Source organism: Genypterus blacodes, unplaced genomic scaffold, assembly GCF_046128005.1.
Source record: "Genypterus blacodes isolate CSIRO-AG114 ecotype Tasmania unplaced genomic scaffold, CSIRO-AGI_Gbla_v1 ptg000021l_1, whole genome shotgun sequence".
Taxonomy (NCBI): domain Eukaryota; kingdom Metazoa; phylum Chordata; class Actinopteri; order Ophidiiformes; family Ophidiidae; genus Genypterus; species Genypterus blacodes.
This window is the reverse complement of record NW_027466834.1, coordinates 6,769,302-6,839,760: the sequence shown is the minus strand read 5'-3', so window position 1 is coordinate 6,839,760 and position 70,459 is coordinate 6,769,302. Positions and strand designations below refer to the sequence as shown.

General features: G+C 44.2%; 4 protein-coding genes across 4 annotated transcripts; 1 reads left to right on the top strand and 3 right to left on the bottom strand.

Annotated features, from left to right (window-relative positions):
- The first annotated feature begins 12,740 nt into the window (after positions 1-12,740).
- On the top strand, positions 12,741-25,296 carry frmd5a (FERM domain containing 5a). The gene is made up of 13 exons (XM_076142287.1): positions 12,741-12,839; positions 14,602-14,644; positions 14,775-14,853; positions 16,039-16,136; positions 16,551-16,674; positions 17,534-17,621; positions 17,747-17,835; positions 18,465-18,528; positions 18,651-18,733; positions 19,677-19,751; positions 20,504-20,572; positions 20,772-20,878; positions 23,434-25,296. Exons 2-13 carry the CDS (start codon positions 14,638-14,640, stop codon positions 24,024-24,026), a joined length of 1,476 nt encoding a protein of 491 aa, XP_075998402.1. The 5' UTR covers positions 12,741-12,839; positions 14,602-14,637; the 3' UTR covers positions 24,027-25,296.
- Positions 25,297-26,393: 1,097 nt separating this feature from the next.
- Positions 26,394-35,483, bottom strand: blm (BLM RecQ like helicase). The gene is made up of 19 exons (XM_076142123.1): positions 35,060-35,483; positions 34,101-34,828; positions 33,922-34,024; positions 32,841-33,781; positions 32,578-32,754; positions 32,373-32,491; positions 32,166-32,279; positions 31,945-32,043; positions 31,705-31,853; positions 31,509-31,615; positions 31,083-31,243; positions 30,804-30,999; positions 30,534-30,724; positions 30,289-30,436; positions 29,951-30,150; positions 29,660-29,855; positions 29,447-29,569; positions 29,177-29,363; positions 26,394-29,073 (listed from the first exon to the last, which is right to left on the bottom strand). Exons 1-19 carry the CDS (start codon positions 35,152-35,154, stop codon positions 28,866-28,868), a joined length of 4,242 nt encoding a protein of 1,413 aa, XP_075998238.1. The 5' UTR covers positions 35,155-35,483; the 3' UTR covers positions 26,394-28,865.
- Positions 35,484-36,043: 560 nt separating this feature from the next.
- ctsh (cathepsin H) lies at positions 36,044-39,050 on the bottom strand. Its single transcript, XM_076142124.1, has 12 exons — positions 38,865-39,050; positions 38,712-38,743; positions 38,441-38,546; positions 38,297-38,367; positions 38,103-38,207; positions 37,790-37,876; positions 37,617-37,672; positions 37,444-37,525; positions 37,290-37,358; positions 37,100-37,206; positions 36,437-36,562; positions 36,044-36,351 (listed from the first exon to the last, which is right to left on the bottom strand). Exons 1-12 carry the CDS (start codon positions 38,929-38,931, stop codon positions 36,282-36,284), a joined length of 978 nt encoding a protein of 325 aa, XP_075998239.1. The 5' UTR covers positions 38,932-39,050; the 3' UTR covers positions 36,044-36,281.
- A 2,792-nt stretch (positions 39,051-41,842) lies between these two features.
- rasgrf1 (Ras protein specific guanine nucleotide releasing factor 1) lies at positions 41,843-56,433 on the bottom strand. The gene is made up of 27 exons (XM_076142402.1): positions 56,158-56,433; positions 52,539-52,645; positions 52,115-52,262; positions 51,190-51,282; positions 50,846-51,099; positions 50,650-50,729; positions 50,302-50,495; positions 49,334-49,443; positions 49,066-49,184; positions 48,354-48,514; positions 48,024-48,087; positions 47,561-47,703; positions 47,386-47,468; positions 47,055-47,303; positions 45,501-45,871; positions 45,271-45,390; positions 44,193-44,363; positions 43,990-44,096; positions 43,429-43,541; positions 43,289-43,349; positions 43,068-43,171; positions 42,883-42,967; positions 42,592-42,789; positions 42,409-42,488; positions 42,203-42,320; positions 42,046-42,114; positions 41,843-41,935 (listed from the first exon to the last, which is right to left on the bottom strand). Exons 1-27 carry the CDS (start codon positions 56,431-56,433, stop codon positions 41,843-41,845), a joined length of 3,771 nt encoding a protein of 1,256 aa, XP_075998517.1.
- Positions 56,434-70,459: the final 14,026 nt, after the last annotated feature.

Genomic DNA, 70,459 nt, shown 5'->3' with positions numbered 1-70,459 from the left:
GAAATCTATTATTTTGATAATCGATTAATCCGCTGACTTTTGTTGAATGTGTATCCATCATTGTCCGTTTCTTATACTAACAGAGACAATATCAAAATCGGTGCAGGGTCAAACCTGTGTGTCGTTCCTGCATCAAGGTCGTGCTGTCGTGAAACTTTAAACTGCTGTACGCAGCGTCGACACTGCATTAACGTTTGGATACATGTTCCCAAACAACCGACACCTTCGACCTTTTCATGTTCTGACCCTCATCCATGGACCGGAGAGTGGGGTCGTATTGCTGAATGGTCCATTACATGCATTTTTAATCCAGAAAAAGCTGAACATTACACTCAAATCCAAAACGGCTCATTGGAATTGACATTTGCCGGGTTGTGCAAGGATGACAAGGAAAAAAAACGGTTTTGTCGAGTCCTTTAAAAATCAAAACAAAAGGGTTTTGGGAGCATTTCAAGGCCTTTTTATACGCAGGTTTAAAATGAACAATAAAACGCTTTTGCTGAGAAATCTATCGGTGACGTTTCCAGTGGCAGTGGCAGTTTCCCCTCTGCTGACTGAGGATGTTCTCTTTTGGGTTATGAGATTCACTTTAACAACAGCTCATCCATCTAAAGTGCAGCAGCAGCAGGGTGGACAAAGAAGGTGATGATGCTGTTGAGACGCCGGAGGATGTCAGCTCTCTCTGTGATGGATGTTCACAAACCTGGCCAGAGTAAATGCTTTCAGCTCAGCACTCCGTCCGTCCTGCCTGCCGCCGTGGTGTGCCGAGGGTAACTGTTTATCCACCTCCATCCCCTGAGTAATCACGATTCAAGAATAATATTACCGCGTGCGAATGAACTGATTAATTTCCTTAGCTGACGTTTCTGTTTATGGCTCTTGCTAATTGGAATCCTGACCGTTTTCCTTTGGGATCGGGGGCAGAAATGCGTTTATGCATGTGAGTGCAACTAAAATGCATAAATTGACACTGTGGATTACGAAGCAAATTCTTCTTATGTATCCTTGGAAACACTTGGTGCTTATGAACCTTATTTAATCACGATTAAGCAATGGTATAACAAGCAATATTCCTTTAAATACCTGATTGTACAGTTTTCCCTAGTGAGGCTCACCAGGGAGGCTGCACTCTGTCTGCAGAGCTGGATGACGTCATTGCTGCACGGCAGAGTGGAGGTTGGGAAGACAGGGGAAAAGGGCCTGCAGCAAAAAACCTACAGCCTCCCACGCCACCGCAGTCCCAGTTAGGCCAGACCACATGCCACCCGGTGCAGCCAAGCCATGCCATTCTAGCTCCCCTCTGGGCAAACAAAGACCCCTTTCAGGCCAGACCCTACTGTGATCATGCAAAGCAGAAGCAATCTGTTCCCCTTTGCTGCTCACTGTGAAGTGACCCAGCCTTTTCCTCCTCCTTGCTACAGCTTTGCTGCATTTCTCAGCTGGCCAGGAGGATTCTGCTCTCTGGTTTTCCCACGTGGTCCATCTTGGAAAAGGACACGGACACGGTTGAACTTTCCCCTCACCTGTTCCTGGCCAAGGCATTTGTGTATTCGTTGTTTTTGATTTGCAAGGCAATGCTCTGTGGCCTGAAAAGCAAAACCGTGAAGCAAATGTGATGGCATTTTAAGATAACATGTTCAGAATTTCATTTCATAGCTGTGAGGACATCTGATAAGACACTATCACAAAATCATAGCATAAGAAAATCTGCAGGCTTGATTTTCAGCTGTTTTGCCCAAAACCAATTTAAACAGTTAATTCATTTGAAACGGCTCCAAAATAAAGAAGTAGGAACGGAAATGGAGTAAACTCCTTCTGTGCTTAATCTAAAAAATTTCAAAATACATTTGTGCAACACAACCCATCAAGTGACATGTGGGCATTCCAGGTATTGCCTCACTACCTGAAGGGTTTTGGTGGCATTGAGTGGTTGTGTTGACTCTCTTCCTCCTGCATGGCCTAGGTTGCTCCAGGGCAAGAATGCTTTTTGTCAAACTAGGCCCAGGCTGGGCTATTAGGACCAGCATGCACCTGCACTCCCATCAGCCTTCTGGAGCGATGTCACGTCCATGCGCTGTCAGTTACACGCATCCTCTTTTTATACCTGCAGCATCAATCCACTGACCTCATTCAGTCACTCTCTGCAGCAGTCAAGGTGTTCAGAACGCCTTGACCCACAAAGTCAAAGCCTTTGAGTCCTCAAGACAGGTTTAAGTTCACCGGGACGCTGTTCATTCACGGGAGAACTGAGGAAACTTCAAATTTCAGCCTCACTTTTAGTAGAGAAGGTGAAAAACTATGGTAACGAGGATAATTTGTAGTAACATCTCTGATGGGAAACGATACAACAAGTCTACAAAATACTATGACAGAAAACGGATATTCAGAAATTAGTATCATCGCTCACTCCCAGAGAGTCATTAAATTGCAACAGCATTGACGTGCGTGCGTGTGTGTGTGTGCGGTGTTAAAGTCCTTCTTCAGTTAAATCATTTGGTACTCATCTATCGAGGAAAACAATCAATAGCTGAACAAGATGCATTTGTCAGGATATTGGCATCCTCTTCTCTCTCCCTGCTCATCAGCACAGTGGCACCACTTTCACAATAAAGACACCAGGGCCCTGATTCAAACCAACGCTGGATTCTGGAGTATTGATTAAACCTTGATAGCATTTTAAAGGCATCAGCAAAGACTGACCTTGCAATAAATTACTGGCAGATACTTGGCATTTTTGGCAAGTTTTCGCGCTGACATTCCACTATAAACAATAAACACCACAATAACAACAAACTCCAGATTAAGCGTTTTATCTTCCAATTTCCCCAGTTTCTCTCCTCTGAAAATCCCTGTGCGATTGAAACACCAGTTCTTTGCTCGCATCTCTTCTTTACGAGGATTTTCGTCCTCCTCAGGCAAAGCAAACCATTTGTCCGACTCTTCCCAATCTTCAAACGTAGAAGTTGAAAAGTGGTGTCAACACATTTTCACTTAAACAGCTCTTCGCAGCGATTGAGAGCTTTAACATGACTCGCCGTTACAGAACATGCCTTACTTACTTACTTACTTACTTACTTGCTCACTTGCTCACGTCTTTCCATTTGAAGGCTGGCACGCTCAAATCGATACCTTATGTAAGCTGTGTGGGAGACAGCTGAAGGTGAATTTGAGCCTCTGTTATTTCAGACCCGGTTCTATCTTTACATTGTGTGTGTTCTACAAGGAGTCGCCTACGTTTTTTTTCAAAAGGGCAGGCGTTTTCAGCGTAAGGCCTTGAGTACGAGTGTCTGTGCGGAGCAGCATACGTGCTCCTCATAGAATCGAGATGCTGCTGTTGCTTGTTGCTATGAAACTGTTGGGTTTCAATTACAATTCTGCACTGATGAAACGCTGTCATGAGCAGGCAGTAGTGTGTTGTTTGCAGCTCTCTCTCTCTCTCTCTCTCTCTTCTTCTGTCTCTCTCTCTCTCTCTCTGTCTATTCAGCTTAGGGGGAACAATATTTTCACACAGCGTGAATAACAGGGAGATGAAAGGCCTCATTTGTGCTCGGAGGTTGTGTTAGTAAGTTGTGTTAAGCAGTCACGGTAATACAGTCAGATAGTCACGGATGGAGTTAAGAAGGGCACAACTCTCCGAAGCTCTTTTTTCTTCTCTGCTCGTCTCTTCTACTCAACTTCTGGTGAAGAACGTCTTGACCGCTTTTGTCTTCCCTTGTGATGTGGTCGGATCACTAACAATCATGTAGGACATCTTTAACCTTTAGTCCAGCGGGGTTCACAACACAGTCGGCACAGCGTCTCCCTGGAGGAGAACAAGCTGAGCTGCTCCGGGATGGAAATAAAGGACGGCAACAGAGTTCTCATAACTTCCTTTGACTTCTATTTTGGCTTCTCCTCTGAGGTTCCATCCTAAGAGGCTTAATTTATATTACCCATGCAATCAGATTTCTCTAACAAAAAATGGTGGTAATTAAAATTGCAAACCAATTAAGTTATGGTGTCTTCATCATCTTCGTCATGTCCTCCCTGCTTAGCCTCTAACAAGGTTACGTAGCTGCAAAGGCGAAGACTCTCCCCTGGGTTTGTGCCTCAGATGAAAGATCATTTAACTCTACGCATTCTCCTTCACGCTTGTGTCACGGCTCTATTACATATATCGGAAACAATCCCTCCGCACGCTATCCTCTGCTGACAAAGACTGTTTCAAACTCATTAGAGCGCATGCCTCCGCCAAGGTGATATGCTAATGGAGGGCATTCTGCTGACCTAGTTTGCGTCCACTCACCCCCCTCTGAGGGAAGGATCGCTGCAGATCAGTACAAAGTTATTGAGGTGATGGGTAGAATGAGAACCGTCTCAGGATGACAACGGCCCCATCCAGAGGACAGGAGGGGTCACTAAGGGTTTTATGAGGAGAAAATGAATGTAAATCATATTCTATGGGCTTCCTGCATATGCGCTCGTGTTCCACAGATTTCTACAATCTATCACGAGGCACAATGAAGCTTTTGTGGTGTCTCGTTATGGCCTGACCTCCTATTAATGCACTTAGGGAGGAGCCCATAAAACACAGTGTCGGATTGAATGCGATGTTAATAGCGAATAGTGTCTCTCAAACATGTTTCCTCCTCATTCATAAACACATAAACACGCCTCCTTTAGAGTTAACATTGACATCGCCGTTACTATGGTTTGAGTCCTCATCAGAGTGAGGAGGAAAATATTCATAAAACGTTTAAACCTGTTTCAGTCTGACATTATAGTTAGTATATGGGAGGATTATATTATTTTACGGGGAGGTTAGAAATGATCTAAACAGATACGAGATGTAAAATAAAACGCTTCTCTTTGTTTTGACAGCTCAGCTCCGTCTGTATTAAGCACACATGAGCGGATATTGAGTTTAAATTGAATGGGTCTCGTCTTGTTTTTACACTGTGTGTGTCTGTGTGTATACAGTGAAGATTGACTTTGTGAACTATGAACCGTCACGGGATTAAATCTTAATGTTTGGATTACAACCACTTAACTTTTTGATCAAAGGGAATATTTCAAGTGTGTCCAATTGAGAACTTGGGGTCGTGGATTAAGCAATAAAATGACCCCTCATAAGTGAAGCTATAGTGCAATCTCTCAAATAAGGACCAGGGACATCAGCCACCCATACTTAAACTCTTCACGGCTGATCAACGGCGTCAAATGAATGATTTCGCTCGTAATTATGTCTTCAAAGCGATGAGAACTTAGAACTGAAACGATCCTCCATTATACATTCAGTCTCCCTTATCACTTTAGGAGGAACGTTTGGGACTTCTGTCAGATTCGATCAAATCCTCAAAGTCTCACATATTTCATAAACCATACATGTCATGGTATTCATTATTGCTGTGCATGTTCACGGAGGCCGAGCTGCGTCCGTCTCCTATAAGGACTCGCACTCTGTCCTCCGGGAGTTTCCAAAGACGGCTCAGTTTATAGGGCAGCGGAGGAAACTCGGCGGCATTGAAACGGCCCTTTGTGTCCCAGCAGGCGATCCATTTGTGTGTGACCAATACGATCATTTCCTAATTCCCCCTCCATTATACTGCAGCCTGCCTTTACTCAGACTTAATAAGACTTTCTTCACTTCTTCAAGGTTCTTTCAGATTTGCCCGCTCTCTGATAGATATGAAGGCGTTATGGTTTCAAACTGTTCCGACTCTACCCCATGCTGATCGTTGCGCGGGGGTGGATTTGATGTAATTTTACCCAGCAAATGTGTACCACACGCTCATATGATTGACAAACGGTGACTAAATGTTATTTTCCTGTCAGCGCGTCAGGTTAGAGCATCATTTCCCCTCTTGTCTTTGTCTCCGGGCTGTTGTCACCCTTTTCAACAGTTACATGTTCTCTAAAAAGTGTAACAAATGCCCTTGAAACCCAATACGCAGCACAATTAGCGTCGTTCTCGGGATTAGCATTGAAACAATTCTTAATTTTTGGCATCTGCACGACTGTGGTGGTGTTTCTCTCAACACATCAGCCCCGCACACGTTCATCTATATCCTCTGCTGCCTCACACGGAGGGGAAACGGGGCACTATTATCAAACTACACGGAGCTCATTATTGCAGCGGTGCGTTTGAGAGCTATAGCCACAAGCACAATACGGCGTTGGTGTCTGTTGTTGATGCTTGTGAGCTTTAAGTGGGTTCTTCCTCCCCATCAGGCTCTGTTTCAGTGCACCTGAGCAGACACCTTTTTGTTTTTCAAGAGGAGTTAGTATAGGGATTAGTCTCAGGCCGTTTTGTTATGTATTTAGCTAGTTTTGATGCGGTAATTGGTTTTCAGAGCCTGGGTTTCATCCTCTTTGCCAGACCAAACCTCCTCCTGGCAGAGCCGCTGGAGTCTAGCAGGCAAGTCTGCACCGTCGCCCCTTTTATCTCTCCAGCCTGCTGTTTGTGAAATATGTGAGGACACCCACTGGGCGTAATTATTCCAGCGACGTGGCACTCTCTGTTTGGTGTGGCTGTCAGTGATATTGTGCCGATCGTGTGAGAGGCCTTCCTGCGAGGGCGCACGTTTGCTGTTTCATCTCACCGCTGTAACAATGAACCGAACGCCGTCGGAAAAGTTTCATCTCCATGCTGCTCTCTTCCAGCTTGGCTTCTAAAATCTCCTCCTCTTTGCTGCCACTTAATGAATGTGCTGACACAAACAAAACATACTCATTATGTGACTCAGAAATTGGCTGCTTCCTGAACGTCTGATGGAAATGGAGGCTGCTTTAAAGATGGAGCGCAGAAAAGAAAAGACTTTGTGGAGAGGAAGAGAATTTAATGAGACGTCACCAATTTGAACTTTTCCACCTAAATTTCTGCTATTTTTCTAAATGATTATGGAAGAAGGATATTTCCCGTCTGTACATTAGTGGAATAAATCAGAATTTGTGGGACATTATGATATAAAACAGCAGTGATGATGCCCAGCAGCCTGTGTCACATTCAGTTAGCTTTGTGTCTCCAGATCCCACGACCGAGCATTGACTGGACAAGCCATGACAGTCGTATCACGTAGCCCAGGGTGTATAGAGAATAATAGAGTTTAAGATGGGACCTGTGCATGGCTCGGTTTCATCACAGCTTAGGGAATGTGCGTGTCGGTGAGCAATTAGGAGGTGGAAATCACAGAAGGGATTTCCTGTAATGAAGCATTATCTTTGTGTGAAGCTTTGAGTCCATATTTGGAAAATCTGAATCTGAACCCATTAAAAAGCTTGACTGAGACCCACATACTGTAGATGGCGAGTACACTGATGGTCTGAAACGTCAAGATGTATGATGTGGGCTTTATCAGACTCAACAGAAACACGCACGAGCAGCAAACCAATAGTACTGCATGCTTTAGGGACAAATGGTATAAATACATGAGAGTGTGACGTATTCCCTGCAGCTTCCAGCCAAAGCACTCGGAGGCTTCAGTACTTGACAAGGCAATGTAATCAAACTGCGCATTTGCCGACAGGACGTAGTGACAGAAAACTCTGCTGTAATCTGAAGGAAAAGCATTAAAATTGAGCGGGGAGGGAGAGAAGAGAAGCAAAGGCAGCCCCAAACACTTCTCAATGAATTCAAACTTCTTCTTTGGTGAGGTGGATGTGTCCCTTAGAAACAAGACGCGTATTGCTGAGGAAATCGGCCAAAAATAACTGCCACAGATTAAAACTGAAATTAGAAGATCTTATTAATGAAAAGCGAGATTACTATTAGTCAGTTTGGAGGCATGACGGATTCGTAACGGCACAAGACTGGATGCTGTAGCGTCTGTGCTGTGGTTTGAGGGCAAAGTGATGTATTTCTGTGTTAGTTTGACATGGATTACCTGTCTGATATAGATGTTGCGTCTTTCTTTCTCGTATTTCTTTAAAAAGCCTGCGTTCAGCGCCTGACGCATCCTGAGTTTCACCCCGTGTGCCTGTAGTGCCTATTTATGATGACACTTGACATTTCCGTCTGGCAACAGCTCCACAATCTATTGCGTTTGTTGTCTGCGGCAGATTAGCAGACTTGACTGACTGACTGGTGGGAAGACATTGAGCTCTCTTTTTCTCTGAATGGCGTCCTTTGGCTATTTTACACATCTCACGCTGAGGAGAGGGGAAACGCCACTTTACCCTTTCCATTGTATCTGGAGCCGCGGGAAAGATCACTTTCCGACGGTGAACCCAGCCATAAAATGCAGAAAGCTGTTTGGCCCTGGGGACTGCTGGCTGACTGTGCACGCAGGCGTGAAAGGCCCACCGCTGCCCCTGCCTGTCAACGCTCTTAATGGAGGCCCCGGGAGATGCAATCTACTCAATAAATGATTCTGAGAAACGAGGCTTTCGCAGGGCGCAGTTTTGCATAGTTATGACGACGGTAAATCTCGCCACGCTTCCTACTTCGGCCCCTAAATGAAGCCCTGAGTGGTCGGAGTAAAGATGGGACTCGGAGCGTTTATAGAGACATTGCAGGGTTGAGGAGGTTGTATTAGCATCCTGAGGCTGATATCGTTGCGTAATACTCAACGTGTACTTTTTGTTAATATTGCTAGGATGCAGTTTATCCGTTTCGAGCCCTCAGTGGTCTTAAGATTATAGCTGAGCTCGTGTTCATCACCCATTCACTCTATCCACAAACCCACCGCTCTTTGCATTATGTATTCTCTTGATTCTTCACATTTCTGGGGCAAATCTTCACACGTAGCCCTCCGTGTTTCCATGGCCCACTTTCTGCCTGTGGAGACGCTGCTGCTTACTGTTTCTCCTCATTGCATGGAAGAAGACTTAAAGAATAACTTCTCCATTTTAGTCTGTTGTTAAAATATACAGTTTACTAAGCAGTTCTTCTGTTTCGACTCCCTTTTATTCTCCTTTTTTTTGCTTATCTTCGGTTTTTTGCTGTTGTATTTTGCCGTTAAACAGTGAAATGCGCTTGCTTTTGTCTTCACATTTTACTCAGAGCTGCATTGTTCCTGAAGGCATCACTCTGTCAACTTGATGTCTTTGCCAATAATGTCCTGTCACTAACATGCTGTTCGGATGATTGATGAATAGAAATCGTCTACGTGAAGCATTTTAGTCGCTCTTGAGATATTATGTCAATCTCAATTCACTCTTGTTTAGCTGCCAACAGTTGCCGGTCCAGAGGCGCCGCAAGGCCGCGCTAAATGCTGATCAACTGCTTTCACACAGAGGGGAGATGAGGCAGTTTAGTTTGCTGTGTTTGATTTCTTACTTTAGACTTTGAGCAGTAATGTGGGAATATTTATACTTGCATATCTCTGCTTTTTATTTAAAACAAACAAATCTCTCAGTGCTTCCTTTGTACTCGTGCCTTCCTTATTTTTACCTCATTAGGCCGAGTTATTGGAAAAATCTCCAGGCGGCTCTCAGGAATCAATAAGGTGTAACTGCTGTAATGTGCTCACTACTTATAGACCTTAGGCCGGCTTCAGATTCTGCAAAGGTCTGCCCTAAAACTTAAACCACCAACTTATTTTAGCCTCCCATCACTTTGCTGTCTGTTCTCACACACACACACACACACACACACACACACACACACACACGCACACACACACCCCTCCGCTTACAGCCCATAGCATCATGTTTCCACTATAAAGTGATCCGATCTTTTATTAATGGTCCGCGCTCCTGAGCTGACATGGAGACCGTTTTAATGATTAATCTGAAAGGAAAGTGCCCATTGTCCTCCTGGGGCTCTTTAGGAAGTTAAGGAACTGCTGTGTTGTTCTCTGTGATCAGCAGACGGGCAGAATGATCTTTTTTTTAATTATGACATTCTGAGTCAGAGATGCTTATCGGCGCCTTACAGGAAGCCGTGCGTTCAGCGGCGACCGACCTTTCAATAGGTGGGACACAGTCAAATATTAATATGCGTTTAAGCGAATGATATGCTGACAAAGAGCTTAAAGGCTGAGTAAGCAACCGGGAGGGGGGCCTCGCTACGCCTCAACTCTGCAGTCTTGCTGAATGCCACATTTTGAGAAACAAGACAAACTGATTATTTACTCAGTCGCAGCCTCCATCCACAGCGTTTTCAGAGCTCTTCAACATTTCCCCCTCGTGCTATTTAGGATTTTCCCCTGAGAGAAATCATCTTCTGGCGATGATGATTGAGGTTTATTTCCCCCTTTTACAAACTCATCAATCATGTGTTAGGAGCCCATTCATCATCGTGTTGGATGGTGTAAACTTTAGCTCTATACTTCCTCAGTATTGACAGTTTATCAGTATTTCTCTGAACGTTTTCTCTCCTGCAGTCACCTCCAAGTGTTGTAATGATAGAGAGAATAATGCAGCTGTTCCCAGTGTGGGGCAGAGACGGAGGTAGGGGGCATAGAGGAGCGAGAGAAAGGGGGGCGGGGGCAGGGTGGTGGGAACGCTGTGGAATACTAACAAACGTGTTTCTTTGCGGGTGACAAAGGAGCAGATGTCCTCTCTGACTCACTGTGTCCTCTCCGTACAGAATTGATCTTGGCTCAGCGTAATGATAAATCCAGGGGGAGGATTTTGGTGTCACATTAATGTTGTTTCAGGTGTGTTTTGTCCTTGTTGCGTTGGAGTTTAATACCGTTAGTTCAATAGTAAGTCTAGTTCGGACATTTATTCTGTCTTGGGGAGATTTTGGGTCGATTTTCAAGGCAGAAGTTGCTCTTGATAAAGTAGAGCTGCACTTGATTCTCCTGATGAAAAGTTGCTATCTGCTACATCCAAGCTTCTTCAAGGTGCTGCTCTCGGAGAAAATAACCAGAAAAATGTGAGAAAACAATGTTAAAAGTCTGAGTAAGGTTGCAACCAAACAGAAAATGAGCAATTTAGTGTAGTATTGTGATGAATGTGTTTGTAATGATGAAGCTGGGACACGTTTAAGTGAGTCGCGGTGCCTGTAGTGGTGTGAGAGTTCAGTGTGAATGTGTTTTGCATAAAGTTCGGCTAACAGCTATGATATTGTGTAATGACCGCACTCGTGGAAAGAATACCAAGATGCTTGAAAGTGACGTTTAATGAAGGAAGATGGATCTAAACATTTTGAACTCTAGTATTTTGTGAATATCACATTGTATCTTGTCTGTGTTTGCTTGTGTTTGCTGACAACACACAAGGATCCCGTGTTTTCCATTTGATCAAAGCCCAGTTACTCAATAGGCAAGTCAAGCTGCTTCCTAAATGTGGCTGTGAGGGAGTAATGTGGACGTGACAGCAGTGAGCTTCCATGGAGGCCCGCTGTCTCGCTACAGAAAGGTCAGTTACCTTCGGTCGCCGAGCGCCCATTGACATCTAGTCGCAGAGAGTCATGGCAGTTAAGTGACAAGCCCCGACATCAGCAGGCCTTTGTCCTAATGAAGTCGCTGTTATCAGCAGCCTGAGTAATGACATAGAGGAGAGTGCTGCCAGTGACACGTCTGCTGCCAGCACAGAGCCAAAAAGAACAGAGAAGCAGAGAGAAGCCAACTGTGACCGTCCAGGTTTAGACTTCTGCTCACCTCCTCGGCTCAGAACTGATGTCATAATGAGTGACTGCAAGACTGCGGCTAATGTGCGGATTGGTGCACGGGCGCATGCGTTCTCTTCTTTATAGGTGTGTATTCTCCCAAACAAGCTGTCCGAGTGGAAAAAGTATAGGACGATCCCGAATTAAGGTTGGCTTGTCCTCTCTGTAAAACAGCACCATGGATTCAAATGTTCTTTTGACAGTTATCTGCAAATACCCACGAGCAGTGTATGTGTGTGTGTGTGTGTGTGCGCTGACTGACCTCATTAAAGCACTCCATTAAAAGCGCCTGTCAGCCCTGGGATGTGGCACGTGGGCACAGTGTCTCCCCTGGCATGGATGGTGAGAATGAGCAGTGAAGATATCCAGAGTGGCACAACGATTCATTTCTGCACTCACACACTTTCTAAACCAAGAAATCTGCACTGCAATGAGATTTTCAATAAAATACCCGTGACTACTTATGGAATTACAAATATTTTTAGGGCTGTAACCTCTCAAACGTCTCAGGTTATTTGGGGACTTGTGACATGATTGTGCCGCACGGATTTCTTCTTACAGTTGCAGCTTGACTCTATTTATTCACAAAGTCTAACAGCGTTTTTGTACCACACGCTGCCTCTGCCGGCTTTGATTAGTTTGGGAACTGCTGCTCATTACTCTCCTGGGTGTTATGCAGCGATGATCCCAGTCGCAATCATCACTGTTATTGTACCTATGCAAATTATATCCGAATCCCCAAGTATGTGTGTAAAAGTCTACTGGAGGGAAAGTAACAAATTATGCCCAAGCTCAGCGCCTAATCTGTTTCTCTCCTGTCAGCTTCCATCAGGAGTTTCCTGATAATTAATTCTGCGGGGACAAAATTGGATTCCTCAAATGGTGATAAATTCTCCTGTAGGAGGTTGAAGTGTTTTTGGAATTGGGCCGTCTCCTCTCCATCTTTTATCATATTCTTATTTCATCTCTCCTCATCCCTCCACTATGTCCTAAAGATCTGAAGTAGTGCTCTCTTTCAGCTGTGTTGGGATTTAAACCGCCCTTCCTTTAGACGTCTCTTGTGATTGATTGTTACAGGATGAAGATGAAATTCTGAAGAACATTTTCCTGTCAAATATGTTTTCTCTGTCTTTGTTCTATTGTTTGTGTCAAGAGGATAGTTGCTCACTTTTTTGCTTCTCTTTTCTTCTGTTTGCAGCGGGACGCAAAGGGACAATATCTCTTTGACCTCATCTGCCACCACCTCAACTTGCTAGAGAAAGACTATTTTGGCATCAGATATGTGGATCCAGACAAGCAGCGGGTGAGTGTGTGTGTGTGGGTGAGCGTGGTCCTTTGTGTGTGCACCCTTGTGTTAAATTTCTTCTGCGTATTATCTTCTTAATCGGATCATTTTTAAATGAGAAATTGAGGCCCTTTGTCATCAGAGGCCCCCTGGATAAGGACGCCATATCTCTCAGGTCCATGTCTCAAAAGCAGTCACAAAAACTTGTGATAATTTGAGGTGTCATCACTTTCTCATCCTTGAGGGGGGGGGTGAGACAATTAGATTAGGAAAGCAGAGATAACGATGCTGCAAGACATCGCAGCTTTCCATCTAAATCAGTGATTACACTTCCTGTTGTTACTGTTATGTACAATGACAAAAAGAAGAAGTAACTTAACCTTCTGAGACCCAGTGTCCTCATACGTGGACATTACATTTTTCCTTCCCTACACCTTATATCTCATTATAGGTAGCCGGGAAAGAGTATCAGTCACACACACTACAGTTTGGGGATCTTTTTTCCCTGACCCTTTAATACAATGGTTAGACATCAGATTTCACCTGGTTACATTTGCTTAACTTAAACCTTTTGTCTTCATAGTATATATTACTACTTTTGGTCACAAGAAAACATAGCAGACATGAAGAAATGTGTTACTCCTTGTGTTCAAATGTAGTACACACATGATCAAACGCTTCCCTTTTTTTGTTTTATATTTATAAGGTCAGAATAGCAAGAAGAAATTAAAAATACATACAAAATGAATGTCCAGCAGGTTAACTGTATACAATTAAAGGACATGGCTGCTCAAAATGGTCCAAAATCACTGTGGTACATTGTATCAGCAGTTACAGCTGAAAAAACAAAAAGTAATTGCATCGCTGAGTCTGAAATCCCTGCTGTGTTTTAAATAGTACTATTGAAAAGGAGAGGGGCAGTCTGTGGACACGCAGCTGAGAAGCTCTGGCTATGGAGATGTAATATTTCTCATTCATCTATAATTGAGATGGATTGTGCCTTGGCTCTGTGTCACTTTGCGACTCACTTGGTCATACTTTAAAAATAGATCTGATTTGATTTATGCAAAGGATCGGCGTGAGACTTGATTGAAAAGTTGTGTTCTGCGCCTTTTCTCCTTCACGCCGCATCTTAGAGCGACACTTTGTCCTTCAGGCCCCTCTGTGTACTCGAGGCTCCGCTGCTGTGAAGCATGTCCATGCACTGCTTGATTCATGAAGAATTCACGTTCTCAGATCATGTTTTAGGCTTAAGAGACGAGAACCGGGTCCCGCTGATGATGCGTTTCCAATGCTGTCACTCAGGGGACTATTTTGGGGGTGGTTGTTGCTGTGAGTGGGCCCTGACTGGTGTGAAGGCAACCTGGGAGAAAGAGGGAGCGTGGAGACGGAAAGAATATCATCTGAGAGAAAGTGAAGCATGACTCAGAATCTGAACCTCGCAATCAGTGTAACTGTCAACACCAGCAGGAGCTCCACTTCTGTGTTAGGTCAGAACACGTTGGCTAATCAGCCCCACTGCTGTATGAGTGTTTCAGGAGACCTGCACTGCCACATGGTACACACCTGTGTGAACTCAGACAGGAAACACATCTCATTTTTCATATTATGTGAATCATCTGTGCATACCAGAGGGCCGGACGTTATTATTGAACAGATTTCCCCCTGACAGCTATCATAACGGCTGCATGTCACTGAAACAGAGGTTTTGCTTTAGGCTTCTTATCTTATATATAACATATATAAGATCATTATGTCTTCGCCTTTCTTTCTAATGCAGCACTGGTTGGAGTTCACGAAATCCATCGCCAAGCAAATGAAATGTAAGTGTGGATTTTTAATTATTTTTGAAAAGATTGATAACATTTTAAAGAGTGCAATTAGTCTTTCTCAAGTGGCATTTTCTCCTCCATTTGACCTCTCGCCATCTTCCTCCCTCCCTCTCTCCTGCAGCTCAGCCACCGTTCACCATGTGTCTGAGAGTCAAGTTCTACCCCCCTGATCCCGCTGCGCTCAAGGAGGAAATCACTCGGTAAGACCTCCTGTTGCGGCTGTCGCTTCAGATGAGAGGATAACGGCGCCTCCTTCTAGAGTTTGTCGGTATTTCAAAGTGTTTTTCGGAGCGAGCTTGTTTGTCGTCGTGCTCCATCGTTTGACACAGAGACAACATGCTTCTCTCTAAAACATTAACTGGGTCTTTATAATTCAAATCCCGGGGGTACTTTACTGTCTAAAAACATTATGGTAACATTCCATTATTTCATCAAACATTATTATAATTATTGTAGCAGTGGCTGCCAAATGCTACAATACTTACTAGATATACAACTCTCATCCTGATACACACACCCTATACATCCATACAGCCTTACATACTTGTTTACCGTATTGTAAGTGTGGCGTAATGATGTGTAATGTGCATCACATGTAGAGTGAGAGAGTACATAATGTACATAATGAGTGTATATAGTGGATCGGGGCCAAAGGGCACAGATTGGAGAGGAGGAGGAGAGAGTGATGAAGAGTGGTGAGGGTGGAAAGTGCACGAGTCTGCTGCATGCACTTAGGGAGGGAGGAAGCAAGCTCATTTATAGGAGGCTCAATTCATGCGAGTCCTCTTCCCTTATATTCAACAGGATTGTGTCATTATGAGACTTCCATCTTTTCATCTGAATTTCACCTGATTTGTAATAAAATCTAATTAATTCAATAATGATTTACTCATCACACATCAAAGGGCTCAAAGCAGCTTTTCAACATAAAAAGCCTCTGTAGAGTGAAGCAGAGCCCAGCTGGCTTACGATCCAACACTGAGACTTGAATTGAAGTCCCTCCGACTGGGTTTCCCTCACTCGTAACTATTACAAATGATAATAATGCTAAATTGCTTCGGATATCCTCTCTGGCTTCAAGACCTGGCTGGTTGGGAGACCGTGAAACTAGGCTGGATGCTTTAAGTGACGCAAAGCCAAGGTAGCAGCTTCCCCCCTCAGGGCCTTCCTACCCTCCTTTCACCAAAACAAAACCCTCATCTCAGCCAAATCAAAAAGAAATATTCAAATCACTCGAGGGCGAAACGTGAACTCCGCAGCCTCAGACGCCGTGCAGGTTTGTCCTCTATGTTTACACCGAGAAATGAATGCGTACGACTGATTAGAGGAGCGAGATCGTGTTGTTCTAAGACCCTCTCATCTGATCTCTGCCCTTTTTTTGACAGATATCTCGTCTTCCTGCAAATCAAAAGAGACCTTTACCACGGTCGACTCCTGTGTAAAACCTCCGACGCAGCTATGCTGGCCGCACACATCCTTCAAGGTAACAAAAGGCGACAGATGGAAATGCCTTGCACCTCTCATCGCACAGCGGTCCATGCATCCACGACCTCTGTGTTTTGTACTAAACATCTCCCGCCAAACAAGTAGATTTTGATGTGGAGTGGTGCAAATCTAGTCGTAAACGGAGAGAGAAGCAAGGTAGGAAGCACGGAAAGCAGGGTGTCAAAGAGGGGGTATGTCCTGAGGGGAGAGGCTGCTGAATTAAACATGGCCGGCCTATCTCATTGCGGAGAGAAATCAGCATCAGGGGTCATCCAAGGGAGAGCAGTGCAGCGTGAAGGAGCTGGAATAAACTTGCTCATTTTCAGCACGTGACCAACACACAGAATGGAGCTGTGCTGACAACCGCAGATGATATTTCCCAGCAATCACTCTTAACTCTCTCTGCTTCCAGCTGAGATCGGCGATTACGACCCCGGGAAGCATCCTGAAGGCTACAGCTCCAAATTCCAGTTCTTCCCCAAACACTCGGAGAGGCTGGAGCGGCGGATCTCAGACTTACACAAATCAGAGCTGGCGTAAGAGCTGGAATATTCCCTTTGATTCTCGAGACTCTATTTGCTCTAATGATCTCTCGGTTTCACTTTACCGCAGTTACTGTACGCAGACACTCAGAACAAATCCAACACCTCCTATGACATCACATTGCCTGCAGTAATGAGGTACCATTAGAGTGTAGTAAGCTAGCAGATAGTGGAGGAACCAAGAGCGCTCTGAGATTGCAGCTCTAACTTGAGCGACAGCAGAGTGTGTTAATGAATGGCACCACAAAGACACACACACACGCACACGTTATTATTTATTTAGCTGGTTTGCTGATAAATCATTTCTTACGTACAAACTAATGCTGATCTCTCCAGCAGCTCCTCACCACAAGCAAACAAGACCAGAAAAGGTATTTTAACTGAGCTAACTGTCTCAGCACCATGCTGTCCTTCATTTAGGGACCAGAGTAAGTCACTAATCACACTGGAGTCTAAGTTAAGAGCGTAATGCTGACTGGCACAAAGAAAGGGTGAAGCGTGAAAGACCTAATAAATAGACCTTTTATCAGTTTAGGGCCATACAGTGAGACACAATAGGGGTGGAATTGCATTAGCCAAGCCTGGATTTGATTTACAGCATGGAGCAGCTCAATGATGAAGCTGAGACTCTGCTGCCCACTAGTGGCCACAGCAAACAGCAGCGCTCTGAAATGTCTCTAGGGAGAAAGCAGGTTAAGATGAGGCCAAAATACACAGAGACAGAGATTGTTGTCTCCTTAAACTCCTCTTTAGGTATTTCCTTTTCTTCTTCTCATACCGGTGCACTGACATGGATGTTTTTTGTGTGTGTGTGTGTGCCTGCATGTGTGTTTGTTTTGTTGCTTGTTGTCAGCGGTCAGACGGCTGAATTGTCAGAGCGGAACTTCCTGCAGAAAGCCCAGATGTTGGAGACCTACGGTGTTGATCCTCATCCATGCAAGGTTGGCTGGCTTTGCTGCACTACAACTGTTCTATTTATTAGAAAGTAGAGATGTTAAATGTGTGTGTTAATGTGTCTGTGCCATTGTCAGTTTTTACAGCCATTGTTTTGTTTTGTTTCTTCCAGGATGTGTCTGGAAACCCAGCCTTCCTCGCCTTCACGCCGTTTGGTTTTGTGGTGCTACAGGGAAACAAGAGGGTTCATTTTCTCAAATGGTGAGACACGAGCCAGAAGAAGAAGGAGGGAAGCCTTGAATTGATCTGATCTCGCGTGTGATGTTTGATGTTTGCGTGGCTTTCTTGATCTGGCAGCTGGAGCGTCACAGCTGGTGGTCTCAGAAAGCAAAGCCCCTGCTTTACCTGTGGTAATAGTTGGGGGGCATACAAGGTTCACAGATGTCTAATTACACAGATGTAATCCACAGACATACTGAGTAGAAGAGCAGCACCATCGCCCCAAACCAGGAGCATCCACTTGTAGTGATTTCTGTACAGCAAGATGCTCCGGTTGAGCAATTAAAAACACGCACAGCATTATTTAACATCTGTGTTTTTGTCTGTTAACTGAGAAATATGCTGCTATAATACTGAACACAGAGGTTTTGTGTACTGTGTTTGCAGTATTTGTGTGTGTGTTTGCCTTCAGCAGCACTCAGGTTTCCCCCTTTTCTCCGTCTACAGGGAATATTATGACTTATTTGTTTTGTCAGTCAAACATCGCTGTTTATGTGATCTCGTTGGTTGTCATGAATATTTAAAGATCCTGTGGCTTTCTGTTCTGTTGGCTGTGTGTGTGTGTGTGTTTGTGTGTGTGTGTGTGTGTGTTACTTTGTTCTCCCGGACAGGAACGAGGTGGCCAAGCTGAAGTTCGAAGGCAAGACGTTCCACGTATATGCAAACCAGAAGGAGGTGAGATTACGAAATGTTGAATTTGGAAAAAGCAGAAGCAGTGTGTGTGACTCTTCTCTCTCAGTTTGTGATGTTGTCCTGCACGGCTTCTTTCTTTTTACATTAACGTGCAGGACAAAAAGATCATCTTGACGTACTTCGCACCCACACCGGAGGCATGCAAGCACCTTTGGAAGTGCGGGGTGGAGAACCAAGCGTTCTATAAGTGAGTCCAGCAGCTTCCTCTTTGTCCCTTTGGGCGTCCTTGTTAGGTCACCGTCACGCTTCCTCGGCTTCCTCTCCTTAGTAGACCTTCCCTCCTCCATCTTCCCTCTTCCCTCTGCCCTCCGGGTTGTTTGTCAGCGGGAAGGTGAGGTGCGAGTCTCCGCTGACCTTTAGTGAATGAGTGTGCAGTGGCACGAGACGGCAGGTTCCCTCTGAGCTACGGCTCTCCTCTCCGCCATGAATTATTGTGTGGGTTCCCTCCGAGGTCATCAGCTCCGAACCTGAGAACCCAGGAACGGTGTGCTAATGGATGGGGTTCACGACTCTCACACTTGGGATCTGTACGTGTGTGTGTGTGTGTGTGTGTGTGTGTGTGTGTGTGTGTGTGTGTGTGTGTGTGTGTGTGTGTGTGTGTGTGTGTGTGTGTGTGTGTGTGTGTGTGTGTGTGTGTGTGTGTGTGTGTGTGTGTGTGTGTGTGTGTGTGTGTGTGTGTGTGTGTGTGTGTGTGTGTGTGTGTGTGTGTGTGTATAACTGGTGATACTGCCCAACTGCCTTAATAAGGAGTGTGTGTGATGACGTATGAAAGAGATATTCTCTAATCCAGAGGAGTAACACATGGACTCAAAGCAACCATGACACATTAAACATTCATATCTCACTTACCATCACAATATAAACATATTGAATACTGTATGTAATGCTCATACTGCAGGGAGCCCACATGTATAATTCAAAAGCCTCCGATCCTGTTCTCCGCTTTGCTTTCCTGTGACTCCTCGCAGATTTGAACACAGATTCCACATTAGGGAGCATCTTCCTCCCAGAACAAAGTTGCTGTCTAGGAAATTCAAAGTTTACAGGATTGTACTGCAACAACATGACAATGAAGCATACAACAAAAGTAAAGCTCTTCTTCTTTTTTCTCTTTCTTCTCCCTCTGTCAGGCTTGAGAAGTCCAGTCAGGTGCGCACGGTGTCCAGCAGCAACTTGTTCTTCAAGGGCAGCCGATTCCGCTTCAGGTAGAGTACACAAGAAAACTCAGCCAGCGATGACGAGGGGAGGGAGGGAGGGAGGAAGGGAGGGAAGGAAGGAGGGGAGGACACTGCAGAAGGCCTCCAGCTGGATGTGAGGAGAAATGCTCCCAGAGGAGGAGGAGGAGGAGGAAGTGGCCCCTCCCCACTCAACCCCCGCCGGCCTTCTGTGCTGTAACGTCAGGCCTACTTTACCTGGCGGAGGGGAGTCACACCTCACAAAGCTGTAGAGGACACATGGGGGGAAGGGGGCGGGGGCGGGGGCGGATCACGTGAGGCTGCTCCGCAAAGTCACGAGGCGGAGACGTTGCCCTATATGAAGCACATACAATATCCTACGTGTGACTTTTTTGAAAGGATGGGATTTAACAAGGTAATTTCACACCAGGGTAGATTTGCACTTATTGTATTTCACAAGTCACATCAGGGAAAAAGGCCAAAGCGTGATCCTGGTTTGGATATTTTCTGGCTGTGAGTATGTGTGTATGCATTCGTCTGGCCTTGGCGGTAAATTTACGTACGTCTACCACCTGTGTCCACCAGGTTAACTCAATCATTCTGCTCATGTACTGTACTCCTGCCCTGTAGTTCTGGTGTTTCCATGGCGTTGGGTGACCCAGGGGGGCACGTGGTTAAGTCTGTGTGTGTGTGTGTGTGTGTGTGTGTGTGTGTGTGTGTGTGCGTGCGTGCCTGTGCGTGTGAGAACTCATCCTGAGCATCGTCTCTGTGCTTTGTAACAGTGGACGAGTGGCTAAAGAGGTGATGGAACAGAGTGCCAAAATCAAACGCGAACCTCCAGAAATCCACAGGTAGAGTTGTGAACCAAGGCGAGGCCACAGTGTTCTCGGTCTTCACTTTCGCTTTTGAACATTTTTTTTTAGGCATTTTTCTAAGGCTACTGTTAGATGTTACATGCACCAGCATGAGTAATCTCCATTCATAGCTGTTTTCTCAGTGCGGCGCCGCTTCGCTCTCTCTTCATGTTTGTTCCTGTTTGTTTCTCTGCAGAGCTGGACTTGTGCCCAGCAGGAGTTGTCCGTCCATCACACACGGTCCTCGTCTCAGCAGCGTGCCGCGCACCCGGCGGAGAGCTGTGCACATATCTATCATGGAGGGTAAGACCTTATTCCTGCACCCTCACCCTACACCACCCCCCCCCACCCTGAGGCGTCCTGAACCGGGCATCAGCCAGCAGCTTGGCTCTTCCTCTTCCTCCTCACAGCCACATGGTCGTAAATTTATAGTAGTATAGTAGATTTTAGAGTCAGTGAATCGTTGTTTGCAAAAGCACCTCCCCTGGCTCAGAAACCACACTTGTGCGTATATCACACACACACACACACACACACACACACACACACACACACACACAGACACACATGCACTCACCCTGTAACCAGAGCCATTTGGCCCCGTCATAGCAGTGAGGCATGTTGCAGGTGTGTGCGTCAGTCAGGCTCTCCACTTCAGCTTAACATTTCAGAGGCGTGTGTGTGTGCCCGTGTGTGTTTGCATTGTTCTCAGCGATTGACAATGTCACAATGACGACTGAAGTGCGTTCTTCAGCCGACCTGCAGGCTCTAAGCCCGTAAACGGCGCAGCCTCACCGTTCTCTGTTATGAGAGATGGACGATGTGAGCAAAACGACCGTGGACGTCTTTGTGTCTCCCCGACCTCTGTCCTGCCCTTTCTCTAACTTTCATCCAACTTTATTTGCGCAAAGACAAATAGGGACTAGAGCAGCGACGTGTTGAGAGTGTGTTGCTGTGGGTTGCAGAGAGCTATATGTGCTGCCTGCCCCCGGTCGGTGTGTGCTGACTGGGTGTCTTACTGGAGTATTAATACCCCCGCTGAAAATAGCCGGGGTCTTCCTCTCCATGTATGTGGCCGTCTTGGGTGGGGCCAGCCTGGGACGGGCCAATGTGGGAGATTGCCCCACCGCTCCAGTAACCCTCGGTCTGACTCCCACACTCCTCCCTGTCAGCCCCAGCTAAGGCACAGATCCCTGTAGGCCTCTAAGCACACACAGCAAAAGACCTGAGGCCTGGGCTCCGGGGACAGGGGACCATCAGGACTGGATTAAGCGCGTGCACGCCTCAGCAGCAGCAGCCATGGTCAAGTGTCTGATCCGCATCACCACCAGGGTGAACGTCCACCTGCGTATGATCAACCACTGCTACCGGGATGTAAAGGTTCGCGTGCTGAGCCTGGGGCCTCGCATGCTGGGCAAGGCCCTGGGCGTCCTGCCCCTCTACCCCGCCCTCACAGGGCCGCAGGAGTCCGCAGGCGGGACCCCCGTCTCCGGCACTCCGCTGCCCTGCGTGCAGCCCGGCGACCATCCAGGTAAAGTCATCAGCGACCTCGCCAGGACTCTGCTCTACATGGAGGTGCCAGGCGGACCTCTCTATTTTAAAAGAGCCTCTATCAAAGGAAGAACATGGAAGGAGTTGAATCTGACCTCTTGGTGCTGTTGATAGATACGGATTGAGATTAGTGGACATCAGTCACTGCGTCTGGTTCCATCTTGTTTGAAGGATTTCTGTCTGACAGCATTTTTAGGTTGTATTCAGACGTACATTTTAAAGTTAAGCTCCTCTGGGAAACGCTTCTCCTCTGCCCGCTGCTCTCTAAGCGTAATATAGGGCGAAGTGAAGCACATCAACACGGCAGCTTTCTACTTTTCTCACACGACACAAGTTGTATGTCAGCAGTAGTTTAGCGGCTGCGTTCCGTCTGTCCTACTTTCCTGCGGTTTAAAAAAAAAACAGAAGTCATTTTCAAGATTTGCTTCTTCATCAAAATCTGGATCTGAAGTCCCCCGGTGTTTACAGTGAAGGTGTTCTGTTTCTGTTTCTGCTGTGACACACACACACGGAATGTGATGCTGTCAGCAGCAGCTCGTCTGTATTGTGGCTGTCACACACTGTACTGCTACTTCTGTTGCAGAGGTGATTGTGCAAATACAGTAAATGTAGAGTTTGTGTATTATTATGATAGTTTGAGCTAGTTCAGGAGAGTGGAGAGTGTGATAGCCACAGTGTATTATAAATAAAATGGTATTTATATTGATTTAATCTTGGAGTGGTTGCTAAAGCTTTTTGAAGCATGTGTGTAATATCTATACACACCAAAGCCTCAACTCTGTTTATCTTGAAATTAGAAAATGTGCTGACGCTGAGCTGCTGAGCGTCTTAATTGCAGCAGATGACTACATTTATGTATATTTACTTTCTACACAAAACAATCAATACTTTGGTTGCCGTTGGCTGTAGGATGATTCCTTCCATTAGAGATGATGGCTGGGATCAAACGGCTTGTAAGCGTTCAGTACAATGACAACATTTCCTGCGGCCTGCGTGACTCTGGGGAAGCCATGATCACGTTTCTGCTCTCAGACTGGAGACGCTCTGTCTGGCTGCAGTCACACACTCACAGGATTGTACTGGAGAGCAGAGTGTACTGCACCTAAGTACAATTATGAGGCATTTGTATGTTAATTAGTTCAAAATATGACAGAATTTGGCTTTGGCTTGAGTACATGGATCTAAAAACTCAAAGAATTTGGAGGAAATGACATTAGAACTTTCCCTGTTTGCCACAATTTCATGCCATATTCATAATTAAAATGCATTTGTTTCTCTTCTCTTCCTCCTCCCTGAACTCCCACCAGGCCTGGAGTCGCTGCGTGACAGTGCCCACTCCACCCCCGTCCGCTCGGTGTCCCACGGAGACTCCTTCATGCCGCGCTCCCGGAGCCAGGCCACGGACTCCTGCGAGGGGGCGTCGGTGATCTCGGACGAGGCCTACAGCCCCTCCGACAGCGTGCTGCCCACCCCCGTGGCCGAGCACAGCATGGAGGTGGCCGGGTCGCGTCAGGTCAACGGAGCGCCCCGCAGCATCGAGGAGGAGAAGGAGTCCGAGGCCGGCACCCCGTCGCGCGGGGACGCCGGCGTTTTGGGTTCGGAGGGTCGATCGGCGAAGGAGGGCGCGGGAGGAGACACGGCACTCAGCGAGGTGGAGCAGGTCAATAAGTTCGTCTTGAGCGTCCTCCGTTTGCTCCTGGTGACCATCGGACTCCTCTTCGTCTTGCTGCTCCTCCTCATCATCCTCACCGAGTCAGACCTTGACATTGCATTTTTACGTGACATCCGGCAGACCCCCGAGTTTGAGCAGTTCCACTACGAATACTTTTGTCCCCTCAGGCGGTGGTTCTCCTGTAAGCTCCGCTGGGTGGGCGGGCTGCTCATCAACAAGTCAGAGTGAAGCTGGAGAGGGTTTTTTTTTTGTTTAAGAGAAAAGTGACGAGGACTCCGGAGCGATGGAGGGCGGCTTCGTCCCAACTTGAACCCTGCTTCTGCTGTCATCCTCCTGCAGACACACAGCTTGGACCACTCCTGGTAACACTGGGCCAGGACCCCCCCCCACACACACACACACCTCCATTTTGAGTCATCATCCTGCCCCGCCCCTCCATCAAAGGTGTCCTCTGGCTTTGTCCTCTTCAAAGCCAGAAGACACCTTTTTGTTTCATTTTAGTTTTTTTTTTAAAGTCATTTCGGGTATTTTATTTTTTCAGATAATATAATTGAAAAAAATGAGAACTGCAATGGAAGAACTGAAGCATTTTTAAATGGTTCCTCCTCTTTCTTCTTCATCTCTTATTTATTGATTTTAAAGGTCTGTAGGGCATAAGGAAAGGAACGTTACGAGGGAGTTGCAAAGTCAGGAACATAAAGATGGAAAGTGAGTCAGGTTAGCGTCGTGGACAGAGATGTACTGTATGTTGAAGTAGTGTAGTATTTTTAAATGAATTCCTTCCCCATCAGACTTCACACACACACACACACACACACACAGTAGATGAACCTGGTTAACGGAACAATCCGGATGGAATAAAGCAAAGGTTCAGCGTTGAATACTGAAGCAGAGGACAGACAGGGTTGATTACCAAATGCCTTTTTTTTTAGGAGATCTTAATGTCTTTTGGGCAGTTTTCAATTTTACCGATCGTTTTAAGAGACAATTACACTTTAGAATATGGCGGTTATAACAAATCCAAGCTGTTTTTTTTAAGGTTTTCTAAGGACACACAGCAGTACAGATAGTGTTATGTGACCCAGGAGTGTCAGATGCGGAGTGTGAATCCTCTGGCACCAGTAGATAGACTAGATAGATGTGCAATGTTCATATGGTTTTAATGCTTAAGTCCTTTTGAATGTGCTCATCGGTTATTTTCTCCAATTCTTTTCATTATGCGTTTTTTTTTTTTTTTTTGGATCAGGTTGAAATTCGATGAATTTCGATTCAGTTTCTTTCTACAAAGAGTTTCTGATTTATTTTGCTTTCATATCAACCTTGCTCTTAGCTTCATGTATCATACAATATTATTATTATTATCATTAGAATAAGAATAATGATGTACTTTTTGTACAAATTAGTTTGTTTCCTAATATATATTGATAGGTTTTCCATGTATATTTTAACAGAACTGAAATGTTATTTTGTTATTGAAGATTAAATTATACTTTTTTTAGCGCTGTGTTTCAAGTGAGGTCAGAAGCATTTATGGAAAAGTAGGGACGGGAGGGAGGGGGCTTGGGGGAGGAGGACTGAGGAACAGGGGGTTTATCCAGATCCGCTCCACTCTGATCACACCTGTCAATCAACCAGCATCATCGCGGCCTTCAATGAGTCACACTTTTATTGATTTGTAAATGAGGTCTGTAGATTTCATAATAGCAACGCAAAACCAAACATTTCACCTCTCATCTGGACCATATATTCATTTGACTTGAAGAGGTTTAGGAATCTTCTAGACCTTGGCTGATATTGGATATGTGAGGCCAGTGTGGATATTTGGGAGTTAATGTGGAGGGGTTGCAGACGTATTGGCTCCTATGGTCTCAATAAAAGCTTAAAAAAAAACTTAAACTACTGCTGTTGTAACACACATCAGTAGCAGTAGTAGTCCCTTAAACATGGTTGTCATACTTCCCTTTAATTTTCATATCTGCCCACATCAGTAAATGCAGACAACACATCTGCCCTAACAACTCACTATCAGTCTTCTGCCTCAGAGCTCAAATGAGCAATAATTCTGTCATGGCTGCTGGATTCTGGGTAAAATCTGTTTTGGTTTATTTGTGTGTGTACATGTTGCGTGTCTGCCTCCTGTACCAAGTGCAGGCGTACGTGAGCATGTTCATGTGTCGGCATGTGGGAATGCGAAAGGCACGGAGGCGAAAGAAGAGTGCACTACATTTTTCGAGAAAGACTCATTGGAAAGAAACATGAAATGCATGATGGGGGAGAGAGAGAGAGGTGGAGATGAACGAGGGGTATCGGAAGCCTTCAAGAGGTTCTTGTGACGCGGCCCCGCTGCTTTGAAAGTGTTTATAAAAAAACTCTGGAATGGAAGGCACTTGGTAACTCATCACTCACGGTGTCTGCACAGGGCCGTCTCGCTCTCGGCCCGCTGCTATTTCACACCGCAGCTCCCCCCCCCCCCCCCCCCCCCCCCCCCCGACACCCACAGCTGCTCCATTGAATTGAAACAGCCCCATTCACTGGTGCCGCGTTCTTCTGTAAGGGTGCAGGTTTGCTCCTGTGTAATACGAGCACGTCATCGCCTTGCTTGCGTGTGTGCGCTTGGCCCCGGAGTAGCATGCGCTGTGGCTGGATCCACTTCCTGTAGCTCATTATCTGTACAAAACCTTAAGTTATCTGCGGCGGAAGGAGCAGCACCAACACTTCCCAGGAGACTCTGAAAGGGAAAACCACACCATTTACAACTAGCAAGCCTTTTAAAAGTGATGTGTAGGAAGTTTGAATACAAATGTTTCTTTTATTAAACTTGAGACACAATCAGGAAACAGGAGATGCAAGGTTAAAGCACATTTGCCCTCAAACACAGCGGGGCTGGGGTGAGCGGGTTTGACTTCATTTTTTGTGTGGATTCATATTTCATGTTGAATACTTCTCTACAGTACAATAAAGGTCAGCCTGACTTGTGTCGTCCGGCCAGGCTGAGTCGTTAGCAGGACATCTTCAAAGGTCAGTTTGTAAAAAAAGGTGTTTTTCCATGCAGCATTATGTAGCTTCACATGCAACAACGACAAAGGCAGCATTATTCAGTGAGCAATAATCACCCGAGAACCATAAGAGCAAACAGACGTGGTGACAAACGTGTGTGTGTGTGTGTGTACAAAAATCCAGCAATGAATCATGTTTGATAAGACGAATTTGTCATTTGTTTCTAGAAAAGCGAATTATTCATCAGCTGAAGCAAACTTGGGACAGTCACCATTGCATTCAATAATAAGTGTTTTATAGAATCCGACTCCTTATAGAGACTCTGTGTGGATGTTTGGTCCTGCTGTATTTTTTTTCCTTCCCCGTTTCCTCGTAAGTGACGGATCGTTTCCCTGTGCCTGGATCAGAACTCTGCAGTTTACCAAAGTGGCAAAGATGGAAGAAGGGAGGAACTAATACGGAATGTCTCTGTGAACTCTTTATTGTACACGACTCCGTCCTTCAATTTCCCCCGGACAAACGGGAAAACATCTTCAACTTCAGCTCAAAACTTCTGCCTCTGTCTTAATTGGTTTTCGTCTGAAAATTGATTTTTATGTTTCATGTCCTATCATGTTTACATATTTTATTTATTTTTTACTTCAAGGGTGTCGGCTACACAACGGGCCAGATGTTTGGCTTTGGCCCGTTTGTCACTCATGGTTTATAAATCAGAAACAGCCTGTTCACGTCCACAACACGACACATGGGAGTGTTTCATAGAGAGGGGATGGACTCAAAGAGGGAACACCTGTAGAATCTAATAATGCAGTACAGCCCTGATGAGACCGTCACTAAGGTGTTGATGTTATTTGCTGCATATTTTTTGATGCAGTACCTTAGTGACGTGGTAGAAGGCAGATATGCTGTTCCTGTTATTTTGTCTACTGCCCGTTACTTTCCTACATATGTTCTTTTTAGCAGTCATCACATAGAAAGCGCAGAACAGATTTGCTCATAATACCAATACAAGTACGACATAACGAGGATAATGTGAAATGTTGTACTTTTATTTCTTAATTGAAGGAGATCTTACATTTTTGACATTGATAAGAGTAAAGAAATTTATCAGCCAGTTTAGATACATAGATAAGATTCAAAATTCTGGCTAATTTCCCTGCAAAAAAGTATTCACAATAGCACTAAGGATGACGCATATGAAGAGTTAATTTGCAAAAACAAATATCGGAAATTTTAAAAATGGTGAAAAAAAAGAAGTTTTCATAATGTGCATTCCCAGTAACTTCATTCAATTAGAGGTTGGGTTCAGTAGAAATAATAATCAAAAAACTAAAGTTCAATAGTTATGACCTGGAAAGCCAAATAAAGATGATTATAAAAATTCCCTCTTAACGGTGGTTGTTTCTGCAAATGAAATCTTCATAGAGGACTGAAGAGTTGATTAAATGACTCATAAAAGGCAAATATCTTGATGTACAGCCAGTCGACCCCCTCACATGATGGTGCATACACATAAATCAGTGTACATGCATATGTCCATGTTTGGTGGTGTAATATGTGCCGCATCTTTGTATCCTAGGATTGATGATTGCTGTTTTAATGACAGGAAATACACAAATATATATAAAAATCCATGTGCCAAATCCAGTTCTTGTTAAGTCTGATCCATTCCGAGCCCATGTTTGTACTGTAGGTAACCTTCTGTACAAGTCGCTATGAAATATTGTTTCTCTTCAATAGTCACTTGTAAACTGGTGCCATTAAAGAAAACTATTCAAACTTGAAATAAACATTCAATAAAAATACAATGTGGTTTCCTGTGACTTTGTAAGTAAAATAGATTCATTATAGTTTCACTGGAAACATTAAACTCCACCTGTACACATGTTATTGTAAAAGGACTTTAATGTAAAACTAATTGCACATAGAAAATGAACAGTGAACATTTAGACTCTTTAACACGACGCTGTACAAATAAATACAATTTTAACATAATAAAAGCAGCAGGTATCTAACAGTGATCATTGCGTTCTGAAGCCCATTAGGTTTAATAGTGAAAGTGTTCAGATTCTAGCCCAGGTGAGAGTACGCAGGTTTTAAGAAGGGCCGGTTCTTGTTTGTTTGCGGGGTCGGTGCTGCCATTAAGCCCGGCCTCCTGCGTGACGTGTCTGCTGCTGCCGCCGCCGTCGCCATGGAACCTCGGCCAGCAGGTGGCGCTTTCGATCCGCCCTTGTAGTTGGAAGAAGACCATGACGATTTGTTGCTGCTGTAGCCGCGACTGGAGGAAGAAATAAAGGGAAAATCAGGAAAATGTTCCACTATTAGGTGACGCTGTCTAAAACATGCTCCTCTCTGAAACGTGAGACGGACGTGATACAAACCCTTTAGAGTTGGAATTTCCTTTTCTCTTCTTAGTGTATTTGAAGAAGGGGCTTTTCTTCCTCTTCTGTCCCCGAGCGCCTTGGTTATGGAAGTAGGAGGATTCGCCCTCATCCTCCTCATCTTCGTACGTGCGGCCTCGTGACACGTCTATCCACCCGTTAGCGTCGGCATCGTTGCTCTGCTCCTCTGCGGAAGAGACGTTAGATCAGCTTTACACCGTGTGTGGAACGCGGACGAAAGCTCCCAGAATGCCTCTGCTTGTTCCTTACCAGGCAGCTGCCACTCTGAGTATTTCTCCAGGACCTTTATGATTTCAGCTCCATACTTTTCCAACTTGTCCTCTGTCACGCCATCAATTTGTAGGAGGACCTCGGTGTCAGCAGAAAGCTTCTCTGTTCAACAGGGGAGAAGTTTTATCATGTGAAAGACAGTCGCCAAATGATTAGCCTTAAAGCAGTCTTAGTAATAAAGTCAGAACTCACCAGAGATGTTTTTCAAGGTGGCAGTGGGGAAGATGTTGTAATAGTGAATGCCAAACGCTTTGCCCAGCTCCTTGCACAGATCCGTCAGCTCCTTCAGGCACTCCTGGACCTTCTGCTCTCTCTGGGAGACGTTCTTTGCCACCGCAGCCTTGTGCTTCCTGAGGCTGGACGCACTCTCCGTCTCGTAGAACTCCACCTGGGACAGAACATAATTCCCATTCACGCTTTGACTTTTCATCATCGGCCTGACACTTGAAATCAATGCTTGTGTGTGTGTGAGGTGATGAGGACCTGCATGCGTCCACACAGGACGTCCGGTGCTTTGGGTCCAGCAGAGATGTAAGCCACAGCCTGGCCGTTGTTGGTGATGTACAGGTCCTCCACCAGAACGTTGTCTAGGACCAGCTTTTTAAAGAGGCGGTCAGCGTTGTGCCTGGAGTACGCTCCCCCCATCCCAAACATGCCTGTTTGCACCTTGGCAGTTTTAGACCCTGACAGGTTGAACAAACAAAGACTTGTGATCATTCTAGGAAACATTTCCAACTCGTGAACACTCACATTTCTTGCCAGATGGAAGCTAAACACAGCTGGACATACACACTCCTGTTATACAGTGATGAGCAGGTTACCTAAGAAGATATCCACCAGCATGTTGAGGGTCAGGCGGTGTAGTTGAGCCGACTTGCCAAACCTGGAACCTCCCACTTTCTCACAATGATCCTGGACGAACCTGGCGATCTTCTTCACATCCTCCGTGACGTTTCTTATTTTGTATTGCTGTACAAAGGGAACATGGAAGCACGGCGTCTTTACCCTGGAAACATTCAGATAACTTCATCAAGTCGTAGTGAGAGAAGAAGCAAAGCGTCCGTACGTTGGGTTTGGCACAGTTGTCGCAGGTGACGTCCGGATGCTCCTTACAGAAGCTTTTGTTGAAGTTCAGCTCGCCAAAGTACGCCAGGAGCTGAATCCTTCGACACTCCATCATGTTCTCACAGAAGTGCACCATGCTGTGCAGGTTGTTAAAGTGAGTGGCTTTGGCGTTTCGGTCGCCTTCTCTGTCCACTGTAAACACAAACACAAAAAGGAGTTTACACGACCTGAACACTGCACAAGACACAAGTGTTTCATTTGAGCCACATACTGCTGATGATCCTCTTGATGCGAACGACGTCCGAGTAGGAGTAGAAGAGAATGCAGTGGGAAACGTCTCCGTCTCTGCCGGCTCTCCCAGACTCCTGGTAGTATCCCTCCACCGACTTGGGCAGACTGGCGTGGATGACGTAGCGCACGTCGGGCTTGTCGATGCCCATGCCGAAGGCGATTGTAGCGCAAATGACCTGGAAGGAAAGTAAGAACAAACTAAGTGTTACTGGAATTAAGGGAAACTGTGATTAAGCTGTAGAGATGCTCCCTGACTCACCTGGCAGCCGTCCTGATTGATCCACTTGGTCTGCACGAACTCTCTGTCGCGGTCGTTCAGCCCTGCGTGGTACGACAGAGCCAGCAGCCCGGCTCTCTGCAGACTCTCTGCCATGGCGTCGCAGTCGTTACGGGACAGGCAGTACACGATGCCTGAATCACCTGAGGGGCGTGCGGAGAGACGAGGTCAGCGAACAAAGCAAACTGGCGGCGAAGGGAAAATACCGGGGGCCATGATGAGCTGTTCAAAACCAAGATGTGGGAGGTTTCTGTTTTACACCAGGTTCTTAGTGAAGGAATTCATCATCTGACAGAACAAAGCTGATTTAACTCAACCAAGCTTCCAACAAAAATCAATAAATATACCGTAAGCAAGTAACTTTAGTAGTTTTTAGCATTTATGAGAGTTCAGAACGTCGTTATTTACGTGGGTAATGCTTCTTGATCCAGGTGATGCAGTCCTCGTCCACCTTCTTGGGTTTCTTGGGCAGCACGGCGTACTTCAGGTTCATCCGGTTGAAACTCATGGTGAACCTGGAAGTGTAAAGGATGGAAAGTGTGTTTCTGTTAGCCTGTTGAAGTCCGACGGTGTGGAAAACATCACTGCGCCCCGGAGCACTTACACCTGAGGTCGAGTCATGCACAGCTGGTTGAGGATGTCTTTCTGGACGCGGGGAGTGGCGGTGGCGGTCAAGGCCATCATGGGCACGGAGGGAAACTTTTGCCGCAGCTCGTGCAGCTTCTTGTAATCTGGACGGAAATCGTGGCCCCACTGAAAGATTTTAAAGGTCGGTGAGCGGAGCGAGGCGGGGCGTTTAGGTACGAGCGCACCTACAAACCGAGCAGGGAGCAGAGGAACACACCTGACTGACGCAGTGGGCCTCGTCGATGACAAACCGGGCCAACAGTCCTCGCTCAAACAGGTTCTGCATGGCGCTGATCAGCTTCATACTGGCGCTCACCTGAGAGACGAAGAATACATAAATACAAAATATAAAAGTTGTATAAAATGTACTGCACTCTGTGTGTGTGTGTGTGTGTGTGTGTGTGTGTGTGTGTGTGTGTGTGTGTGTCTCTCTCTCACCTTCTCAGGCGTGACGTAGAGCAGTTTAATGCTGGGCTCTTTCCTGGACAGCTGCATGTAAATCCTTCCTGCTTCAGTGTCACTCTTATCTCCGGACAGATTTGTTGCTGGAATCTAAAAAAAACCCCACAACATCGTTTATTGTCTTCATTGACTTATTACCGATGATGAGAAAGTGGTGCGTGTGACAGAGCAGAGTGCGCTTACGTCTAGAGTTGTGAGTTTCTGGACCTGGTCTACGATGAGCGACTTCAGAGGTGAGATCACCACAGTGACGCCTGGTGACAGACAGGCAGGCAGCTGGTAGCACAGGCTCTTACCCCCACCTGCACACACACACACACACATCAGTGACTAAGACTCTTCTCTAGTTGCCGTGGCGATGCTCAAAGACCGCTCAACACCAACCAACCTGTGGGCATCAACACAAATGAATCTTCTCCCAAAAGTGTGGCGTTGATGGCTTCGAGTTGATTGAACCGGAACTGATGAAGACCGAAACGCTTGTGGAAGATCTTCATCATCTCTGGCGAGTGGGGGAAGCTGAACCCTCTGAAGCGATCGTGGGCGGGGTTTCTAAAGGTGGGCTCTGCCGTGGAGAAGAGGAGGGAAAAAGAGAGGCGTGAGATGACATCAAATGAAGATCAAGAACCTGTGAACCATCTGAGCGTTTACCTGGAGATGAGATCTTTGCTGGCTTAGCTGCGGGCGTAGGCGTTGCTGGCTTCTTGTCCCACACAGACTGGCTGGCTCCGCCCACTTTGACTGCTGCGGTCCGGGTGCTGGAGTTTCGCCCCCCCGACGCCGGTGGGTTACGGGGTTCCTCAAAGTAACCGTAGATGTCCGAATCATCCAAGTCGTCTATATCGAAGTCGTCGGTGTCAAAATCGTCCTGCGGTGTGTTTTTCCCGGCATGAATGCCTGCTGGGGTTTCAGCGGTAAAACTCCTGACATTTTGCACGACAGCCTGCGGTTTCTTAGGTGAGAAGAAGAGGTCAGAGCCATCAGGGTCTACGCTCGCTTTCTGAGAGAAATTATTGGATGAGTTTGTGTGATGATTGAAGGTGGACGGAGAATCAAACACACTCTGATTCCCCAAACAAACTCTCTCTTTGCTCTCCCTAGGAGCCGGCTTCACGTTATCAATAATACTGACAGAGTCATCAGAGTCATAGTCCACAGAGATGACTTCAGATTTCCTGCTCTGAAAAGCTTTCTGGGCGACCACAGGCAAACTGCTCATCGATGACATCACACTCGAGGTATCGGCAATAGAGGAACGCTTCCATTTAGAGCTGGGGTCCAAAGTCCCAGTGCTGTCAGGCCGCTGCATCCTCAGAGGAACGTTGCCACCAGTCGCCAGGATCCTCTTTCTTTGAGCTCTCTTCAGTAAAAGCTTGTCCCCGCCGGTCAGAGCGATGAGCTCGTGTTCAGGGATGGAATCCACCAGACCGCAAATGGCCTCCATGATACTGAGAAGTTGCACATTGCTGTGGAGAGCGTTACTGTCGCTTGTTTGATCTTTTGGGTGCCGGTCGATGTGTTTGTGCAGTGTTGTGGTGGGCGGCTTTGTTTCCACAGGAGCGTGTTTACTTTCTGAATCAGCTGCTTTTAACCTGTGTGGAGTAGAAGCAAAGTTAGTGTCCTGCAAAATAAGAGACAAGTGCTAAATGGCATGCCGGTTACTTAATGGTTTGTCTCTGTAATGGTTTCACAGAGGCGGAAAATTGTAGGAAACACACATCGGACAGCTGACCTTGTAGTGGTGTTAGTGACGTCACCAGGAATTGGTGAAGGGGGAATGAAATCTGGATCATATTCAGGATCTGATGTGTCCTCAGGTTCAAACACCACAGCATCTACAACACAAAGACAAACTTCACATACAGCTTAGGTTTCATCTGTTTGAAGTATTTCAGGAAACAGCCACCTTACCTTTCCTTCCTTTACAGGGCACGACATCATCGTCCTCTTCGCTATCACTCATGATGGAGTTGTGAAGAGCAGGAGGACGTCTTCTGGTCACTTTAACGGGCGAATCCTCCACCTCTGCTGCTTCCTCAATGGGAGGAAATGTGTCTGCATCCACACCGTCATGCTGGCACTCATCTGGTTCTTTACATTTAGAAAGACCTTTCTTATTTCCAAAATAGTCCCGGGAATCCATGGAGGCGTGTCTGTTTAGTTTACATGTAGAGTCAGTTCTTTCTTGGCTCTGGGATGCTGCCGCTGTGCTGCTCTTCCTGGATGTCTCTGGACTTTGTAGGTCATTTTTCCCTTTACCAGGGATTTCAAAGTCATCAAAATCATCCCAGTCATCCATTTGGAGTCCAAGAGATGCATCCAGAGCTGCAGGGTCGCTTCCATCCCCGCTAACACACAGGCTCTCCGATTTGGAAGACGTTGCAGGTAAAGAGGCAGGAGCACAAGGAGCAGCAGGGCTCATGGAGTCCGACTTGCTTTTTGTGGGGAAGAAGCTGCTGATTTGAGAACTTTGAGGTCTCTCAGACTTGGTTGGAAATGTCAGAGGAGATTTAGGAGACACTAAACTGCTGTGGGGAACATTGACATTCCTGTTTGCCAAAACACTTGGGCTGGTTACCTTTGCCGGGATGTCCACCTTTACCGTCCCCGATGTGGATTTCTTTTTGAAAGAAAACGCCCTGCAAAAACATGGATGACATGTCATAATGACTGAAGCCTGCTATCAATAGCTACTGAAGAAGAAGAGGAACACCCCCAATTCAGATTTCAGATCCATGCAGCTCCTACGTGCATGCATTTTTAAACTACACCCTATGCAAACACTACACACAATACAAACCACACACATCTGAAAATTACGCACCCCTCCGCAAAACCGACTAATACAGCAGTAGTAAACTTAGACTTACCCGGGCTTGGGTTTGAACGAAGACGGTTTGCTCTGAGCGACGCTACTGTGCCTCGCCAGCTGCTCCTTCAGGTTGTTTTGTGGAAGACCGGACATTGTTGTGGAGAGCAACGCTAGCTAGCTGGTTAGCAGAATTAGCTTCCCTTACAAAGTCGTGGACACGGACAGCGTCTAATGCATAGCTGGTGACAAGGGTGGAGGGGATAAGCCAAAAGCATCCGTCGTATTTGAAGTGAGACGAAATGGTAATTATTTCTGAATTGTGTAAAATGAAGCGGCTTCTCTCAGGAGATGCATTAGACTTTGCGCTCGTTCAGCAAACTAACTCCTTATTGGACGAGAGTGGGAACAAAGAGGATTCTGGGTAATGCAGTCGCCAAAGGCGCGCGCATCCTGAGAAAACTCAATGTTAATGTTCAATACGTAGAATTTACATCATTTCCACGATAATAATAATTATACCAATAATGAGATGGAAACTTTCTGTAGTTTGAGTTTGGTTGTGTATTAATCATTACAAGCCATTTGTAATATCTAACATCTTTGTTGTAAAATAAAACTGAAAATGGAAATTAATTGACTGACGTTATGAGTGAAATATCCAGGGACACTTCAGTGCATATAGCCTTTTAGAGCACAATACTGTATGTAGCCCACTGTTTATGAGTACTGTAATCAGTGGCAATGGATAAAAGGACCAGAGCACAGATAACACTAAATATTTAAGAGGATTTGCCATATTCTTTGTGATGAAAACAAAACGGTGAATCATGATCCACCAGATTCATCTAGGGTTCTGTAAGTGGTAAATGTGTCCTACTACTCTAAGCTTGTGGTGTAATGAATGACAGTAGTTGTTCCTTTTCTTGCAGACTGACAAAGTGTAAGATGTTGCTCATTGTTCCAGCAAGAGGTCCAGCATTGTTCCAGCAAGAGGTCAAAGATTAATATATATATATCAGTCGAGTTATGAAGATCACATGTCTCTCCTCCAAGGTATGTTTTATTTTTGCATTTGACAGGGATGAATGGAAAAAGCAGCACCTCAGGCATATATTTAGAAAAAATATTGCACACACTGTATATTGGTGCAAAAGAGGTCACTGATTGTATTAAAACCTCCCTGCATAGTCATTAAACCTTAACCCCTTATTAAGAAGACAAAAAAATCATCGTCTCCCATTGCCTTTTAAGCCATTTGTGCTGTAGTTGCAGTGTAGAAATCACACCACAGGGAAAGCTGAGCAGGCAGCTAGTCCACACATGTTCCTCCCACGTTCAATGAGAAAATATCTGGAAGAGAAGAAATCAGCAATACGGTCATTATCCTCACAGTGTTATATTCAGATTTATATATGCGAGTAAATGGAAGGCTCACCCGTTCATTCCCCAGCCGCTTCCCCATGAGTTCTTCACAATCCAGTAGGGGGGGCCGTTCTCCTTTCCGTAGCCCACAGCCAACACTGCATGGTTCACCTTGTCTGTGGTGCTGTGGCATTGAGTGCTACAGGCAAGAAAGGGAAGTTAGTCATGAGAAGTGAAATGTTCTCACTTCCATTCAGTATTTGGGGTGTTGGCTGTAACTTTGACTTTTGGTTTAGTGTTGGTAGTCTTCCCCATGATTGTGTAGCCTACTGAACCAGACAGAGACAATTAACAGGCAGCTGATAGGCTCAGGAAACCATTGCACAGGTGATTTGAGTTAATGAGCTGATTACAGTGTGACACCCTGAGGCTACAATATTGAACTTTTTCACAATAGTAACTAATTTTCTGAGATACTGAGCCATAAGCATCAACAATAAAACAAATAAAGGCTTGAAATATTTTACTTTGTGTGTAATGAATCTATAATATGAGACTTTTTGAATTGAATTACTGAAATAAATGAACTTTTCCACGACATTCTAATTTATTGAGATGCACATATATAATCATATTTGGATGAGACAAACTTTTTTAGTGTACACTCACGTTTATGTTTGATGGAATGAGTTTAAATGACAATACTTTTAAGATTTGTCGGATATGGTTGTCTTACCTGCTGTACACACCCTGATGGTAATGCATGAAGTCATTTGTCACCTCATAGGCAAAGCTGACAGGATTGCGTGTGGCCACTGCATCTACCATCCCCATCTCGTCGTACTGTCACAGAAACAGAGCCAAAAACTAACTATACTGTCCTAAACACACATTTATTTTAAAGAAATACCTTGATATTCACTTACTGCTGTTATGTTGACAATATCTTTCACAAAAGCAGCTGCCATCTCAGGATTGTACCTGCAAAGGCCTTCCTGCATGGTGAAACCAAACAGTTCAAAACCTTCAGTGTCAGTGTCGCCCCAAAATATGGAAATATGTCATTTAAAACTGAATTACATGTGCTTGGTATGGGTAGTCCTGCTCTGTCATCAGCCCCTTGTTGTATTTGATGTACTCAAATGCTTGACTGGGAAGGCCGCTAAAAGAGAAATCAAGGTCTTGTGTAAGAGTTAGGCTGCAATGATAACACGCAAATAACAAGAACACCACGGCACATCAGTGATTCTCACCCATCACATCCATGGTTGTTGAAATCTTGGGCACAGTCCACCAGCTGTTGCTCTGACTGAGCAAATATAGACATTTAGATGACTTGCTGATGTATTATTGCTTTTAATGAATAGGTGAGGCTATATTAATATTTCACGAAACACTTCAAAAAAGAGAAGTGAAAGCATTTCACCAGTGTTTGCAGTTTCCCAGTGGCAATAGCAGTAACAGACTCCAAACAACCGGTTGTGGAGAAGGTCCAGCAGCTACCACAGCTTCCCTTTGGTGCATACAAATGAAAAATAAAATGAGATTAGTCAACTTGTCAGATTTGAGGAAAGATTACAGTTGAAGGATTGCTTTGTATGACGAGGATGTGTGGGAAAAACATTAAGGCAAAGTGAGAATTGGTTGTTTACAGATCTGTCACTCATCACAAACAGGAATCAGTGATATGTCACTTTAGCAATATATGGTCAGTGAATATATAGTGAGTTAGACTTTACCTGATCCTTCACGTTGGTTACATAATTTCCTTTCAATCTCCAGTCAATTGAATCTGGATACGGTCCATTTCTGCTGACATAGTTCCCTTTTGTAGCCGAGCAGTTCTGCAAAGAGCAGCATGAAAAACATTTGGCTTCTCTTCGGTCATCAACCATGTAAAATGTTTTATGAACCACAAACTGCACGTCACTACCTGAGGCTCCGTCAAGAGGTAATACTTCCGAAATTCACCAAAAGTCAAGTCTGAAAACTGATTGAGTGCCACTGCAGGAGGACATCACAAACATCAGCACAGTAAACCCGAATTAACTTAAATATGATAACAGTGAGTTCATACTTGTGAAAGTGTGATTTCCCTCATTGTGCTTGTCAACCGTCCTCTTGTTCTCTGTGAATATCCGAAGTCTCTCATCATAGTTACCACTGCTGTACACTTTGTTGTGCTTTAAAAAGAGAAAAGAAAAATAAAGTTATGAGTGATATAACACAGAAAAGCAAACAGCGACATTTTACAGTGATTTTAAAAAGAACTTCCTCCTTTGTGATTATGACCATGAACACACACACGCACATTACGTCATTATAAACACAATGCTCCTTTGTTTTACCTGCGCCAGCCATGACTTAAAGTGAAATTCATCTGGGGGCAAAAACACATCGCCAAAAATAAATGTTAAATGATAAATAAATAAGGTTTGCATTTTATGGCGGAAAATACGAAAGTGAAAGTTTGGGTCAATAAAACTAAACCTGCATCTCACCTATGTCAGAAAGGCGTAAAGCTGAAGCCACGGAGACAAAAGCAAACACAAGTGACACGTTCACCATCTTCACCGTGTTTGTTACTGGTTGTTAGTAAGTTAGTTTATAAAAAGATTGAAAGTGAAGTGCGCAAAAGAGAAGGAAACCGTCTGCAAAACCCCCCAACAAGGCAGAACCGCAGACGAGCAACCAGCCAATCAGCGCCCGGAACACACCAGGCACTGAGGTGCTGTGTAATGCCTTGAATTACACTAAAACGTTTATTAAATCAATTGTTGATAATTTTATGAAATAATTTCAAAATAAAGTAAAATAAAATTTTACTGCGAAATTACTTTCTTCTTAGAAAATAAGAAATAAAATAGCAATTTAGCACGTGGCCCAAAAATAAAAAAAGGATCTGTGGCCTATATAATTTTGACCTCTTTGTTTATTCTTTTTAAAAATTATTTTTGCATAGTGCATAGTGAACTCTCATATGACCCAGTGACCTAAAAGGCATTATAAAAGATTCCTTAGATGCTACTGAATGAATACATTAAAATCCAGATAGAAACCTATGATAAAAGGTCAAACTTAACCTAAAGCAGTTAAACCTAAAGTAACATCTTGTTAGTAACTTGAGGTTCAACGTTGGTACAAATTGGTTTAAAAACATTCAGAATAGATGATTGAGCAGCTTATGTGTGTGTTTTTTACACTATCGTTTATGTAGGTCAGTGGTTCTCAAACACCACCAGTGGCCCCCCAGTGGTGTGCCTGATGACCTACAAATGTCTAAAAAAAAATTCACAAATACAATTATTTTATTTATTTATCATGCTTAGAATTCCCTTTAATTGAATATTTGTAATAGCTTTTTGTTGAAAACTAGTGAAAACGTCTCTGGTGTTAATATTATGTACTATTGTTCTATTGTGTTGTCAGTAATGTTTCACGTGTGTACTATGCTCAATTTCAATACCACACACTTTTTCGAGAGTCTTACAGTTGATGGATTGTTGGTGAGGTGATATTTAGATTACACTTCTTTAAAATGTTTGAGAACCATGAGAAAATGGAGCATAAATCCAAAATCTAACGGTGATGTTTAAAAGCTCAGACTATATTATTTTAATTACATAACAATAGAATGAGCATGATGTTAACTGAGAGACAGTCTACAAACACACTTGAGACAAAATGCCCCTGAGATAAAATGGATTTATTAGCAAGAGGTAACTGGGAAACATATTTTTGTTTATTTGTTCTTATTATTATCATCATCATATACTGTATGTATATGTATATTTTATTTACTTTTATACAAAATTGGGAATATTTCTTAACGTGTTGAAACATGGGGGTTGAAAGATAATTTTCATACCACTGAGTATTGCTAACAGCAAAATGTTTATTTGTTTATATAACTTATAAGAGTATGTGCATGTGTATACAGTATAAGTATATAGTATTATTCTGTCTGTGAAGGTGTTGCATGCCTGCCACGTGAGCTTCAAAAGTGTACTGTACATACATAGTAAAAATACATACAAATATTCACAGAATAAGCACTACATTACTATATTCCTGCTAACAGAAATCTTTATAGACAGGATTACAGTATAAATGCAAAACACTTTTTCTCCTACCTCTAAATCATGGTTTCAAGACCACACAGTTGTAGCGTTTTGTGTTTAAGCTTGAGATACAATATATATATTTTTAAAGGATTACACTGTTCCACATTGAGAAATATGCAGGGCTGCATGTACAAAATGTACAGCACATTTCAGTGAGGTGAATTAACAACAAAGTATAAAATACTTTCCCATGTTCATATAAAGAGCTGGTTACTCTCTCTTATACTACTACAAAAATAGTGTTTGAATGCTGCAGGCAGAGGTCATTCACGTACATTTTTATCATAATCTTAAACAGCAATGCATATAACAGAGTGATATACAGTCACGTTCCACAATCACTGGAACAGCAAAAAGGACAGATTGTCTTAATTACAGATGAGCAACAACCTTTAACTCGACAGAAGTATCATTGAACCTGAAGGTACAACACTACAGCTGCAACGGAGCTCTTTTCATGGCCGCGAGTCAAACTGAAAATTTGAAAAGGAATGTAAGGTTTGAACAGAAGGAATACTCACTGTACAGTACTGGCAAACTCCAAACAGAACAGGAAACTCAGACATTTAACCCCTCACCTTAAATCACCTTAAGTCTCACCCCCTTCTTCACTGTTCACACAGCAGGAAGCGATTCAAATGAGCTCAAATAAATAGTTATGTGTTCTTCCTTTGACAGCAGGCTCAGGAGGGACTGCATCCTTTTACGAGAAATAAAAGATACTTTGAATTGGATCAATTTTGTTCTTAATGATGAAAATGATTTCAACGTAACGTGCAGAAATGAGGAAGTAAAATCCCCCAAAACCCCCTTTGTTTTGGTTTTGGAAGGACAGAGACAGCTCTTCTTCAGCTACCTCACCATCATCTGCAGTGAACGTTGCTCTCCGCCATACATACAGTTAAAGTCTCTGTGCTCGTTTACCTGATTTGATGCAGTTACATTATTTTTACAGTGCTACATTGGTTTCAGAGTAACTCAGTCATCAATAAACTTAAGCAAAGAGAACAACAGCAGGCAGCACGAGTGCTGAGAAAGTGCAAGGTCGACACGGTGTGAAGCAATGCAAAATAATGTCATTGGTCACAGAGTGGACAAGTGTTCAACCATAGTGACCTCTGTTATTATGCTGGGAACATCTCAATGCAATAAAACAAATCCAGAAAGCAGAAATGGGGAAAACAAAGTAAACAACAATAAACGCTGAAAAGATCTGTGTGGTCAAACAACATGAAACGTCTACTGTACAGAAGAGCCAATATTTCAAACATGTGAAACTATACAAAAAGGTTGATGTTTATGTCAATAGATGTTTAATATTAACAAGGAAATATCATGGAGGATCACCATCCCAATCAGTTGGGTACTTTAGGCTCAATTCTGAGTGAGGCTTCATACATGCTTTCTTCATCCAGAACAGAGGTCTTATCCAGAAGATACTGGGCTGCCTGAACACAGAGGTGACATAAAACAAATGAATGCTGTTAATGCAACTAAATCTGTATAGTTTGACTGTAAAAAAAAAAGCTTTAGCAGACAGAATTCTATGTTAATTTACCTTTGTTTGAAGGTCAATCTTGTATGCTGTTTGCTGAAACTGCCTGATTTCTCTGATGATGTGAGAAATCTAGAAAGCAAAGGAACCAGGAGATCGAAATCAGATGGTAAAAGCATGTTTGTGACAGTGCACATGACAGTGCAGCAAAACATCTCACCATCCTCATCTTGGAAAAGTTCACCAAGCTATCTTCTGTGTAGTTTGGTGTTCCCTCCTCAATGAATGCCAGGTCGGTGAGGTACATCCCCAGATATGGCACACAGGGAGGATCACAGCTGGTGGGAGAAACACACATCATCCAAATGTACTACATGTTTGCTTTATGGAGAACAAAACTGCAGTGTATTCTTGATGTCAACTCACTTCTTCAGAGCCTCGCGCAGGTTTTTGAACCTCCCCTCTGAGGAGACCAGCTTCTGTAGCTTGTCAATTAATCCTTTTGTCTATATAGTAACAAAGCATAATGAAAGCATCAAAATCAAATGAAATGATAAGTGTCTGTGTCACCAGTAAAAAAACACCATAATGCATTTGGAGATTTGTTACCTGTTTAGAAACCTTGAGCCAGGTTTTTTTGAGACGGAAGACTGAGCTGCGGTTGAGCGAGGAGGTGATCTCCAGCACAGCGTTGTAATTGTGGAGGCAGCGGCAGATGTCGGCCACTGCCACCCATTTCTCTATGGCAACGACCCGAGTGACCACATCCTCACAGCGCAGGATCTCCGTGGCGATGAGGTTGCTTATCTGTCAGAGAAACAAGATGGTAGAGGGCTTGATGCTTGAAGTTGTGTGTTTCTCGTTGTATGTGTGCAAACATGTTGCAAACGCAGAACCTACATCATTGAAGTGTTTAGTTGTTTTCATGATGTAGGGCGTCTTTTCGTTTTTGTCATTCTTCATCCAACCTTGTCCAAAGAATTCCCTGTGAGAGAAAGAGATTATGAAAAAGAAAGTGAAGGCTGAATTAGTGTGTGTGTGTGTGTGTGTGTGTGTGTGTGTTTACAAAGTGTGATGGTACTCACTCGTATGGAATGACCTTGAAGACCAGGTGGTCCAGCAGGGTGAGCTGCTCTGCTATCTCCAGGGCAGAGTGGCTCTCAAAGGGCTCAGCCTTCCCTTCGCCCGCCTAAGAGACACAAAACAGCACGCGAAACCTGCTTAACCTAACATCGTGCTACTTTAAAGCAGCTCCACACACATATTAGTATCCCGTTAAAGAACAGTAGTTGCTCCATGGGCTCACCAGCTGTGTGACGTCTTCCAGGTTGACCTGATTGTCACCATGATCTTCCTGAGTAAGGGTCCTGAAGAGAAGCAAGGAGTGAGTGAGTTTGCACAAATTGTAGTCCCACACCTTAAAGTTCTTTACATGTTACATGGTACCTGATGATGTTGGCCGCTGCTTTCCTCTCCTGGGTCAACAGCTCGGGGTCATGCATCACTTCCTCCAGGAAGGCGATCACTTTTGTCTTCAGCTCATTGTTACTGTCAAAGTCCTGGAAAAGCCCAGATTACACAGAAAAATATAAATGACTAAATAAAGCAAATAACTGCTTCATATAATCATATCATCAACCATGTTTATAAGAAATTCTTGCCCTGATACACAATGATATCACCTCATTTACAATCCTTCACTATAAAGTATACATATTGTGATCTGTATTTGAGGCAAACACACAATTACTCAAGATAAATGCAGTTTCAGGTGGATCAGTGTGTACATACAGACAAATATAAACATTGTGCAGCCATAATGTGAATATATAAAGATATATATTTAGCTGCTTTACACTATAAGCCTTCAACATTAAATGTTACAATGTTAATGGTTACAAAGCCGCAGCAGTAATAGGACAGAGCAGATTGTTTCAGCAGAGGGCGCCATGCTGCAGTTATGGATCGGGCCTATAAATGTGATTGCATTGTACTGTGACGTTTTACCGGAGAGTGTTTGGACACCCAGTGCCTCAGAACATTAAGGACTCTGTTGGTCGCTGCTCGTCTGATCACAAACTCTTTGTCTCCATTCCTCTGATCTGTTGGGAAGCCTGAAAGAAATACTTCAAATGAGTTTGAGGGGAGTGCAGCTGTTTGGTGCAGTTTGTGACAGGATGTTCATGACACACAGGGTGGATTGGTGATACCTGTGCTGGCGAGAGACATCCGTCTGTATTTTTCCTTGGTAGGAGTGCCCTCATTGGCTCCTGCTGTAGCAATGGCGAAGGCCGAGGCAGCAGATAGGGCGCTGCGGTTGTTGTCCAGCTCCCGACAGGAGGACATCACCATGCCGTTGTTGTAGGAAAACAGGGAGAACTCTATAGGGAGGCACAAGTCAAATTAAAACATCCAAATAAATAGATAGATAAATAAATAACATATCAGTTTGTAAACAGTGGGTACGGTATATTAACTGAGCAATCAATCTGGACAAAAATACATTTTTACCAATATATATACAACATACAACATAAAGAAATGTCACTGGGATAATCTGTAGGTTGTACATGATTTATGTATGTTACAGAATATATGGTTTATGTAACTGAATATGCGTTGTGGTAAAAATAAAACATTGTACATTATTTCTTTCAGCTCTCACGTCCACTAGGGGGCACTCTGAGCCAACACAACTCTTTCCCTGTAGACTTTCCAAGAGCCTTTGATATTCAAGATGGTTGCAGCTAAATATAGCCACCAAATATCAGCATAACAGAGGAATCAACACATTCACTGCAGTCTGCTGTGTTTAAATGCAGGGAGCACAGAAACATCACTAAACATCCGACTACACCGTATCAGACCCTCACCGGATCACAATGACTTCACTAATCTCAGCTCCAGCACTGCTTTTTGAAATCTGTAGGCAGATTTTTGTCATGAGATTAGGAAGGCACGGCTAATCTTGGCTGTGGCGAAACAGCCTCGTTACCGGGGGTGGAAGGGAAAACACATTCTCGATGCCGTTGCTATGACACAAGTTTCCCTAACGCCCACTCGAGGCTGAGCGTTGGCTTTCCCTACATGTTGGTTACCGTCGACCATCTACTTCATGAGAGATGCAGGGAAAGGGTTTTGCATTAACACGATGATAAACTGAGCAAAATGGACACTTTCAAATGCAGGAATATTGTCCGCAGTGCACTTTATTTAGTCTAAGCTCAGTGGTAGATGTGTTATCAGTGGAGGCTTCGTCTATCACTGTGCCGTTCCACGTCTATATACCTGAAGAGTTTTTGCCTTTGACGTTTTTGGGAGTGGTTGGTGACTTGACAGGAGACGTTTCTGGGTCTGCGTCATCGCTCTGGTTTTGATCGTTGTTACATTCCTCCCGTACAGAGAGATCTATAGTGGCACAAAAGCAGGGACATCACTCTGGGTATGCAGAAATCGCAGCAAATTGAAATGTACAATTACTGCGATGTGAAGTCTGAGATGTCAAACAGAAACCTCACCTTGGTTGCATGTCGTGGCGTCCTCTACCTTGTCCTTCTTGTCCTCGCCCTCGTCGGGGATTTTATTCGCCATCGGGCCGGACACGTAGAGTTTGTTGATGTCCAAGGTGGTCTTGCTGAACGGTGACATGGTGGAGTACATGCTTGCATAGCCGTTAGAGGAGCAGCTGAGGGCGGCCAGGTCAAGTGCTTTGCCCCCGGTTATGATGGGGATGTTGAGGGATAGTTTGCGTCTGCGGTTGGGAGATGAATTCTTGGCGATGGCCAGTGGAGGAGGGGAGGAGAACTTTCTGCTGGCCCTGGGGGAGCTGGGAGGTTCTCCATACAGGAGTTTGCTGTTCTGACTGCTGGCAAAGAACAACTCCAGAGACCTGCATTGAGGGAGGATGTAAGCATTTGAAGTTAGAGCGTGAACATGTATCTAACACAATGTCATTTAATCATCTATGCAAGCCAACGCTGTCCAGAAACAAGAAGTCTTTCAGTGATGTGTTGCCATTTTAGAGCAGGAGGCTGCAGTGTTGCAGAAAACCTCTCCCACTCCCTGCCACCCTCCTGGCGACCTCACGGGTTCCCATAAATAGCACAACGAGTGAGAGCGCGCATGGCCACTGCTGACACAGGCAGCCAAGTGGAGACGTCTCACAGTGACATGACGAGCGCCACAGGAGAGCGTGGTGCAGGGTGTGGGCATGGGGAGCTCCCCCTGATCTGAACCTGACAGTGGGTCCCTCTCTCTTTCTCTATCTCACTCTCCCTCTCTCTCTCTCTCTCTCTCTCTCTCTCTCTCTCTCTCTCTCTCAGTGTAGGCCTGTGGCGGGGCCGCGGTGAGTTAGCGGGCTGGCTGCAGCACGGCGTCAATATTTCACACTATGGATCCTTTGCAGACAAGGAGAGAGGAGGGAGGGAGGGGTGTGGTCCTGCAGCACGGAGGTTGGTTGCCATAGAGCGACACAGCCCAGATGAGACACTCCCAGGCGGGCAGGAGAGACTGGACCCAATTACTGCCTTCCAACACTGAACACACACACACACACACACACACACACACACACTGATACAGAAGCGTCACACAGCCTGTCCTCCTCCTCTGCTCCATCTTCTGCTTCGCCACACTTATATAAACCAAAAGGAAAACTTCACACTTCGTATCTATCATGCAATTTCAACAATTTGAGTACAATTTGTATGCGTTTTGCATTCCTGAACGACTTTTCTCTCTTGATCAGCCAAATTGTCGCCCCCCCTCCTGTGCATTAAGCCAGCTCACAAAGTACTGCAGAGTAAGCAATGCTGTCATGTCGGGGGGGTCGCTATTACATCACTGTCAGGTAAAATGGTGAAATTCAAATGGCCTCATGTCAAATTATGAACATGAAAGTCTACTGCCTGCATCCTGGCATTGATCAGAGCGTCACATCACGTCAGATCAATCTTATCTCATGCAGCATTGCAATGTATGGAAATCTGCCAGACTTCTGCAATAAGAATTGTCTCTCCATCTATAAACTCTGTCAACAACCAAGGCAGCCCCAAGTCGACAAGGCGACTCACCGCGCCGGTATGGCACTGATTGGCTTCTTGTAGATGGTGATGAGTTTGTCGAGCACGACCTCGGCGGTGGTGAAGACGCGGTAGGAGTGCAGGAAGGTGTTGAGGAAGTCAATAGATAGGAATCGGAGGTCGGTCAGACGCTCCAGCAGGCGCTCCACGCTGGCGTAGCGGATCTGCAGCACCTTGCAGGAGTTCATCATCTTGCTGAAGCGGATATCGACGTCATCGCAGTACAGGCTGGAGTCTGACCTGCTCCAAAACAACGAATGATTATAGATGGGAAATGTTCAAAATAACAGCAAAGAGGTGCACATGGAGCAATAAAGCTCACTTGATCATCTGGGGGACGGTGACTTTGGAGTTATCTTCAAAAGCGTTCATCATCAGCCCATTGCAGCGGATGTTGTCTATGCACTAAAGGACAGATGCAGCACAAGTAAACAAAGAAAGAGAGTTAGTGAGTACGTGCTTAGCCTTGTGTCTGACGATGCTGGGGGTCCACTTGCCTGGCTGATGTCGCTGGTCCACGCCGACTTCTCCTGCCTGGACGAGGCCACCAGGATGACGGTGAACGACTGGAGGTCTTTTGGTTCCACCACGATCTTGAAGTCCAGGTGCTCCAAGTCCTGGCCACTCTTGTCTGTCTTGGCTTTGAGGCAAACACACACACACACACATATACCGTATAGTGCATATAGGCATTGTTTTGTCTATAGACTCAAACAAGTTGTGTTTATTCCTTGGAGAGTTTAAAAAGTCGAATGTCCATTAAGAATCCATGTGTATCTTTTATTTTGAGACGTTACCATGTAGTCTTTGCTCTTGTGACTGCTTCTTCTATTGTTCCCAACGTCAGTGATACAATATTAATACATTCCAGCATACTGGTAACCATACATTATATAACACATCACACTTGGTACATATGGTGCATAAGCTGCTAAATGAATAAAACACCAAGGTACTCACACTCATCATCTGTCCCCTCAGGGTCCTCCAGAAGAGTGCAGTCTATAAGCGAGACGACACCATTCTGCAAACACCATACAGTATGCATTTAGTGTCTCAATAATGCACTCATCTGGCTGAACTGTCACCATCGCTTGTTGCATTAGAGCGGAATCTTAACCTACCACAGATTTACAATCGCGAGGTTCAAACGTTGTCGCTTGCTATTCTGAATTTTTAGAATCTTAAATGTTCTCAGCTCTTCTTTCCCTATCCCTTGGAGATTCAAGGCTTTAGAGATTCAAGGCTTGTGTTGCCATCAGACTGTGATGTTTGGCAGTGTAGGCCCACCTTGGTGAGATGAAGCTTCCCCCCAGAGCCCCTGGTGCAGATGATTAAATGCTTGGAGAAGAGAAAGCACTGCCTCTCCCCCTCCTTCTTCAGAGACAGGGAGCCCAGTCGCCCACGGGTGATCTTGCCCTTCTCGCTCATTGGCACCTGAATAAGAGACCCTGCGTGTGTTGGAATAAAAGTGTGTGTATTTGTGTGTGCGGGGGGCGTATTTGTATGTACAAATAACAACAAATAGAGAGAGAGAGGGAGAGAGAGAGAGGAGAGAGGAGAGGTACATGGGATTAGGGTTGAACATGCATGAATTGAATAATCTACAGATTCAATTTTGCTTTTCCTCACCCATCAAAGCCTGCTGGGGATACGTGACATTTACAGACCCAGATTCATCCCATTGCCTTTCATCTGAGGAGTTTTAATTACCATTAAAGAGTCGCTCGCTGTATATGAGATTATTTTTCCCATTAAAGCGTTGGTGGGAGAGATGTGGCCATGGAGAAGAAAGAGAAGAGGTTGGAAATATGTGCTGAGGTGCTGGAGCTCTAGGATTGGTTAGCAGTGTATTAGCCCACATTAAGCCACTGCATTGGGGGTTGAATCAGCGGAAACACAGCTCAGGCTGTCAGGCACGTGAGGGAGAGAGAAACTGTATGCTGCTGTGATTCTGCTTTTCCAGGCGTTCTGAGGATCTGCAGTTAAAGGCAAGAGTTACCTTGTCGCACAAACGTCTGGCTGGTGTCAAGGAGAATCTCACAACCCTCGACAATCATGCGCTCGATTGCCAGGTTCTTCCTGATGTTCTCTGTCTCGCTCACCTCATCATGCATGATTCTAGGAAAAAGATCATTTCTCATTCAGAAACTCATTCTCGTTTAATCTACCTACAAGCTAAATAGCGCTAGAATGAAAAAAGACGTTATTTTTTATTTATTCTGGTTTATTTTAGGCTTTGTCTTCACGGTGATGTCATGGTTTAGTACCTGGAGAGCTCCTCCAGCTTGGATTTGGCATAATCCAGGCTGTTCCTCTCTATATGTTCATGGGGTGTGTGGGCCAGCAGCTCGTGCAGCGTAAGAATGTAGCGAGGAATCTGCAGAGAGAACAGAGAAGAGTAGCAGGGGAGCAACACCAAAATACAAAAGCTTACATGAATGCATAAATAGCAAAACACACATACACGGACAGGGACATACATGCACACACACACGCACACACACACGCACACACACACACGCACACACACGCACGCACACACGCACGCACGCACACACACGCACACAGACACACACACACACACACACACACACAGACACACACGTTCACATACTAATGAGAAGCATATCAGTGGAGACCACTAACTACAATCATCAGCAAAATTTATTATCAACACAGCACAGCCTGCAGGAGGCCCCAGCAGAGCAGGCTGTCGGGAAACTGCGTGCCTTGCCAGAAAAAGCCATTATTAAAGGCCGAGCTCCAAAAACAAACACTTTTTATAGACATGAAAAACACTACAGGGATATTCTGAGCAAAAGGAGACAAATGCCTATTGTTCATGTTAGTGATCAGTGACTTTACACTATGAGACACAGCTTAGAGAGCCAATGAGACGGCACCGTGCAGTGTGACTGGCTGTTCAGTCAGGACAGAGTGGCTTTAAAGCAGCCTCCATTATTAAAATCGTCGTCTAATTAAAGACATTAATCATTGACCTTCCTGGTGCTAGAGTCCTAAATCTGATCGTGTGATTCTGGATTTTCGTCTTTTACTCTACACATTGTGCACATTACCTAATTACTTAATATACTGTATGTTTGACACTGGGGCCATCATTGGAGAAATGTACACAACAGGCCCAGCTACTGTATTATCATTAGGTCATCCAGAGAGCGCTGGATCGTCAAAGTGTCTCCAGACGTCATTTGTCAAGTGGGATGAAGGAGCTAACCTGGAACATGGGGTAGGTGAGGAAGGTCTCCAGGGTTCTTTCCTCGCAGTCGGGCTTGGCTTCGTACTGTTTCAGCAGCTTGTCGAAGTCTCGGTTCTGTTTGCAGTGAGCCAGGATCTGCAGGCTGTACTGGTGGTTCCTCACAAACTCCTGGTAGATGTTCAGCATAGGCAGCAGGATGTCGAACAGGTCAGCTGAGAAGAAATACGTCAAAACACTAAAATACACAATAGCGAAGCCATGGAGGAGTAAACAGTCGTCATGCATACTGAAACCAGAGGTGCACAGTATCCACCTGGAACAACAACTGAAAATGAATAGAGTAACGTAGAAAAAGATCCTTCTTACCCAAAACTAATGTGGGCCAGCTTGCTATCCGGGCTTTGAGACCCTGGTAGAATATCTGATGTAGGAACATGATTGTTTCACTAAGGGGGAGAAAAAGGACGTTGATAAAAATGTTAGTGATAATCATTTGTGATCTGCAGAATCATCCAGCTTGATCAATCCAAATGCACCGAGGGGGAAAAAAGAAGAAGCCCACCTGTTGAGGAATATGCTGCTGACATCGTCGTGGGTGATAGGCGGCTTCTTGGAGCTGGCGGCCATGCGCAGCGGCCGCAGGAAGTTGTTCACCAGAATGTGCAGCTGCTGGACATACTCGGCCTCGGAGTCCAACATGCTGAACACCACCTGGTTCCTCTTCCGCATGCTCTCAGCGTGCGGCGAGCGGATGTAATCCTGGATGATGGTCTTCCATTTCCTCCTGCAGATCCACCCTCTCAGGAAGCTCTGCACCTGCAGCACATGAAGGATGCCAAGAGTTTTGTCAACATCCTTATAAGCCCTGTGAAGAATCTATCCAAGTGTTTCAATCACAGGCATTACTTTTTTGATCTTCTTGATTTCTGAGTCATCGTCGCTGGGCGCTGCCGCAGGACTAGCGCTGATTTTCTCGTTGTCTTTGAGTAGTGAAGAGATCTGCCGGGGGAAGCAGAAAAGACCAGTCATTCCTACTCACACACACTTCTCTTCTCACTGACAATACAAGCACGTAAACAAAGCAACTGAGTCAACAGGACAGGACCTGTCAACGCTGTCGACACTGACACATTAGACTGACAAAACCAGCTCTGTTCACTTGCCTGGTGCCCCAACGTTCATATGGATCATTTAGATTTGTTCGGAAATGCTCCATATGTGTCTCCTTATAGTATGCGGAGAGGGACTGACATAATTATCATCGTATTCCATATCATCGATGCATTATATAAAGCTGGGTTCATGCACTTTCAGCACCTCATTAGATTTTGAGCATCACATTTGCACATTAAAGTAAAATGACTTATTTGATCTAGACTAGAGAATACAGGTGGAAATGCTGCCCCATTGTAGTCGAGAGATGCAGCGAGGCCTGGTGTGTTTGGCCTGCACACGTCTCATCTCTCTGTGATAGCACTTCCATTTTTGTCTTCTCACACTCACGCCGTCGTCTTCCGCAAATACGAAAATAATGAGCGTGATCTCGTCGTTGTTAATCCCACTGGTTCCCCTGGTGTTTTCTGTAGCGTTGGTAGGTTGAGACAGTTTGGAAAGGACAATGTAAGAAGACGTGAGCGATATGTTATTGTGCCAGGTGAGGAAGTGCTTATAGCTGGCCTGGATAATATTGTTTCAGGACACAAGTAATTACAGACAGAGGAGAAGAGGAGACAAAATTCAAGCTATTTTAACAGCCACTGCATGCAGGACATTCACATAGAACAGAAATAGCCCAAACAAACACTCCTAAAGGAGCCACAGCGAATATTACCTCTGACTTAAGCCTTTCAATCTCTATTTCCCCATCTTCTATCTGTTGTCGAAGTTGCTTAGCAACTGTTTTCTCCGTCTCCACAATCTGAAGCAGATGAAGATACTTCTGCATGAGGGACTCATGCTCGGTGGCCAAGTTTCTGTAACTGTTATGCACACACACACAGACACACAGACACACAAACACACACACACAAAGTGGGAGAGAGAGAGAATGATACATAATTGAATATGGTTTTACATCTGAGCGGATTCATCTTCTGAACAATCTGCCATTTCTTATATTTGAACTCCTTACAGTATGTAACCATGGCAACTCCCTTTAGCGACTATGCATATCAGCCAAATATGACTTTTTCCTTTACCAACTAATTGATCTGATAATGACCGTGTCTGCACATCTCACTGACGTGTCCCCTTACCTGGCATGTGATATTGCAGCCACCCACTCATCGCAGTCCTTCACATCTTCTGTGCGTAACTCCAGTGCCTTTTGGTTTTCATGGGTGAAGCTGACGGTGAAATAGTACTAAAACAAACAGGGGAGAAAGTGTGGCAACAAGAAGGACAAGAGCATCAGTAACCTGGCATATGCTGCGCTATTATACACAAAAAGCCCACAGTCATTGAGGGATGGAATGACATTTAATGCCTTCAAATAAATCTACAGTATAGCGGCGTGAACGACACTTCTCAGCCGCTTTTGTTTTAGTATTTATTCCGCCGCCTCACTGCAGACATCAGGAGGGTGAATTAAAACCACACAGGGCCCGGGGAAGCCACATCTCTCTCGCCCACCAGTGAAATTGATGCAACACAGCGAGGGAAGCCTCCCCCGGCCTGCTTCCTGGGATGTCTCTGGCTCCCAGGAGGAAATGCCATAAGACAAGCAGGCTGGAGCCACAGCCAATTACATAACTATGTGATACCTGTTACCTAGCAACTCCAGTCAATGTGAAGAGATGGGGTGTTTTTTTTGTGTGTTTTTTAAAGAAAACGTTTTCTTGTGTCGCTCCATTTTAGTGTGCGTGCTTGCTTCTGCAGTTGAATCCAAACCGCAACTAATTGTGAGTGTGTGGATTTGCCAAGAAAGTCTCTGCAGCTGTTTTTCTGTTATTCACTTGCATCTCTGTGTTTTTACATTATTGCTGCATACAGCTGGGTAAATGTATTATTTGGTGCTAATAAATTACAGAAATATACATAAAACCCAACTCCTCCCATTCAGATTTGTGATGTAATGTAATTGGTGGTGAAGTTTGTGGCGATTCAAAGTGGGTAGAATTCATTTGTACACCTTTCACAGTGTGATGCGAAAATAAGCTTAACAACATACTATCTCAAGAGGAAGGTAAGAATAATACATCATTATTATTAATAATCAGGTATTAACTTTTACTTTTCAACGTTCAGGTTTCAGCTTATGAAGATCAAAGATCCCAGAAGGAAACCAAATGGAAGGCGTCTTTCCTGTGGCCTACTCCAGCCGTGCTGATGGAGAACAAAACTAATCTTTGGCCTGCAGATGTTCAACAGGCGCCAATCAACCTGCTACTCCTCATTATTCATGGTCCCTCCGTCTTGGTATTCATTAGGTATTCATCCTACCGTCAAAGAAAATCTATTTCTGGCGGTGAGGCACGCATGTTGTAGTTTTCCCTCATGATCTTTCCAAGAGTGCATCGGTGTCTGGCGTGAGGCAATATCATGCACATTGTCTGCTGCTCGCTGCTTTAGGGTTTGGAGCTGAGTCACGGAGCATCGCAATCTTTAGATGCACGTGTAAAAGACATAAGACAATAAGGCACTGATAGAGCCCGTTTAAATATGATCACTATTTACGCGGCGATCAATCAAATGTGCTTATTTTGTTACGATGGCAAATCTCAAGAGCCAATCTGAGTGAGTGAATGAGTGAGTGGTAAATAATAAATTAGACATGTTTTGATTAATTGCTCTGTCTACACAAGTCAAATCATTTGCATGCCTTGTGTAATTGCTGCCGACTGAAAAGCAGTTGAGTTGTATTGCAACAAAACTACTAGGGACATTCTCAACCGTATAATCTGCACAACAGTGACAACACACACCGTCATGCTGCTTACTTCACTTTCATTTTTTCCATCCTATGTTTACCTTTGTTTTGCATCTTTTAGTACAACAACACCCAATTTGAAGAGTGCAGGAAGTGATAATAAGACATTTTGACACAAATTGGAAGAAAACTAGAGTGCCTAGATTGTGCTACTGAACGCTTGAGAGAACATATTAAGCAAAAACTCAAAAATAAGAGAGCTGAATGGACCCTGACCCCTCTGAGATACGGCAAGGAACCGGCTTAGCCCCTAGTGCTCATATTAATAGGAGAGGTGCAGGTGTTATGCCGTCTCTTTCAACTGCGTCGTTCTTTAGGATGCAAATGGGTTGCCATAGAAACCCCTGTGCTCAAAGGCATTATCATTTTCATACTTACTGCATTGGAGGATAGATATAATGTAGGGATTATGGAGGATTTCTCAAATATGGTCACAAAGCCATTAACCCAGGTGGCAATGCAAGATATGATGTAATATATACATATAATAATATGTATATATATATATATATATTACTGATCTATTTTGTCCTCTTCGTTGTCCTTGTTTGCTTGTTTGCAGTCACATCATCATATCAATCACATTAGTTATCCATTACTTTGCTCATTTCAGCATTCAATCACCAAAAATGCCAAAAAGAAAAATCCAAAAAGAATTCAAGATGGCTGTGTATCAGGATTTTCTAAATATGGTTACGTTCCAAATTATGTAATGGCAAAAAAAAAACCCAAAACAGCACAGAGGGCACGAGAGGGGCTGTTGACAGAATTGCCGTGAAAAACAACCAAAATTCTTGACGGGAGCTTTTTGGGTCCCTTCGGAGCAACTGTGAGAGGAAAACATTGGGCAGTGTGTTGCGTTCTGCTTTGTCAGCACAGGGGCAGCTGTTCACAGGAAGAGCCTGGACTCATTTTGGATTGCAGCCTCAGCCACATAGTCAGGCACAAAGCCCGGAGAGAAGAGAGAGAGAGATGGTGGCCTGAGCTGCCAAGTATTACAACAATAACACTTTAAACAGAGCTGTTAACGTTTCTTCAACCCAGGTTTCATCTTTCTGATTATAAGGACAATCAGTAGAGAGAGTCAGGGGTCAGGCAAACTTAACTTAGCCACATGTATTCTTAATGGCACTGTGCCAACGATTGTTACAGACATTTTACACCATTAAAACTAAAATCCATCTGTGCTACCACCCATAACTTGTCTAACAATTGATACAGCGGGTAACAGACTCAGGATGCCTTTGTTAGGTCATCTAGAGCAGAGCTGGAACACTTGGAACCCCGCTGAGTCTTCAAGCATCGCTGTAATTACATTATATTGCCGCAAGATGGCCACCGTGAGCCCGCAACTTTCTCACATTTTATTGAGGAGCGCAGGATAAACATCACTGTTCTCCGACAAAAAAAACGTCCAAAACAATAAAGTAAACGTTCGACAAACCGGTATTATTAACAACAATCCACCTAATGTATAAGAATAAGAGAAGATTAAATGTATTATTTTTTGCTTCACTGACTCGATGCCACCGCACCAATAAAAACACATCTCGGTTTTTGCTGCAACATAAAGAAAAAAAAAATGCTGCAGAGCCACAATGCCGCGTCTGGCATGACATTAGGTGTTAATATTGTTACCTCATCATTAATGCCACGGATAGATTACATAACGCGCAATACGGCAAATGTGGAACCTCGTGCTCGCGCTGCTCCGCTGCGCTGCGCTCGAGCTTTTAGAGTTCAACGCGCAACCAGATGCGACGAAGAATCTGCGTGAGAAAAACAAAAGCGCTTTGATGGTTTGGGTTGGAAAAAAAAAACAGAGTTAGAAGAGGAATTTTAAAATAGAATAAAGCGGAGAGAGGGAGAGATAGAGAGTGTGTGTGTGAGAGAGTGTGTGTGCACGCAGAAAAGCCTCTCTCTCTCTCTCTCTCTTTCTCCCATACCTGCTTCTCCAAGCACTCCTTGGCTGACAGCGAGGGTTTGGGTGAAGGCGCTCTGTCGCATACGCATCCCTCCAACAGGTACAATCCCGCGGGTCGAGAGCTGGACTCGTTCTCAAAATAAAAGAGCATGTTTTGCAACAAAGCGAACCACTTGGCGTGCCATTTCGTGTTGTCCGAGCTCTTTTTGCTCAAGCACCCTCTCCTGGTGCCGTCCTTCTTGGCCAAAAGCCCCAGGTAGGTGACATGACCGTCATTAAGCCGTATTCCCTTCTGCATTTTGACGAGGAGACTTTCGGCCGCGCAGGGCAGAGAGCGGCCGTCACATCCTTTGCCTGAAGTCGCTCCGGGAGAAGAAGAGATGGAGGCAGGAAAAAGAAAAGGGAATGTTGACTTTGCGAATGCGGGGCGAATGTGGCAGCGTCCGACGCATTCACCGCGTTGGCATTGAAGTCAGAAAAGAGGGACAAAACCAAGAGAGCAAGTCCGGCATCGTTTAAGCTTTTGTCATACTCCGCGCGCTTTGAAAATCCGCATGATCCCACTGTGGAAGGGAAAACAAAAAGGAGAGGAAGGAGGGAGGGAGGGAGGGGGGGTGAGAAAAGTGTGCAGAACGCAAGATGATGATGATCTCTCCCCCCCCCCCCCTTTACACGAAATCCTCCAGAAACATGCAGCTCTCGGTGCTGAGCTCGGCACTCGCTGGGTAAAGTCACGTGACGCCAAAAGCTTTTGTGTGTGTGTATGTGTGTGTGTGGTGGTGGTGATGGTGGGGGTAGAAAAGCAGCTTTCAGCACCTTGGACAGCGGCATTAGAGCGAGATGCCGCATAAGTTGTTTCCTCTCTCTTGGTGTGTCACCTCCAGCCAGCCAATCAGCTGCGAGGAACAGCCAGGAGGAGAGAGAGAGAGAGAGAGAGAGAGAGAGAGAGAGAGAGAGAGAGAGAGAGAGAGAGAGAGAGAGAGAAATCAAATTAAAAACGAGACTCCACTTTAATAGAAAAGGAGCCACTCAGCAGGATTCTGAACCCTCTTAAATCCTCCTCTTGTTGAGCTGTATTCTGATATTGTTCATGTAAATAAGGAGACAGACAACACTAAAAGTTTCTCCGTGACCTTGACAACTGCATGCCAACCCATTCTAGGAGGTTTTTAACCACAATAAGGGAAGATTTCATTTTGGGGTTAAAACAACTTTACAATGACCCAATTTGACACAGATATAATTTCCCAACCAAACCAATCAAGTATCTACTACAAATACTACTATAAAGCACAAATACCGCTGACGATATAAGAATATAGTCACTTTAGAGTTCTAGAATTCTGTTGTCCAGGCATTTATTGGCTTATTTTTGATTTTTGCAATACAGCATGGAAATGAGCGGTTTTGCACTTACAAAAAAAAACATGACCAAACAAAGAAAGTATGATTTGCGGAAAACAATAAAAGGAGACACAATGTTCTCTGTGATGTATTACATAACCAGAGAAAACTTGTCTGGTGTAGATTTCTGCAAAAACACAATGAACTGAAAATAGAGTCTTGCAACCATTTGCGTTTCTAATATGATTGCAAGGTTACTTTACTAATATTTCCACTCCAAACTTTGCATGCAAATCTGTATTTTTGACTTCAAAACATTTAACATCCCCTTGATGTTTCCACCTCAGGCAATCATTGAAGCTTGATGGTTTAGGGCGGTGCTCCAGGTAAAATACGTTTAATGTGAGTGAGTGAAACAGCTCGTTGGCTTTGCAGTGGGAGCTTCTGTATCAGAGTTGCACCGTGATGCCTGCATGTTGTCACTGCATGGCTGCATTCTGTCTCCAGCTCAAACATAAAACATGTTCTATAGTACACACAGCCAATTTGTTTAAAAGGCAGAGGCTCTAACCTGCTGCTGTCAGTCCTCTGGCAACTTCTTAGAGAGGAGATTTATTTATTGCTCCATCCCCATTGTTAGCATCACTCTCTCTCTCTCTGTGTGTGTGATCTATGTTGCCATAAATCCCTCCACAGGATCTTCCTCTCCCTACACTTCAATTAACTGATTAAACAGTAACATGTTTATGATCTGTAACTTCCATGTTGTGAAATTAGTCTTCTTTATTTTGTTGTAATTTTATTTTGTAGTAAACGGACTTCCACAACTATAGGGATTGATACCGTTATGGGTTTTTGAACAGATTTGCATAGACACACACGTGAGAGGCCGCTGTGCTAAATGTGGGGGTTTTCGCTCCATCCTGCTTTGTGGATCACTGAACCTTGAGGGAGAAGCAAATGTGTTACTTATGTATAATAATGTGTGTGAATGCAGCTCCTCCCAGATCCACATGAGAGATCTCTGTGTTTGAAGTGATCTGAACCAACAGTCCTGTAGGAGCCATACAGTAAATTCAGTCAGAGCTAACTGAACAGTGTGTCCTGTTTATCACTGGCTGCTCAGAAAGGTTCACATGAATTTACCTGACATTTGTGCTGACTGCAGACTCCAGGCACTCCAGCTCATCAATGAGAAACGTCAACGCAGAAACAATCATCTGCATTTTTTTCCAAAGCAGTATGTGATTTTGTTAAAGGGAGATTAGTAAATGAAACAATCTTCCTTTGCAGTGAGATTATGTTAACTCGTTTCTACTACACATGAGCTCATCGTAAGAGTTTACTGGGAGTGAGTGAGAGTTTATGAAACATCATAGAATCAGGCTGATGAAAAATTGATACTTACTTATTAGACTTTTGCTTAAGAGAAGAAAAACACCTTTAGGATGAGATTATAGACAAACATGACATAATGAAGATAACATTTTCTGACTTGATAGTTTTCTAACTATTCATAAGACGGCTGGTCTTTGGAGTATATGTATGTTGTGCTTCTCGTGTGAAATACACATTTCCATACCTAAAAATAAAATCCCACATCAAAGCAGAAAACATGTTGTATGTTTACAGCATACTGTATAATTCTGTGTTTACTGCATTTAAATCCGAAACTGCTAGAAGACGGAATATGACACATGTATGAATATGATTTGTGTGTATTTGAGTTAATTTAAAACTTCATGTAGACAAAGTTAATGTTTTATGAACTATGAAATGAAGTTGTTACATATGACAAGAGGTTGTGAGGGAATGAGCCTTGTGGCCTCTGGTCAGATATGGGATACGACAACAGGGATAAAAAACCCTGCAATATGTGATCTGTGCCTGAGTGTGTGTGTGCGTGTGAGTGAATCGGTGTTTTGTGTTACAGCTCCTCTGCTCTGCTCTGAGGGGAGAAGCTGCTGCGGCGTCCCCGTCCTCCCTGTGCTGCCTATGAAAAGGCTTGAGTCCTAATTACATGATCCACCAGGCTTCTAATTCGCCATACTCCTCTCAAATGACATTTACTAATTACTCCTTCCTTTTTTTAGAAACAGCTTTCTGGATTTGATCCAGGCCCCTCATGCTCATTGTCATGTAGGAACAAACAAGTTGGCTGTTGTGGCAGTCACAGCCTATATTTGATTGAAAGTGAGTAAGCAAGCATACAAACAGACATCCCAAATCCCTTTAAAGCATGATGCCGTGTTAAACAATCTGGATTAGCGAGGACATAAATAAAAGAGAAGGATGTGGGGGGGAATCTGCATTGCAGTAATGTTGGGACATAAAACAAGCTTGTCAGAGCCCACACATGCTCTTCAAAGAGGGTTACCAAAATGTTCCTCTAAGTGTTCAAAGGTGTATTCCCAGCACGCCAGCTTGAGCTTTGATTATGGTAATAAAGTGGACAGACACCATGTGTGCTGATGATTGTCCCAAGCTCTGTTAGTGGGTCGATATGGATGATACAGCACAATAAAAAGGTTTTCAAGGCTCTGCGGTGGCCTGCTGACCTGTTTGGGGTTTGATGCCTTCTCCCCAAGTGCATGCTGGGATACACTTCTAACATAAGTGATCTGTAAAGGAACAAGCAGGAGTAGAAGATGAAGGAATTAACTGGAACTTAATTTCTTCAAACACAATACATTACAAAATAACAGGCCTATTTCCAGTCAGGATGTTTTTGTGCAGTGAAGAAGTTGGGGCATGGTACAGTACAATGTTTGGCTGGGATGGAGGCTGACATGTGGAGCTGATGTCTTCCAGTGTGGCAGGCAGGCATTGTTCCCACGGCTGCTCCCTCTCAACCCGGACTGAGTCTCCCGTGTCAGGACGGGTTAGCCAGCCTGCCACTCATCGCTCATGAGTGGGGTGAGTGGGAGAAAGTGGGCCCAGCCGGGAGACACTGGCTGCTTTGTGTTGTATCGTTACCATAAAAGCAGAGTATCCCAAAGCACCTTTAGCTTTATTTGTTGTCAGATTTTTGTGTTCTGTGTTCTGTATCTGCTTCCTCGTGGCTGCTGGAGATGCTGCTGCCCCACGTTGACGCTTACAGCCGTTGTGTAACTGTACAAAGATGCTCCAGGTTCCCCGGGGATCTACTGAGTCTTGGGTCACATGGATGAGAGTCTGGGCTTGTGCGCTTCATGCAGATTTCATGTCTGCCTAGCTGAGTCTTACTGAGCAGAAAGACTTCACATTTACTCACAGTTCACCCTCACATCAGCCCCGCCGACGGCACTTTGAGTCCTCACTGACTTCCAGCTGGGTGGAGAGTGACAGACAACACAATAACCCCCACCCTAACTGGAAACCTACAGAACCAAACATGTCACAGTACACTCCATACCCCAGAACTATCAAGGAAAGAGCTATTTCTAACGCGCGACTACTCCATTTAACTCCAGCGATGAAACAGTGTGTACTGTTCAAGCAATCTATTTCAGGATCAGGACATGAATTATAGAGCAAAGTGTCCAACAACAGTGTGTGTTCCAGTCCTATTTTTCCTGACCTGAGTGCAGTCAGAGCGAGGAGTGTGCGGAGAGGAGTCGGTGACGAAGTGACCGCGAGCTCTCCGCGAGTGTTGGTGGGCTGTGTGACAGCGTGATGCTCGGCTCTTGGCAGCGACCCAGGCCATTGTGAGTTGTGCTCGCTGCCGCCCACAGGGTCGCCACCTGGCTGCCTCTTCCTCCGGTCTGCACAGAGTTTCACAGAACACAGCCACAGCACGTCTGTAATTGAATTTCACAAAGCACAGTCGCTTTGATTGTGAGATACATGGGCTGTACCTTAAGCACACATTAACCTTAATACATGAATGTCACATTGTAGTCAACTTCTTGATGGGCGCAACATTCTACATCAAAAGATCAAAATGGCTTTTAATACACAGACAAAGCTCACTGACCTCCCAAATAGAATTTACTGCTTAATCTCATTTAACAACACAATTCTGATGTAAAAAACCTTGTATCTCATTTTGTTTCAGCTTAATGGCACAATTATAATTTATTTTTTTTTTCTGCAAGAATTCTGTAGATATCTTAACATTAAGGCTAAGAATAAATGTCACCTCCCTAGATCGTTACCATCTAAGCTTCCAGCTCTTAGTATAACATAACAGCATGTACACTGGCTCGTGCCTGGTGAAGTGAAATGACCGCACATACATACAATCAGAGACAAACGCTGGGCTCAAAGTAGGCCAATTATCAGTCACTATGAATAAAGACATTAATTCGGTGTGGCAGAGCCCAAGAAGACTAGCGAAGGCAGGGTGTCTCCCATCAGCTAAACTCGGAGGGACATGTAAACAAGTCCCTCCGTTACATAATCGCATCCATCCTCCATGAAGAAGCATCTCCTCTATGTTATCCACACGTTTCTTCCGTTAGGCTCGCTGGCTTTTTCCTCTGTGTTCTTTTTGGTAAAGCTACATTAGTGCTTCATCATTTGTTAATTTATTCAAGAAAATTAGGTAATAACTGCAGTTTAGAGCTGTAATCACAGACGTTTGTCACCTCAAACACTGACTATGAAGCTCTGACCTGAAACACCATTGAAGTGACAAGAGTAGATGACAAGAGTAGATGTATCATTTGTGAATTTCAGAATCTAAATCTCTCCTTAAATGTTTTATGATTGATGGATGGTTTTGTGTCATTGCACATCTGAATAAAGCAAAATGCTCTCATTTTTTTTTAGTTCAGATGAAAGTCCCCTTAAAATCATCAACTTTTGTTTATCTATGGGAGTAAATAACATGAAACTTTTGCAGGCTTATGTTAACTACAGACTTTATTATTCACTTCTGCATTAGTGCTAATAACAGTGGATCCCAGTCAGTAGCTAACACGGGAAACAAATAGAAAACGTCAAAGCAGGTTCAAGCTTCTAGCAGCTCTGATCACTGAATCCGCAGCCTGAATGAAGTGGGCACAGCGTTGCCATAAAGAGGAGCAGCGCAGCCTCCGTCTGGCAGAACAGAAATGACCCACGAGGGGATTATTGCCGATATGGCCTCCGCAGCGCTCAATCACTGTTAAATTTAATCTAAGGATGACAGATGCTGCCAATCAGCGACAGGTTAGTAAGGTCAAATTAAGATCCATGCGCTGACCTTTCTCTTGGCCGCCTCCTTTTCAGAGTGCCTATCATCAGGGCTATCAATAAGGCCTAATGAGCCTTCATGGTCAGACCTGGCAGAGAGCCATCGCTTATGCTACAGGCTGGTGCTCACCAGGCTCAGGGCGAGGTTATACCACTGTTGACGAGCGCTCTCAATGAAAACACCATTATTACCCAAGCTGCTTCGTCGGCGGCCAAGCTTCGAAATCCTTGCAATTAAGCATTTCCCCAATTTGATCAGCCTTTCATTGCATTTTAGTCTGATAAACCCAACATAGCACCTATGTGGTGGCTACTCTGCAAGATGACAACTCTCTGGCCAGGTCCAAGTGTTCACAACAAATCAGTACCCTTTACAACACAAGTACCAGAAGGCAAATACTGACAAAAACCTTATATCAGCTAAGAGAAAAAAGGGCATCTTCTGCCTCTTTGTAATGTGTCATTGTCACCAGCACTACTGCAAGGCCATCGGTGCCCTCTCTGTCCTCCTTCAAGGCCACTCTCAGGGTAGCTTTAACTCTACCTCCAGGAGCAACTTCCCCTTTTTTGTCTAAGTCTTCTTTCAGTCTGGTGTACAGTTCAACACCAGGCAGGAGGAATGAATCACTGCTTACTTTTCAGTTCAGAAGGCTGCGAGGGAGATTTCTCTATGTGATTGTCATTAGCTCCTTCAGTCAGTTGCCCTTAGCCCCTCTCCATTGATTACAGCCACAATCCCCTTCGTCTTTTCTTCAAGCGATGCTGATGTTTCCCCCTCTGGATACTCCAGTGGCTGCCAATTAATACACCCATACCTGTCAATTCTAGCACATTTGGCACTTGTCTGAGAGCATCTGGGCTTCCTCAGACTGGAGAGTGTGTTACCTCTTCTATTGACTCAACTCTGGTGTTGAGCTGATTCAGTAAACTGAAGTATCTACATCCAATTATATCTCCCTCTGCTGTTTTTTCCTGGATACATCTGGGTTATGGCTTTTGCTATGCAGTCTTTGCTTGTTGGGTTGAAGAAGTGCTCTCTCGTGGATTCGACAGTGACTTCTGGCCTCTTAGCAGCTTCAATGGCTTTTGAAAGCGGGCCTTGTTTTGTCTCATGGCACCTGCTGGAACATTTCCAACCCAATGATGTTCTCACAAGGAATATCTATCTTTAATCAACAACAATATCATGTTAATTCCTGTTATTCCCCAGTACTATACTGTACTCACAGCATTTTACTGTGCAGAATCAAAGTAAATTACTGTTGATCAGCCATTTTTATAGTGACCCAGAATGACCTCCACCTATCCACTTACAACTTTGTCTTCAATTTCTCAATATTTATAAGTTTGACTATTTTCAGGCCAAAATTAAAATGCAGGAATAAATTAATGCAATAATTAGTTGTAATCTTATTTGTACTTTTCAGCAGAACGCTTGATAAAAAGGCTCAACGTCTATATTTCTTAAAATCCTCATCGGCCCTCGTGATTTAAGAGACAATTACATATAGGTAACAACCTTCCAACACCATATATCATTGAGTTACAATAGTAGCCGCCACATTCACTGACTTGCCACGTCTGATTTATATTCCTTTGTGAAACTGCTGCCCTTTCCCCTGTGCTGTTAATAAGATACAGAAAGAGATCGTTAGCTGTTATAGTATATAACATATGTTGTTTATTTTTCAGCCTCTTTTATGTGCTATAGAGCTTAAAATATAATGAATAATCATTGACACAGTTAGTTAGACATCAGTTGCCTCTTCACTGTACATGGTTACCAACCTTATTATTAATGAACACATTTGGGTACGTCGATACATTTTACACATTGCGATACAAATGTGCACGCTCGCCAAGCTTGCACAGTGTTATTGAGCCATGAACTGTGAAAATGTCAGCACGTATTAATGACAAATTCCTTCGCCCCCAGAAAAAGAAATCATGCCTGATCTTGATATTTGGGCATTTCATTCTAGTATTTAGGTCAGAATTAGAAGCCTATTTCTGTCACACAATGAGCATTTTCTTTCCTCCGGATTGTGGCCTTCAGGATGAAGATGCAGCAGTGGGATTAATAAGACTCTCTCAGTCTGCTCTGGTTAGGCTCAAAGCCACAAGGAACCCGAGCGGCAGCCGCCCGCAGTGCAGAACCAACAACTCTAAACAGGATGGAACTGGACAAGGGCGATGTGAGGATGTAAATCTGGTGGGAAACAACTCTGTCCGTTTATACAGGAACTAGAAATTAAAAGCATATGACTGTTGAAGTTGTCAGTGTAGCGTTGTGCAGGCGCATTGAAATGGTAAGCCGAGCAGACAAAGATGTACAGTATGGAGAAGGGACTTTGAGATGTCATTGATTTGTTGATTCTCTTTGCTGGACGTGCAGACACGTTACACGTTGTGAGGTCAGATCTTCGGCTTTTCAGATTGGATTTTCTCCGGCGGGTTTGATGCAAAGCAATGCCATCTCGCTTCACTGGAGATCTCTTCGCAGTGTTGCGTGCATGTGTGTGTTTATTTCAGCCGGATCTATGAACTCTCTGCCTCGGGCCTAATCACATCTGCACAGTCCAGGGGGTCCTTACTTTGCTGCCTTTGGAAAGATGTTCCAAACGCAAAGTCACATAACAAACTACATGAATATGAATATATTGTATGTAATTGTATACATTAGTGGTGTTTTTCTACGTAGGTTTTCTAACCTGCCTGCTTAGGGACTACAAATGAAAATGTGTGTATTTACATTGATTGTAAATGTAGATTAATATGCACAGCAATGTCCCTATTAAATAAAGAAACAATTATTGATATTGAAAGACAATAAAGCCTTATTATATTTGAATGATGCATAGTGACCTCAGAGCAGACATCATATGGTTGAATAAGTACAATACAACAGCAAACACACGTATTTAAGAGATAAGGCTGTTGTATGCATGTATAAGGTGGAAACGCACACACACGCACCCACGCACACACACACACACACACACACACACACACACACACACACACACACATTTGCTTACACAAACCCTCAACACCGTGTAAGATACAGAGGAGCGGCAAGAGACACGAGCGGGAAGCACAGTTGACTTCCTCTGTCGTTACTCACACCTGCAGTAGGATGCAATCTCCATAGCAACAAGACTTGGCAACACTGTGCAGAGTTGATATTTGAGGTTGCGATCTTTAATACCCCCCTTCTCTCCCTTTTTTTTTACTGCAGTGTTTTGTGAAAATGCAACCCCCCTCCACCCCTCACTCTCAACACGTTGTGTCACAATTAATTAACCCTTTGCATTCACGGTGTCATCCAGGAATAATATCTGAACACCCAGAAAATGCTTGTATGATTGATTTTTACGTATACAATGGCTGCGTTAGACTTTACTATACTAAACATTCTTCTGGTGATAAGATGCTGATCAGTCGGAAGCAGAAAGCTGGTCCGTTTAGTCACTCTCATCCTCTGTCAGTCCACAACTGTGAGCAAACGTACCAAGCGTTAAGTCGATTTAGCTCACCGGCTTTGTTTACCTGAAGCTTTTCTGCTGAGCCAACAATCATTAATAAAAATGAAAACGCAGCAAAAATATCTTTCTATTTGTTCAGCACAAATAAAGTGGATATCTGTTTATTCAAAAGCAGCTCATCTTCAATATTTGACTTTGCTATTATCGAGAATGTTCAACATCAACGTCTCTGTGACTCTGAATCAGGAGGCCTGTGGTGCTTCTAATAATGCATGTAGTCCTCTTCTCTCTCGCTCTCTCTCTCTCTCTCTCTCTCTCTCTCTCTCTCTCTCTCTCTCTCTCTCTCTCTCTCACACTCTCTCTCTCTCTATGGACATGTTGCACACTTGGCTGTGCAGGCAGAGGGGATCTCTCATGTCATCACCTCCCCCAAGTTTTTTCTTCCTCTTGGCTTAAAAGTTAAGGTTAGTTGGATCATTGGGAGCTTTGGGCTGTTATGGTGTGGGCAAATAAGCTTCTACTAAATGTAAATCTACTGTAATGATTTTTACTGTACTTTTAAGTTGTCCTGATTGGCTGTCTGTCCCCAAAATGACCTGATCTTCTGTATGAGGGACTTAAGTGGCAGTCAGTGATTGATATGCTCAGCTAGTGTGGTATTCATCTTCACATACTACCCAATAACTTTAAAATCAATGCAGCATACATTGCATGCAGACACATGAAAATGCAGATGAAATTAAAGTTACACTGGCGCACACCTTAAAACAATCACAACAATTATGACATGTAAGTATAATAAAAGCACCACTGCTAAACCAAGAGCTCTGGCATATTACCTATATTTCACGACCATAGATTTACTCTTTTCAATTCAATTTCTCTTGTAAACACTCCCCTGACACCCTGGTTTTGCTTCTTTGAAGAAGTGCAGATTCATCATGTGCTTATAATGAACCTGGTGGCCACATGGCCCCACATTGCCAAGTGGTTGACTTGGGACTGCCATCTAGTGGGCAGCAGAGGAAGCGCGCATGTTCGACATCAAGAAAAAATAAAATGCTTAACAATTATGCACCACTTATTGACCCAGAGACCTAATTATGGAAAAAGACAGTACATTTATGATTAAGCTGGATCTTTATGGTGAGATTCTTGAGTATAATAATAATTTGTAGTTTGTACAAAGGTGTTAAGATATTAAATTCAAACATTTAAATCTTTCCTATTCATTTGATTTATTACCCTAAAAGACATAAACTTGAGAATCCGCTTTTACAAACAATAAATACACAGACAAGATAAGATAAAGATGATTACCAGGATATGTCATGACATTTTTGGACAGTGAAAACCGCTGAATGTGTTATTTATCGAAGCATAAAGTGCATATATATGTGATCCTAACCTATCTTGTCTTATGCTGCTATAAGTAATTAAGTCATTATCGCCTTTCTGGCTTCTTAAAATGCAAACCATTTCCTCTAACAGCAATTTTGTTGTCATGGACACAGATAGAAGGGGGGAAAAAAAAGGAAAAGGAAAACATGATCTGTGTCCATAGCAACTGAGTCAAGTTTAGTGCTGCCAAAAATGGTTTAGGCAGAAGTCTTCTCTGAGATGTGAGATATTTGTATTAGATCCTGTGTCTTGCATGCCACACACGGCAACCAGTAAACAAATATCTCTAACTCAACAGCACAATCAGATCTGACTCACCCCACCCCACCCAACCATCTTTAAACATGTTGTATACACACACAATATACAGATGTAAAGTACAACTTGTTAAGTGACACAAACACAACAGTGCACAGATGCTAATGTGCAGAATACTGTAATGATCATTGTAACTGAGTGCATACATGTTCCACTGTACAGCCTGCTGCTAGTGCTCACTGGGATAAAATAGTCCTTTCCCCTGAAAACAGAGCAAAGCATCCTCAGGAAGCCTTTAATCCCCTTTAGAAATCTTCCTCAACAACTATAAATAGACCATCCGTGGTGCCCTCTGCTGGAGACTCATCTGAGCTGCTGGCATGCTCAGTACTGTACAATGGAGAGTAAAAGCAAAGCGGTGAGACTTTTAGGTTAGAGATGTTAGATTTCAGGTAAAGAAGACGACACGGAGGGAATCAGTAAGTCGGTTGGCAGTTGTGATGTAACCACAGCGTACATCAGCTGTGTGTACTCTTGAAAGCAGCTTGTTTCGTCATGAAGACATTTCTAACATGCCTGCATCATCCTGCAGTCAGCCAATCCTTAAGCCCCCTCCTTCCCTCCTCTCTCTTCCTCCCTCTCTCTCTCTCGCTCGCTCTCTCCTATAGGGCATCATTAGTGGGAATTACCTGGACTCCACAGGAAAACGCTCAATCAAGCCCTCCACTAAACCTGAGTGTCTCTTTTTGTTTGTAGACAAAATAGCACAGTGGAAACCCCCATCAGCATCGTGGTAATCATCCGTCATTATTTAAAAATTGGATCCAGGAGCACACAGCAGGGGTCCAAGGTCACCCAAGGCTCCTTTCCAGTGGGATGTGACCTGTTTAGATCCTGAGTGTAGAGGGGAAAGAAAGAAAAGCAGCGATCGGTGATGGCAGAAAGTGTGGAGAGTGATATGAAAGTGTGATTGTTGCCGTGGTAAAGACTGAGCATGTAGAGGAACACTGTTAGAATATAAACCCTTTACATATATAGGCTCCACCAGCATCACAACTTCAAATAAATACTTAATATAAAGACAATTTTAATATAAGACACTTTTGAGACACGACCAAATCACCATCTTATGTTAACCTACATTACAACAATTCAAATGTGTGCATGTGTGAATGTGTGTGTAGGACCTGGCCCCCTCCCTGCACTGATGTGAGGCTGAAGGCCCCCCTTGTGTGTGCTGACGGTGGGAATGTAATGCCGCTAATCCCAGAGGAGGGCAGAGCGCGGCAGAGGAGATGCTCGGCAGATCTCCCCTCATCCGTGTGACCGCTGCTGGCGGCTGGCGTAGAGACCAAATCCGGAACCGGATCACAAAGTGAACCAGCCGTGTTTGTTTTGCATGGGGGGCTTTCAGGCTAAGGAGAGAGATAACCAGCACCAAAGCACACAGACAGTCTGCCGCTCTTCCTCTGCCAGGGTTCAGGCAGGCAGGCAGACAGGCAGGCGAGGGTGTGTGACTGCTGCGGGTGCGACACATGTCTGCTTCTCCATATATAATGATTACAGAAGGAGAATCAAAAACTGCATCAGGTGTTTATGTTTAATGTCAGATGCAAGAAAAATGCTTCAATTATATTTGAATTTGAATCATTATATGGATCATGAAACAAAGTACAAGACTTTAAAATCAGAAAATGAACATAGTGGCGATGTGAGATTAATAAATGATTGATTTGTCCAGACATCCTTGTACATTTCAGATTATATGTCACTGTTGTTTTAGGGAGAGCCGCTAACTATGGTGTGTGTGTGTGTGTGTGTGTGTGTGTGTGTGTGTGTGTGTGTGTGTGTGTGTGTGTGTGTGTGTGTGTGTGAACTGGAATGCTCAGCTGAAACACACGTGCTGATTTTTGGCCTTTTCTGGGACCAAAGCCAATCCCCTTGTGTTTTTGTACTCACTTTCAACCAGTGAGAGAGCAGGACTGAGGTAAGCCGGGGAGACAAAGACCTCTGAAGGGGTGTGTCCTCAAAGTTTTGCCTGTTGGATGAAGACAAGTTCTAAATGGGACGTTAGTTCAATTGTTTGGTTACTGGGAGGCGGACCAAGACTACAAATGGACAACGGTTTGGTTATAATGAAGCAATACAGCGATGAGCTTCCACTAGGACATTTGTCCCTATTTTTGACTTTTGGACAACTTTCTGCATGACTTTTACTCCGGTCAGGTGATATTTTAACTGTTTAATTTGTCACAGAAGGTTATTGGGGTGATAATCTTGTCGAGCACATCTCCTTATCACTTTCCCAGCCCAGCTATGTATTAAATATTTGTTGGACGGAGAACTGATAAGTGCATGTGTCAGACACTTTCCATCACCCGTAATTGGACACAAATATACTGCCGTGGTGAAGACAAAAGCCATGAATGTGACGATGAGGTCATAACCTGCTCAGATTTCACTTTGAGTCGAGTGCATCAACGCTACCAAAAAGTCATTTCTCTGTTTGACTTCCATCATATCAATTTTACCTCTGAAACTGAAAACCTTGAAATTTAATTTGGTGTCGTGTGTGTTTAGAAAATTCTGTTTCAAAACTTATTAGACTGCTAAAATGCATTAATACCCAGACAATGTGTCTTCTTAAGTACCAGAAATGTGTTTGTGTCCTTGTAACGA

Excerpts from the sequence above, each read along its gene's own strand:
- blm (XM_076142123.1), bottom strand. The coding sequence starts at position 35,154 with ATGTCCGGTCTTCCACAAAACAACCTGAAGGAGCAGCTGGCGAGGCAC. Across the intron at positions 31,244-31,508 it reads GATCAAGAAGCATTACCCAC|GTGATTCAGGCATCGTGTAC; the intron begins GTAAATAACGAC and ends CACGCCCCTCAG. Across the intron at positions 31,000-31,082 it reads TCAATCAGGACGGCTGCCAG|GTCATTTGCGCTACAATCGC; the intron begins GTGAGTCAGGGA and ends CTTTCCTTCCAG.
- rasgrf1 (XM_076142402.1), bottom strand. The coding sequence starts at position 56,433 with ATGCAGAAGGGAATACGGCTTAATGACGGTCATGTCACCTACCTGGGG. Across the intron at positions 47,469-47,560 it reads GGACCAGCGACATCAGCCAG|TGCATAGACAACATCCGCTG; the intron begins GCAAGTGGACCC and ends TCTGTCCTTTAG. Across the intron at positions 43,542-43,989 it reads GGGTGTCCAAACACTCTCCG|GACTTTGACAGTAACAATGA; the intron begins GTAAAACGTCAC and ends GGGCTTTTCCAG.
- ctsh (XM_076142124.1), bottom strand. The coding sequence starts at position 38,931 with ATGGTGAACGTGTCACTTGTGTTTGCTTTTGTCTCCGTGGCTTCAGCT. Across the intron at positions 37,673-37,789 it reads CTGGGAAACTGCAAACACTG|TCAGAGCAACAGCTGGTGGA; the intron begins GTGAAATGCTTT and ends ATATTTGCTCAG. Across the intron at positions 36,563-37,099 it reads CATCAGGGTGTGTACAGCAG|CACTCAATGCCACAGCACCA; the intron begins GTAAGACAACCA and ends TCTTGCCTGTAG.
- frmd5a (XM_076142287.1), top strand. Across the intron at positions 16,675-17,533 it reads TTACACAAATCAGAGCTGGC|CGGTCAGACGGCTGAATTGT; the intron begins GTAAGAGCTGGA and ends GCTTGTTGTCAG. Across the intron at positions 17,836-18,464 it reads AGGGTTCATTTTCTCAAATG|GAACGAGGTGGCCAAGCTGA; the intron begins GTGAGACACGAG and ends TCTCCCGGACAG.